This window comes from Megalobrama amblycephala, linkage group LG21 (genome assembly GCF_018812025.1).
Source record: "Megalobrama amblycephala isolate DHTTF-2021 linkage group LG21, ASM1881202v1, whole genome shotgun sequence".
Classification (NCBI taxonomy): Eukaryota; Metazoa; Chordata; class Actinopteri; order Cypriniformes; family Xenocyprididae; genus Megalobrama; species Megalobrama amblycephala.
Genome location: NC_063064.1, coordinates 18,100,286 through 18,161,233, shown reverse-complemented (window position 1 = coordinate 18,161,233; position 60,948 = coordinate 18,100,286). Strand labels below are relative to the sequence as shown.

The window sequence follows — 60,948 nt, the reverse complement described above, 5'->3', positions numbered from 1 at the left end:
AATCTGTAAAACTTTCTTCTGTGGAACATAAGATATTTTATTATTTTTCATGTTTAAGGCACGTTGTCAAGTTAAAAACAGTTTATTAAAATTATATCTCGTCCAAATGTCAGTTTTTTTAAATTCATCGTACTAAATTAACATGAAAATCGAATATCAAATACTGTTGCAATGCACACAAGCCCCTAACAGTCAATTTATAATTCCAGACATACCTTCAATTCTTTGAGCGGCAGGTTTCGATTTCTGTCTTGTCTTGCCAGGAATTCCTCCACAGACTGCAAGAGCTGCAGAAAGACAAGAGGATCCCAGGTTGAAGCCATGATCAACATCTGGATGCATTTGGCTTGCTTTTATATCCTGCCATTATTGAGGCAAAGGATATACATGAATGTTATACTTATATAGGATATTTGTTCCTCCTTCTATAATGAACTGCACATTACTGGTAACCAAATAAACGTGTGCTGCACAGTTAAGCAGGAAGTCAAGTGATGTAACTTTTCTAGTCCACAAGCACAGCATTGTAAATTGTGGTATGCTAGTGACAATGCTGCTGTCACATTAACACCAGAATTTAAAAGACAACTAACGTTTATGATTGTAGTAGGGCTTGTAGCAAATGATGTTTTGGCATTCAAAGAATTGTGAAATTATATATCTCAATGGAGCCCCAGCCTAAAGTGATATAGTTATAGAAAAAAATTTGAGGAGGCAGGGTTAATTTCAGTGCTTTTTGTATTCGCCCACAAAAGTACTGTGCTCCCCTGTTCGCAAAACGCTTTTTTGGAGAACGCAATACTTTTGCAAAAGGACACTACCGTTCAAAAGTTTGGGGTCAGTAAGATTAAAAAAAGAAAAGAAATTAATACTTTTATTCAGCAAAAAAAAAAAAAAAAGACATTTATAATGTTAAAGCTACAGTCTGTAACTTTTTTGGTTAAAAATTGTCCAAAATCAACTTATGAGCAAGTACATTACCAGCCAGTGTTCAAAACTATCTCCTTATCGTAGCCTGATTCACAATGGTAAACTTGTAATAATGTATTCTAATCCGGATGGTACTGGTCGGTTTCTGCTGGAAATTCGAGCATGCAGCCATTCGTCTTTGCGTCATTACGTCACGTCTGTTTACGTGAAGAAGGAGTCCCAGCTAGTAGGCTATATGGCATGTGAGGATGTTGCAGGTGGCGGATCATTAATAGCCTTTTCTCACAGCGCCTGCAATAATTAAACTTATAATTTTGATGGTGGATTGTAATCCAGAAAGGTCCAAATGACAATCATCAGTGACAACTGGAGATTCAACCATAGTCAAAAGCAAAAGACTTCGTACTGCGGAGTGGCTACAGAAATTTAAATCTTCTGTTACTAACTTGTTCAGATAACATTTTCTGGTTAAAATTCTTATTTTGGTCATACTTCCAAGACGTAGAATCTGTGATTCTGAAGTACAGTATCCACACCGGTGCGGTGACTGACAGCAAACATTAGATTCATCCATGCTGAGGGGCCGTGTCAATGCACTACAGATGCTGCAAATAATTGCAACTGCAGGTCTCAAACAGAGATGGCGACAAAGAGGCAAAACATACAGACTGCAGCTTTAAAAAAAAAAAATCTATTTCATATAAATGCTGTTTTAAACTTTCTATTTATCAAAGAATCCTGAAAAACATCATGGTTTAAACCAAAATATTAAGCAGCACAACTGTTTTCAACATTGATAACAGGAAATGTTTCTTAAACAAACCAAATCAACATATTAGAATGATTTTTGAAGGATCATGTGATATTTAAAAATAAAAAAAAACTATTTTAAATTGTAAAAATATTGTATTTTTGATCAGATAAATGCAGCCTTGGTGAGCATAAGAGAAAATGTTTTGAAAGGATGCTGGCCAATATTATTCACATTCACATCACACTAGAAGGTCAAGTCTAGTGCACTGCATTGTGGGATATTGTACTGTGTGCAGTGTGCTCACTTATTGTAAATTCTCCAGCCCTGGTTTAGGGTAGAGTGAATCAAAATCAAATGCTATACGCCTACCTCATTGCACAGAGCTTAAGTTGTGGCCTTTTTGTTGTCTAGATGTCTATTTGTGGAAGCTAACAGGTGGAGGTCTTAATGGATTGGGTAATTGACCTCCATCTCCCCCACCTCACGACTTAATATCATCCATCTGGCCACAAGCAGTCTCACATTCTGTCACCTTTTCATTAACTTTTCATTAAAAGTGTTGCTGTGCACAACAGTTGGACTAAAAAGGGCTGAAATGTTGATGAAAGGTAGACAGAGTCAATATAATTAAAATATCTTTCTGTCAAAAAAACGGCCCGTGAGCAATAAGTAAAAAAAACTTGCCATTTTCATAGAGGTTTCATGCTGTATACCTTCAAGGCATGAGTTCTCTGCTCTCTGTGGGAAAACAGGGGCTTTGTGTTTGTGTGTCTTGGCCGGTCGGCCTTTTGATTGATTATTATTTGGGTTTTATCCAGAGGTAAGGGCCGTTCACGGGCTCTGATGGGTCTTTAATGATGAAAGCTGTGTCTGAAGGTCTGTGAGTCTGTGAGCCTGCAGTGCCGCAGCCTCTGTTGCTTTTTCCATCGCAGTCATCCCTTCATTTTGAAAGTATCGTATTTTTCAGCTACAAAAAAGGACGCTGGAAGCCGTCTCCACCCAATTGTGCAGACTGCAACAAAAACAATGTAGAGTATGTCAGACTTGAGTGTGTTCACAGACCAAACAGACTCAATGTCTTCATTAGTAATGGCACCTTCATTAATTTATAGTGATGGTGGAGAATGTTTATCTGGCAAAAAAGAAAGGCGTCTCTCTCGAGTTGAGCCAACCATCACAATAGGAGATCACGGAACGTTTGGATATTTCTCCTTGGAATTCTGCAGCTCTAATATCCTACAGCCAACGCCTCTTCTGCAGCTGCAAAGAAGAACATAGTCATTTGAGCTCCAGATACACAACGACATGCTGAAATACACAGCAATAAGTTGAGGAAATATTACCGTAGTACTCCTTTGAGATGAAGTGAATGGACCCCATGCAGGAAACAAAAAACATTGAGAGGTTAGAAACAGTGGGTTATTGTGAATTTACAGGCAGATAATAGGACACTGCACTGTGATTTGACAGCTGAACAGCTCTCTCTGATGCAAGCAAAAATTGGCTGCAAAGATACATGAGCAATTGCAACAACTGCTGTCATAACTTGGATTACAGTCCAGGACACAGAGAGCCTTAGTTGTTGTTTTCATTGAGTGAGTTCATCATTCAAACAACAAAACAACTCTTTAAAAAAAAAAGTAGTGGTGGTGGAGGGATGCAGAAAAGACTGTCGAGGAACGAAAGGGAGTCGGCTATATATATATATATGCCTTCAATAGACCAATTTGGTGTTTGCAAACAGCGATGACGTTTTTTATGGGCGGAGCCTACCTGGTTGCAGAAAATGACAGTTGAGCAGTAGCAGTCTATGGAAGCCACGAAATAAAAGAATAAAAAAAAGTTAATTTCGAGTTTATATATCACAATTCTGACTTTTATTTCTCGCAAACCTGAGTTTATATCTCACATTTCTTACAAAGAAAAACAGAATTGTGAGATATGCTCCTTATCCTGTAACTCGTTATACTCGTTTTCTGAATTGCAATTTATCCCGCAATTCTGACTTTTTTCCCCTCAGAATTGTGAAATAAACTCACAATTGCGAGTTATAATGGCCGAACTGGGAGTCATAAACATGCAAATGCAAGAAAAAAAGTCAGAATTGTGAAATAAAAATTTTATAGACTATGTTTAAAAGTTATCTATGTAAAATGTTATAGGTTTAAATATTATTTCATGCTGTAACTGCTATGTATGTATGTCCTCTGAACTGCATATGTGAATATTGTAATAATATGTAGACTTACTGTTTACATCAAATTCCTGCTTTAATAGTAGACTAATCCTTGCAGGTGTCATCAGTGCAGTCTGTGAAACGTCTCCATTTAGCTTCAAAGGACGTTTTCAACGATGGTTTTCTTTCAAAATGAAGACTATATTTTTTTGCATTCTGATTCCAACATCCAGAGGCACAACAAAACGTTTTTCTCTTATTCTGTGGATTTTGCACATCCAATTGCTACCGCTATTTTTCTGCAACCACTATGCGCGCGCAGCTGCAAGTGACGTAATTGTGACGTCTGCTCTAAAGAGGTCTATAGTACTGACTGGGTAGATCATTTGAACGTGCTCCTCCCGAACTTTGTTAATAAAACATCATTTGTCACGTAATTGCACTACAGTTGTGGCGTTGGTTTCTATTTGATTCACTAAAGAGAGCCAGGTCATAAGAGTAATTCAGACTACGTTGGTTGCTCCGTATGTTTCTGATTCGCGAAAAACAACCAGACTCATTGTGTAATCACTTGCTGCGCTTGTATCTGTTTCATGCACAAAAAAGAACCAGAAAACAGCTCGTAAGAGTCAGTAATGGGGGAATTGGACTATGATCTCGCTGTCCGTTTAGTAGCAGTGCTGCAGACTATTTTACGATATTCCTTTCATATTGGATGGAAGGATTTCCCAACAAACAAAATCAAGTTCCACCCTACACTTTTTCTTGTTTGAGAAGCCGTTTCACTTGGATATGTCATAATAGGAAAGAAAAGACTATTGCAAATTGCGTTTCATGACGACTTAGGTTGACGTTCAGCTCTGGTAATTTAAAAAATGGTTCTCAGTTTCCAACTCTCCTCCACATACACAGAAATTTAGCACATCTCTATTAGATCAACATATAAACACACTCATACCCATGACACAAGTGATTTCTGGTCTCAGAAAAGTCCCTCAGCTCTGTCCTCCACCAAGTGCATTACTGGCCTGAGGAGATAAACTGATCTCGAATCTGCCCATATGGAGCAACTGCTCAAAGAAGCATGTGCTGCGTGAGACTGCGGTCCACATACACACACGCCTCCTGCAGCCACCTGCTGGTCCACTGTTCATATTGCAGTCCTGTTGAATAATGCATGTCCATCTGGAGACATCTAACTACAATAACAAAACAGGGGAAAAAACAAGTAAACTGATACTGTACACTGTCATTCACAATTAAAAATAAAAACACAGCTGCATTATCCCATTTTGAGCAAAGATGCCAGATTTCAATTCTTACAGGGTCCTGCGCTAGAAGGGCAACTGCTATTGAGAGAAAAGGATGGGAATGCTAGTTGCATTATAGACCTCCATGGACTGGTCATATTTTACATAACAAAAACAATTTTTTTGATAGAACTTTTATGAAAGACACAAACTTATCTACACACTCACACAAAGGGTAAATAAATTGTGCTGCTTCTCTTTACAAAAAGATTTTGCTTCGAAATTTCAGGAGTCCTTGGCGTTTTCCAGTAGCTGCTTATGCCTCATGAATGCAAAACACCAGTTACAATCCTGAGCAGGCCAGGGACTTAAAGCTTAAAAAAAGTGTATGTGTGTCACATGATGATTTGATCCTGATTTTCTCCTTCACAAGTTCAATTCCCCTCACTTTTTGAGAGCTAAGTGAATACATAGAGAGTTCAAGAGAGAGAAAGAGACAGAGTGAAGACAGAGGCAGAGTTAGATCTCACCATCATTGTCTTGCTAATGGAAATGGTCACTGCTGGAAAGTGCTGTGATGGCACTGAGAAGCAAGGACCAGGGTTTCCTTTCAAGAGGATCTCTCTGATCTGCTGCTTTTGACATCCCTCTTTGAATTAATATATATTTTAAAGGAGGCATACTACACCATTCTGCCATAGCTTGCTGCTGTGTAGAGTCGTTTAAACCAGCCTAGGGTGGTTTTCTGGTCTTCAAACATGGCCAGCCTGGTGTTCAACTGATTTCCTGACAGCTAAAAAGTGTCCAAAACACTTTAAAGCCATCAAGCTACACTGGCCTGGTCTGTACATTAAGAACTAGTCTGAAGGCCAGCAAAGCACCTTTTGTCTCATGCACAAAGACTTGAATTTGCACAGAAATGTTGAGGTTAGGGACCAAACAACATTTAAAGGGGCATAATGTAGCATTTTATGTTTTCTCAATGTTTGTCTTTTGGTACCAAAAAAAGCCTTGATCTAGTAATTAACATTAAATTTTACATATACAGTACCTTGTACTGTGTACCTTTAAGACACCTACACAGAATTGTTGGTTTAACTTAAAAAAGCAGTTACCTGGTTGCCTTAAAATTTCGAGTTCATTGAAATTAAAATTAAGTTGTGGCCTTAAAAAAGTTAATAATGAATGTGATTGGTTTAATCAACAGAAACTCAAAATATTATGTTATCTGAACCTTACATTAATTATCTAAGTTGATTTGACAAAAGAACAAATGTTGGGATAACAAATCATGACATATATATATATATTTTTTTTACGGTGCATGTATACGTACCTCTGTTATGATTGGCTAATTTCTGCATACCAGCTTAATTCACACTGTCCCTTTAAAGGCACTTTGGAATCAGATTTCTCTTGTGCTTTATAATGGACACTTTATTAAAAAAGAGTGCATAGATTGAGGATGCTTGCATCAGAAAATTCTAAAATAATATCACATATCCAGCATGCTTGAAATCTCCAGCATTCAGTGTACTTCACTCGCCTTTCAATGAGACATTATGAGGAGAGAGGGAGACTGTTAACTAAAAGGCATTTGATTACAGTCTAAAATGAGCAGCTGTTGAGAGCTCCTCCAGACGAGAGAGCGACAGGAACACTTTCATATAACTCTGCACATCTTTCTCAGATTTTTGTCCTTGGGCTATGCAGTGCAATGTGTAAAATCTGTGAGGTGGGACTTTAAGTTATATAATATGATTAAAAAGTGAATTTAAAAGCCACTAATGGTTGTATTTAGACAGCATGCATTATTAAACGATTCTGAAGGATTCGTAATCAGGCACTAAACCCTAAATGTTCTTTTAACCAATTGAATCACTTTAGAATCCAAGACACGATTCTGCAGAGGGACATTCATTCAAATCCTCCTCAGAAATTTGCATTAACAACTTAAGAAGTGGAAATTACAATGTCAGGTGTGTTCAAATCACTTTTGTCGAAGCAAAATGATGATTAAAGAATTCTATGGAAGCCTGTTTCCACCACTAAATAAAAAAAATAAAAACACTAATTACGACTTTTTATCTCAGAATTCTGACTTTTTTTCTCACAGTTCGAGTTATAGAGTCAGAATTGCGAGATATAAACTCACAATTGCGTGATATAAAGTCACAATTCTGACTTTTTTTCTTGCAATGCTGACTTTTTTTCTCACAATTGCAAGTTATAAAGTCAGAATTCTGAGATATAAACTCGCAATTGTGTGATATAGTCACAATTCTGATTTTTTTCTCAATTGTGTGAAAATTTTTCTCACAATTCTGACTTTTTGCAAGTTTATATCTCAGAATTGTGACTTTATATCACGCAATTGTGAATTTATATCTCAGAATTATGACTATAACTCGCAATTGTGAGAAAAAAAGTCAGAATTGAGAGATATAAACTCGCAATTGCGAGATAAAAAGTCAGAATTCTGAAATAAAAAGTCGCAATTACGCAATTACGGGCTTCCATAGAATTCTCATTGGGTGCATTCTAAAAAATGCTAGGTTGTTTCCACCCAAATTTGAGTTAAATATGGGCAAACCCAAATTTTTAAATGAAATGTTTAATCCAATGGTTGGGTTTGTCCACACTTGACCCAAATTTGGGTTAAAACAACCCAGCATTTTTTAGAGTGCGAGTTTTTCTTTTTTTGTTATGAAGGTGTTGTAAACTCTATATATATTCTATTGTAATTGTACATTACTATCATATCTTGTTCATGCAACCTAGCTAGTTTCATTGTAAATGAAAGAAAAAATCATTCATTTTAACAAATGTACTCTCATTCCAACTAACTAATTTCAACCCCAGTGTCATCTTTGAAATATTTACTTATTTTGACTACTTTTTTTAAAAGGGTCGCTCTACTGTACTTGAACTATTTTAGCTTGTAGCTTGATAGGCTAGTTTCGAAGTAGCTTCCTCAAAATGGCTGGAAAAAGAACTAGGGTACAAATGAGAGCTGGATTTTTTCAGTTGGCCCTGAAGCAACCTTTATATCAACAACAGATCTGATGTCAGAATTACAACAGCATGACAACACCTTCAAAACAAATCACCACTTGGAAGGTTACATCCATTAGTCATTTAAAGGCATTCAGGAATCTGGTTTACTAGACGTTGCTCTGCTTCCATTTCACATGTCAAATAAGTCAAAATGATGTACTATCAAAGAACCAGCATTATGTCAGCAACATCAGCAATGGCACGTCCTGCAGATCTGATGCTAAAACAAGAGAAATTTCAGCAAAAACTCACATGCTGGGAGAAAACAAGATACACGTCATTGTTGGCCAACAGGAAAGTCCCCCAGACAGGATTTTAATAATAGCTCTCGCAGACTGAATCTCTGCACTCCAGGTCTCATCCAGGTGCCACTTATCAAGGGTGATGGACTGTCTTTTGAGAGCTGATGTGTGAGAGTTGGCGTCAAGCCCGGTTAGAAGACCCAGCTGTTCCAATCATTTTGACATCAATCTGCAACAACCAACCCAGGATCACACCCTATAAACACAGATGTCAGTTCACAGAAGAGAAGGCTAAACATAAACTAAACAGACTTCTATCACTCCAATATTTGATTATAATATATTTAACAAACAAGACATAATTGCAGATAAACCGCTACATAAATCTAAACAATTTAAATAAAATTATTAAGAGGTACTATATAATGTCAAATGGCCCAATAAATAGACATAATAATTAACTTAAAATTTTATTCATGTTTATGAATTTTATTAAAATGTTAAAGGTAACAAAATAATACATTAAAAAATAATGTTGCTTAAAGGTGCCCTAGAATTAAAAATTTAATTTATATTGACATGGAAATGACATACAGTGAGTCTCAAACTCCATTGTTTCCTCCTTCTTATATAAATCTCATTTGTTTAAAAGACCTCCGAAGAACAGGTGAATCTCAACATAACACAGACTGTTACGTAACAGTCGGGGTGTACGCCCCCGATATTTGCATATGCCAGCCCATGATTGGGGCATTACACAAGGGCAGCCAGTATTAACGTCTGGATGTGCACAGCTGAATCATCAGACTAGGTAAGCAAGCAAGGACAACAGCGAAAAATGGCAGATGGAGCAATAATAACTGACATAATCCATGATATCATGATATTTTTAGTGATATTTGTAAATTGTAGGGGTGTGACGAGATCTCGTGGCACGAGATCTCGCGAGACTAAACTGTGACGAGATTTCTCGTCGAGGCGAAAAGTAGTCTCGTGATGTTGCCATGACAGAGTGTTAGGATGATTAGGAAAGAATATGCCACCGCTACGTTTACATTATGCCTCCACTGTCGTTTTGCTTTGTATTTAAATAAAAAAAACATTTAATTCAGTTGGATAACGGTCGCCACCGCTCCATATTTACAGAGTACGCGCGACCGTTGAAAGTGAAAGTAAACGCGCGCGCGCATTCAAACGTGATTTCAATACCCCGAAATTTTCAAAGCGGCTCCCTGATGAATACAGATATCTCTCAATATGAAAGCTATTTTAGGCTGGGCAGTGTAGTTGTAACCATCTCTTAGCTCTGTATCAAAGAAAAATTTGGTCTTATTTGATCTTTGAATATTGAGAGAGTGCGATTATGGTTGCACTTATTGTAAAGTGTTACCATAAAAATGAATAACAGTTTTCTCTTCTTATTATTTACTAGTACAAACAATAAGGTTTCATTTGTTAACATTAGTTAATGCACTGTAAACTATCATGAACTAACAATGAATGACTATTTTTATCAACTAACAAAGATTAATAAATACTGTAGCAAATATATTGCTCGTTGTTAGTTGATGTTGGTTAATACATTAATGTTAATAAATGAGACCTTATTGTAAAGTGTTACCATTTTTATTTATACTGTTTTTATTTCTATGATCAGTTTGTCGAAAGAAGTTCAGTTAGGAGGTCAAAAGCTGTAGAAGCTCATAATTCATGTACAGTAAGATCTGAAGAGACTGAAATCATACAGAAGAGAAGTCAGTCAGTTGAGTTAGTGGCAAAACCTTTTACATTACTTGAGTATTGTTGTCTTTTACTGCATATGATAATTCATACTCAGAAAGTAGAACTGAAATGACATTCATTACAAAATGATTAGTTAAAACATTTCAAATACACCTGCAGAATATTTTTTCTAGTCATGTATTTCGCCATCTTGTCTCGTCTCGTGAACTCAATCTCGAGTCTCGTCTCGTCTCTTGAGATACTGGTCTTGTCACACCCCTAGTAAATTGTCTTTCTAAATGTTTCGTTAGCATGTTGCTAATGTACTGTTAAATGTGGTTAAAGTTACCATTGTTTTTTACTGTATTCACGGAGACAAGAGAGCCGTCGCTATTTTCATTTTTAAACACTTGCAGTCTGTATAATGCACAAACACAACTTCATTCTTTATAAATCTCTCCAACAGTGTGTAATGTTAGCTTTAGCCACGGAGCATAGCCTCAAACTCATTCAGAATCAAATTGTAAACATCCAAATAAATACAATACTCACATAATCCGACGCATACATGCAGCATGCATGACGAACACTTTGTAAAGATCCATTTTGAGGGTTATATTAGCTGTGTAAACTTTGTTTATGCACTGTTTAAGGCAAGCGCGTGCTCCGGGGGCGGAGAGCGCGAGCATTTAAAGGGGCCGCAGCATGAATCGGCGCATTTCTAATTATGCCCCAAAATAGGCAGTTAAAAAAATTAATAAAAAACATCTTTTAAAAAAAACGTTCGATGGCACCTTTAACTAACTTTTGTTCAACTACAATCTATTTTACACACACATACATTACAGTTAAAAAGTACCTTTTTATTTTTGAAATACATGGATAATTGATTTCTTTATATTAAAGTGGCACTCTTAGTCCTCCATACTAAATTTAGCAAGGGCAAAAAAAAGCTCAAAAAATGTCTTTTAAAATGACTGACAGCACTTTAATGAATGGGCACATTTCAGAATGCAACTGAAAATTTTATTCCATCTCAAAAATATTTCCCTACGAATATGTTTACCTCAAACAAGAGATTGAATGCACACAATAACTTATGCACCTGCTCCCCTCAGACAAATCTGCAGAATGGCCTTGAATAGTAACAGGGCACCCGCTGCCTTAGCCGAACTGGAAAAGTGCGATCTAATAACACAGTCTAATCTCATTTCCATCTATATTGAATTGCCTTTACGATATGCACAGCTCAATGGGCGTTAACCATTATACCAGTGGATGAGCTGATCCATCCTGCAGAGAGTAACATGGGAAGAAGAGTGGCCTTCCCTAACGGTGTCATCTCTTTCTGTGTGCGAAATGGATGGCGGCCAGGTGTTAAATTGGCCAAAAGCAGAGATCTCCCACCTCAGTTCGTCTGGAAAGTGGGCTGTGCACTTTTGGTCGAGTTAACATCTCACCACTACAATTTTTATCCTGCATCTGATTTTGCATGAGATTTTAAACCACAGAATGGTGGATTTCTAATATTAAAAGAATAGTATGCCCCAAAAATGAATATTTTGTCATCATTGACTCACCCTCATGTCAATTTCATCCTAGTATTCATTTCTTTCTTCGGTGAAAACTGAAAAATGTTATTGGAAGACTAAGTTTTCCATACAAAGAAAGTGGGCTGTGATTTATACTGCCAAGCTCCAAAAATGGCAAAAAGCATTATAAAAGTACCATAAAACACTGTAATATAGATCAAGTCTGCTGAATTCATACGATAGATGCGAAGAACAGCCCAACATTTAAGTCGCTGAGGTTCAATGATAATGTTTCCCTCTGCAGTAGCTATCAAATTTCATTTGGTCCACGCTTTTCAACCTTGCCATTTTGTGACTGGTCACGCGACAGAGCATCAGTCAATGATATGAAACCTAGTGCAATGTGAGAATGACATTAATTTAACAAAGGCTGTTGAATGGCTTTAGGAGACTTGTAATACAGTGTCTTTATTGCCTAATTCCTATACTTGGCAATAAAGCTCTTTCTGATTCTGGTTTTAAGGTGTTTTTTTTTTTTTTTTTTTGGTGGTACATGGCAGAAAAACACCATCTGCTTTCATTGTATGAAAAAGAACAGCTTGGACATTCTGCCAAATATCTCATTTTGTGTTTCACAAAAGACATGAAGAAGAATAAATGAAGATAAAATATTAATTTTAGGGTGAACAATTCCTTGAGCTTCTTTTACCAACACATGGAATATGATACTGTCCTCCACACATCCTTGAGATCAAACATCCCTTCCTGCTTACTGTAATTTCAGTAAAACGTCCTCTTAAGAGTACATTTACAAGGTTAAACCACCTCACACGGAGGTAAACAGCCCCCTGGAACTTCAAGGGATATTGTAGATTGTAAGTTTCCAAGTCTGAATCCAATTCAGCAACTGTATATATAAAGTTCAAGCCAGGAGTGACTGAATGGTGAAACTGTTTATAAACCGCATTTAAATAAATCAATAAATGCAGACAGACACACGCGATTGCACGGTCCCTCTCGGCACTCAAAATGAAATATTCAGTATCCAACAACATCGCATTTTTCGTTCAATGCCGCTCAAATGTAATATCAAATTCATAGTTTCCCCATAGCCATGGCTAAATGAGTCAAGGAGGACCACTCAAGCATCTCTTCTTGAACAAACTTCCAAGAAAGCCCTTAATCAGGCTGAAGAGTAAGGAACAAGGGACCTATACTCATTACCTCAGACTATGCAAACAGGCCATAGCAGCGGTTAATGAGAGCCTGTAAAACGGTGGCGATGGGGTGTTTAAATAAAGACATCTGAGCTGCTTTTGTAGCTCTCATAACGTCAGTGAGCTCTGGATGTTTGATCGCTGAGTCATAGACACCTCCTGAAATAACTTATGACAGCACTGGAGGGTGGAGTATGGGAGGGACGTACGTACGTACGGTTGGCATATCGTAAAGTTTAGTGCGGTGGGTGCAGTTTTTGGCTTTTAGATTGGAAAAAATAGATGTATCAAGTGGAACGAATGGTTGCAAATCATTCACCTCATCTGAAAGAATATCCACTTCATGGGCATTCAGCTCAACTGCCACTCGCAACGCCAAGGTCGTGGGTTTGATTCCCTGGGAACACACATACTGAATCGTCAGTATAAACAGATTATATCTGCTTTTGCACTGCAAACAAAGAGACTGAAAGCAGAGATGATGAATAATACAGCACATTTGTCCCACCGCTCAGCACTCGCTTTCAACATTAATCTTCTATGGTTGTGGCGAGGATTTCAAACAATAAACCAGCAGGTGTTTGAAGATGTCACGCTGATGGAAAAAAGTCATATAAATCATAAGTATTAACAGACATAGTATACAATAAACATGAGGTCTTCGGTAATTGCATTGTTAGAATTGATTTATTTTCCCTGTTCTTACATAAAAATGGCATTAAATAAAAAGTGCAGGTACAAAAGAACATAAACACAACATGAAAAATTTGGCACATTTGTTAGATGTTAACAAACCACCATCTCTATAGATTTATGTATAAATGTACTGTATATTATCCAAGTGCTTAAGTATTTCTTTACAAGAAAACACATGTTTAAATAGACATTGATATGATTAATGAGTTAAATAAGAGTACTAATTAATTTGTAAGTAGCCTAATTTCATTTCAAAAATAATTCAAAACAAAGGAATTAAATGAATATTCATAAAATGGCAAAAATCACAAGTGCTAGTGTTCATACAGAAAAATCACTGTTATGCAATGTTATTAACCAAACCTTTTAGATCTATGCACATGAAATACTCATCAGTAAGCCAAGTCATTTGTTCAAGCAGGACCACAGTGGTCCTTTTCATGTACGGATCCATTAAACTGCTGGCAAGACCTAAAGGGTTCACGTCTTTCAAGTGACCTCCATACACATCCTTTTGACGGCTTTCATTAAAAAGAAAAAGAAAGGAAAGGGACAAAAAGAGCCCTACTAAACTCATTAGTGTCCATTACCAAGATCCCTCCAGCTCCCTAGTGCAATATCAGACTCATAACTTTAACCCAAGACCTAAAAAAAAATTAATAACTCAAATTTTGCCATTCCCAAAAGAGTAAACACCTTACCAAATTAGTTATCTTTTATAACCCGCTATTTAAAGTCTCACACCGGGATACGTGGAATGGGAGGTATCAATGTAAACAAAAACAAATCACAAAATAAATAACAACAATCATACTATTTCAGTGGATTTGAAGAATTACATGTTAAATTACGCTTAAAGGTTTTGTGTGTAGTTCCTGTACCACTAGCACCATCAAACATTCTCCCCATCTGCCACTAGCCACACAAAACTATAATCTCACCACAAAAATCATGCCATTGGTTGATGCAACTTTGCTATGCAGGGATGGTCGAGATGCTCAAACAGAGCAATGTTTTTATATTATTCTGTGCTTCACGAGCAGTTTAGTGCAGAAAGGTCTGGAGGGCCACTTACACCAGTATGACTTTCATTCAAGAGATCAGAGCCATGACAATTACCCCTGCAACCGGAGTATAAGTGCCTTACACAAAGTTCATGACTCATTACTCGCTCCTTACAAAGACAATCCTCTGAATACCAACCTTGAGCTTGAAATAAAACTAAATAAAAGTGACAGCTCATTAAAAGTCCCCCTATGTTGTTTCAAACTTGTTTGATTTTTTTCTGCAGAACACAAAAGGAGATATTTTGGAGAATGTTCATGCTGCTCTGTTCTATACAGTGACGGTGGATAATGAAAAAAATATGAGAAGAAAAATTATATTTCAATGCTTTACTCACATAATTTTGCATTCCCACTAGAAACTTGGCGTTTGCTTGCAAAACTTTTGCGCTTCCCTGAAAAAAATAGTTTTTCCTGCCCTCTCATATTATTTCCATCACCAGTTTTTCTCAGGGGGAAAACAAAAGTTTCAAGTTTCATGAGTGAACGCAAAAGCATAGAAATATATATATTTCTCGACCATATCATATTTTTTTTTCCATCACCAGGTCCCTTTAGAGGCTCCATACTTTATGTGTCCCACATAAAAAAGAAAAAAAAGTCAAACAGATTTGGAAAGACATAAGGGTAAATAAATGATGACAGATCATTTCTGGGTGAACCATATCTTCAAGTAAACTCACAGCTCAATATGCCAATAAAGTGACAAATCCAATGGCAAATATGTGTGGAGTAATAAACTCATTGAGTAAAAATTGCACACTGTTCTACACATGATGTCTAAAAATAAAATCACAGAACATAAAACCTGTTGCAAAAAACTGAGAATCTTCACAACGTCACACTAGAATTCAAAATCTGGGGAATAAAAAAACAAAAACAAAGTCATCATCTCTTATTTATTCTCTAGATGACAGGAACCATTTTGTTAAATTGAGCCAGACAAGATCATGGCTTTAGAAGTGACACTGGTAACCAACTGCAATGTCTCTCAGACTTTCCAATGAAGAGTTTCATTTCCTAATAGAGAGAGCCCCGGCCTCAGCCTGAAGACATTTCAAAAGCCTGCCAGGTGTAATATGATAGAAAGCTGTATGACTGACAGTGGTCCACCTGCTGATGCACACAAATGAGAATTCCTCGTGCTGCTAAAACGAACGGGTCCCAAAAGCACATCTCTAAATGCAACTTCCATTTAATTTCACAGAATATTTTAAGGCGTTATAGCAGAGCAGGTTGACACAATGAGGAATCTGTAATGAATCCAAAATTGATTCATAATGCCATAATTTAATATTGAATAAATCTAATTAGTGTTCGAGAGAGCTGCCACAAATTGCTCAATAAAATCATGCGGCAAATTTTTCTTGTGTATCTCACACTAGGGATTTCTAGAGGATGTATGTATGCGCAACATTCAATCATAGATTTTCTCTTTTTAAATGAATAAGAAATCAATTCCCTTCCAATAATCTGTGAGCACCAGTGAAAAATGTTTAAAGGGATAACTCATCCAACAATGAAAATTCTGTCGTTCCAACTTTCTTCAGTGAAACACAAAATGAGATACATGCATTTCCGTATAATAAAACTGAGTGGATTTGTAATGAGGGTGAGCAAAATGATGGCAGAATTCATTACTGAGAAATCTATTCCTCTAAAAATTGAACGTGCAAACAAGCATTGCATTAAACCCCCTTTAAGAAATGAGGGAAAAATTGAAAATATTACCCAATCTTTAAATTTAATTCTAAAACTATCACAAAAAATGCAACATACGAGTTAAATAGTTCAAAACAATGAACTACGGAAGCTATCCTGAGTCAATCTCGATCAAAACCACCCCTGTCCAGAACATTATATATTAGTTCAAAATTTTTGCATTAGGTAAATTAACAGCGTGTTTGACACACTTGACCAGAGATCAGAGGAATTTAAATGGCAGCCAACACGGCCCCTGATGAGACAGATTTGGTCATCATAAACGGCACATGTGAGGGTCCCGCACCCTCACCAGCCTCTTCACCAATCAAACCCTGTCTGTGCAGATTCAGGATGGAGTCAGCGATGATGCGGGCGGTCTTCTTCTGGTATCCCCCTGATGTCACCATAAGGATGGGTATTCCTCGCCGCCGGGCTGCCCTGAAGATGATCTCATCTCTCTTTACGATACCCTGAGAGAGGGGTGAAAACATTTTGTATATGTAAACATAAGTTGTATATGTTATTTTTTATGGACCTAAACTAACATGAACTAACAATGAACAGTTGTATTTTTATTAACTATGTTAACAAAGATGACTAAATACAGTAACATTGCTTTGCTCAGTGTTAGTTAATGCACTAATGGGACCTTATTGTAAAATGTTAACCATGTCTTAATATATTGTACAATCTTTTGTTTGATAGATTATTAGATATTTATACTGGAGAATTTGTAACAGCTTTGATTAAAAAAAATTAAATATTGTGAACGTGCAGTACAAAAAGTACAGAAACTTGCTAACATCATTTGATTTATTAGACATACTGTAACAGGTCAAAGGCACAGGGTAACTCATGTGTTGGCATATCAAACACTGTCACCATTAATACACCACATGATATATTACTTTAATAAAATTCTTTCCTCTAATCTCCCTCAAAATCCACAAAATAAAGATATTCTTCAGTGCTACTGCATGGTCATTCTATAAAGCAGGCCTGAATAATTAATTTGGCTAGAAAACCCTGCCAAAAGAGTGTGTCTGTTAAAGCAGTGCATCTAAGATCAGAAATGGAGGACTGAAAGGAAGAATGAATGACAGCTGTACCTGTGGGGATATAGCCAGACCTCCCAGAGGGTCTCCATCAAGGATGTCCGTGCCTGCATTATATATGATAATGTCAGGCCGTACTTCATTCAGCGCCCCTTCTGAATGGAGCTCCACCTTCTGTAGATACTCCATGTCTTCTGTGCCCCAGTCCAGCTCCACTTTTCGTTTAATCGCCCCTGAAGTCAGAAATGAAGACCAAATTAGGCTTTCATCACAGATGAAGACAAAGGGAGGTAAAGTGTCAGCAAACAGAGTAGATAACGGCAATTCAAAGCAGTTACACTCAATAACAGACAAAGTAATCTATTAACCCTTAAATGCATACCTCGGGTCTTTAGTGACCCGGGATGTCATTCACTACCCTCCTCCTCGTTCAGTTTTTAAAGTTAGACATCAACCTTCTTGGTATTCCTCAATCAATTCATTATAAAGAATATAACAAGAAAAAAATAATAAAATTATAAAACAATGCCTATTTTTGTATTAATGTTTTGTAAAAATTGTATAGGGTCGCTAACGACCTGAGGTGTGTATCAGTGTACCTGTATTTTTTCTGCACAACAATAATTGAATCTTAGATAACGGAATAAGTGCAATTTACCTTTATTCCACAAGGTGGCAATGTCTGATACACAATGCTGAAGTGACGACTCATTTAGACAGAAAACAAAGTAATAAGAAAAATATGAAATGGCTCAGCGATTTACTGCAGAGCAAGTACTGAACGCAATCAAATATGACTGTAACTGTCACTGATGGATCTGGTGAAGCTGTTAGCGATCGAAATATTGATTTTGAAGATGTTGAAAATTAAATAGTTTTGAGAATACGTTTGAGATCGCGAATGGGCTCATATTCGTGACCTCAAATATAAAACTAGCCTATTATTTGCTGAATTTACTGGGAAATGAGCTCTGACGAGGGCAGTGGTGATGGCATAAAACATCTGCTCAAACGGAGCCCTTTCGAGCTCCAAAAGGTAACAAAATATGCTTTATTTTATCCTTCTGTAAGTGTTACTCTAATATCAGAGGAGTTTTATATTATCGCGACAGGTAGAGATCCTTCCATGTTAGATATAGATCCGGGTCGATAAAGACCCGAATATGTAAGAATGATTGGCGAAACAGTCATGCATTTAAGGGTTAAAAGGGTTAATTCACCCTAAAATGCTAATTCTGTCATTATTTAAGCACCCTTGTGTGGTTCCAAAACATTTTTTGAAGCTGCTCTCTTCGATACAATGAAAGTTAATGGGGACTAGGAGCTGTCAAGTTCCAAAATGAACTCCAAGATGAATATTCCAAGTCTTTTGAAGTCATGTAATAGTTTCAATTCAATGAAAATTGCTTGATATCAGTGGACACTATTTACTTTCACTGTATGCAAAAGAGCAGCCTGGACAGTCTGCAATAATTATTTACTGTTCCAGAGTAAGTAAATGATGACAGATTTTTCATTTTGGGGCAAACTAGTCCTTTAAATTGTGACCATTTTCTTTTTTCCATCACCAAATTTTAGTAAGTATTTACTTTAAAAAGGTAAAAAAAAAAAAAAAACTAATGTAAGGTGTTCTTTCATTTATTTAAGCCTGGTTTAAAGGCAAATAGAGCACAATACATTGCTTTCTCTGAGGCTTTTAAGACCTAATTAGTCTCTTGTGCTTTTACAGGCAGATGAGAGGACTACGGATACACAGAGTCAGAAAACGGAGGTACGTTCTCTTTTGAACATACTGAGAAGTCACTGAGGGAAAATGGCTTGGAAAGAAACGAATGAAAATTTTAAGGAAAACGAGGCCATGCAAAACTTATCATGAGAAGCCAGGACGTGCCTTCAATAGAGCGAGGGGAAGTTTAAGTCTTAGAGCATTATACGTTTATAAAACCTCATGTTTAGCTGGTTACGGTATGTAAATGCTTTAATGAAATCATCTCAGGTTTGACAAGTTGTCGCACAGTGTGCGCTGGAGCTTAACAGAACAGCAATATTTCTGTCACTCCTACTCAAATGTTTGACAGAGCGAGTTAGAACAGTGCAGATAACGGATGCGTTAATTGACGAAGATTATAATGTGACCATATCTGTACCAGTTGAAGCATGTTCTAAGTCCTTCCTTCAAACCACTGTGGGCTGTTTCTTTGATATCCAACATATCAATCAAAACATTCACTGAAGGAAATATCAGTACATGCAAGGCAGAAAAAGAAGACCAATCACAATTCAGCATGCAAATATGACAAAGACATCAATCAATTAGAATTTGAATGGTGAATACTGTACCAAAAGATGGATTTCAAATGTTAGGATAAATTATAGATAAATAAAGGGGTTGGAAATGCATTTGACATTTTCTGTTAAAAAAAAAAATAATAATACATTTTTAATTTTATTAAAAACAACCTATAAGAATGTATAAAATGTAAAACGAAAAACAAATATATACTGCAAACTGCACTGACATCCCTTTTAATTTGCCATGCAAGTATAAATAAGAGGGTTAAAGTAACAATAGAAATGTGGATGATGAAGAGAACATTCAACCATACAAGGCAGTTAGTCAACAGATCACAGTGCCGTGAGGGTTGCAGGACACTGCCCCCTGTAGGAGAGCAAAAGAACTTTACCTTCTTCCCAATTTTCCTTATCATCTGTCTCCATCTCAGTGTTCCATTATTTGTGAGTGTATGTGTGAATTTCTATAGTTATGCAAATAAAGAGCATGTCCAGGCTAAATCAGTCAGATAACCATGATCCAAAGCGCTTCAGCTTCTCATATCACTGTGGGACAGGATATCTTTACATAATCAGGATCACTTCAAATCCCCATTTACACACTCAAATGCACTTTAACTCACTCTTTGCATATCCATCTCCTGGATAGATGTGGCGATTATAGACATCCATTATGTAAACGCGTCTGTCTTCCAGGAAATCCCGCTCGTGGCCATTTCCCTGCAATATGCATCAAAGAGCAGATATAAGTTCATATTACATAGATTCCTGCTGTTTACACTAACCGCTACAACCAAGAATATTAATGATCTAAGACTTTCACTAACTACAGTGTATCAAAATAAAGATGCGGTCTAGTGGTTTATACATCAATTTGCTAATCTAGGAAATTATCAGGGCTTTATGCATTTTCTGCACTAATTTTCATAGAAAATCTGAAAAATTCTACATTCAATGTGGTCAAAGGTGTTAAAATGAGCTGAAATTACTATATCAAATTAGCCAGAATACTTAATAAATGAGCATGGAAACAATGTGCCTTTGTGAATAATAAAGGTTTAAATTCTATGGAAATTTGCAGTGCTTTCCAGAATTCTATTGGTGCAAATTAAATATGGCAAAAAATACATATTTTGTCTCGTTATTCATTAAACATCTACGTATACATCCTTAAAAAAAAAAAAACACACACACAATAAAACAAAAAATAAAACAAAATCACATTCCCCCAACACCTTTCTGCACAATTTCAGACAACAAATTATTTTACATTGAAACGCCCATTAATGAAATATCCATTAAAGGTGCCCAAGAATGCTTTTTCACAAGATGTAATATAAGTCTAAGGTGTCTCCTGAATGTGTCTGTGAAGTTTCAGCTCAAAATACCCCATAGATTTTTTTAAATTAATTTTTTTAACTGCCTATTTTGGGGCATCATTAACTATGCACTACATTTTTCAGCGCGCCGCCCCTTTAATTCGCGTGCTCCCTGCCACACGAGCTCTCGATTATATTACAGCACATTTACAAAGTTCACACAGCTGATATAACCCTCAAATGGATCTTTACAAGATGTTCGTCATGCATGCTGTATGCATGCTTCAAATTAGGTGAGTAAAGTATTTATTTTGATGTTTATATTTGATTCTCTATGAGTTTGAGGCTGTGCTCCGTGGCTAACGGCTAATGCTACATTGTTGGAGAGATTTATAAAGAATGAAGTTGTGTTTATGCATTATACAGACTGCAAGTGTTTAAAAATGAAAATAGCGACGGCTCTTGTCTCCGCGAATTCAGTAAGAAACGATGGGAACTTTAACCTCATTTAACAGTACATTAGCAACATGCTAACGAAACATTTAGAAAGACAATTTACAAATATCACTAAAAATATCATGCTATCATGGATCATGTCAGTTATTATTGCTCCATCTGCCATTTTCGCTATTGTTCTTGCTTACCTAGTCTGTTGATTCACCTGTGCAGATCCAGACGTTACTGGCTGCCCTTGTCTAATGCCTTTCATAATGTTGGGAACATGGGCTGGCATATGCAAATATTGGGGCGTACACCCCGACTGTTACGTAACAGTCGGTGTTATGTTGAGATCCGTGTGTTTTCCGGAAGTCTTTTAAACAAATGAGATTTACATAAGAAAGAGAAAGCAATGGAGTTTTAAACTCAATGTATGTCTTTTCCATGTACTGAACTCTTGTTACCTATGCCAAGGTAAATTCAATTTTTGAATCTAGGGCACCTTTAAATTAATCCAAGCAAATGTGACCCTGGACCACAAAACCGGTCATAAGGGTCAATTTTCTGAAAAAGCTGAATAAATAAGCTTTCCATTGATGTATGGTTTGTTAGGATAGGACAATATTTGGTCGAGATACAACTATTTGAAAATCTGGAATTGGAAGGTGCAAAAAAAATCTAAATACTGAGAAAATCGCCTTTAAAGGTGTTCAGATGAAGTCTTTAGCAATGCATATCCACTCACAAAAACATTTTTGATATATTTACAGTAGGAAATTTACAAAATATCTTCATGGAACATGATTACTTAATATCCTAATGATTTTTGGCATAAAAAAAAAAAAAAAAAAAAAAATTGATAATTTTTTTGACCCATACAATGTATTGTTGGCTATTGCTACAAATATACCCGTGCGACTTATGACTTTTGTGGTCCAGGTTCACAAATAATAATAGTAAAAACAATATTAAATCTTTTTTACTGTATATGATGAAAACACCACAAAATTAAAGAAAAATAAAATAATTATGTTTGTGGTGTATTCCAGCGTATTTTAGTCTGCCCCTAAATTCCTGCCCTCTCATTACCATCTCCATCAACAAAAGTTTAAAAAAAATTGCAAAAATATATATTTTACAACACTATTCACCCACATTGTGTCAACCCTCAAAGATCTCAAAACTGCAGTCTATTACATGTGTCCAGTGTGAGCGCAACCTCATTTTGACAGCGAGAGATTTCTTCAGATGCTACAGTAAGTGTTGAGTTCTGTTCTGAAGACAAAACATTTCCATCCCTCTTTATTCCATCCTCCTCATCTGTCAAGTACAGCGTCTGGCTATTGTCACTTTTAATTTAAAACTGCTGCAAGGCACACAACTCATGTGTACGACTACAACCTCTTATTCCAAAACAGCCCTGTCTCTCTGCTCAGACCGTTAGCCAATTACGAGACTATGAACCACGCGTTAGGGACACATTCACATTCTCCTGTCTGCACCATCTGTGCGCTCAAGCAGCAAAACCTTGCTGCTGGCAAAAAGATATCAATGTAGCAATTTCAAGTTTGGTCCTCTGAAATCTAACAGGCAGCTTACATTAATAATATATACAGGAGTGATTACTAAACATGCAGCAGCCCTTAAGTTCCACTGATGGTCTCTAGTAGAGGTGAACTGTTATGAAATGGTAATATTATCTAATGCGTCAACACTATCATGAGAGCAGAGGATGGAAGAAGGTACAGTTTTCTGCATCTGAGACCAAGTCTGCAATCAGCTGGAACTGGAACACCCAAAGGCTTGTTTGCTAATACAGGCACATGCTGGAACTGTCAGATGGACCATTTCATTGTTTTCATGTAGATTTTCTGTCTTGCTACAGGCAGTCAATGGGATGATGGAGGATGCTGTTTGAATATGTGATGACAATGTGAATTATCATAAACACTAAAGCCAGAGAGATGCTAACAGATGCTGAGATTATTATTATTATTACCTTGAAATAAAGATGAAATAAAAACAAAAATATATAAATATTACATGAAACTTAAATGAAATTTGGAAATGTAATTTTGGCAACTAACTGAAATAAAATTAGTTTCAAGAACTAAAATTACTCAAACTAAATCTGAAAATCTGAAATATATATACTGTAAATGATATATAGAAATTTTATATATATATATATATATATATATATATACAAGAAAAAATAGATATAATATATACAATTTCTAGAACTTAAATTAAAATTAAAACTAAAAGCTCATTTAATATATTTAAAAATAATAGTAAAAAATTATATTACATAACATTACTACATCATTTGTTTTGTGTTTGGAATTTTATGTTGAAGTGTGTTCACCTTTGCTTTTGTTGTGTAAAATTTTTGTTCTCATTAAAAAGTTTACACAAAGAATATGAATAGTACTTCTGAAAAAAAAAAATATATATATAGTAGCCTAATAAAAGTGGTTTTATTTTACATGAAGCAGGTTGCCTCATCAGGGCAGCTGGTTTGAATCACGTGACCGGCTGAATACTCATTTGATCTCCGTAACCCTCCTGTTATCGGACACATTTTCTTGTGGAGCAAATTAATAATAGCTGACTGCAAATAGTGAATTTCTGCAATGACGTTATTAGCGAAAATTTTTGCTCTCAAGTGATGCTACAGTAAATCCACACCACTAGGTGTCAGTATAAGTCTAATATGACTGCTGTATCAGCCTGTCTTAAAGTCAGCATGAAACCGAAATTGCTAGCTTGTCAAACAGGGAAAAATGTGGGCGGGACCTGATTTTATCCATCAGGAATTGATTGGACGATTGTGGTTTGCTATTGCTGTGATCACATGTGAGCAACAGGTTGTCCCGCACTCGTGCCAGTAAACATCATCAGAGAAGGGAAGAGATGCTGCTGTAAGAAGCAGGGTAATGTGCACAGATAAATAATTTTTAATACTGCAATATTTCATTAAACAATAAGAATTATTGCTTTAATTCATTGCTGGGTATATAACATTCCAGCGATGCTAACAACTACTTTAAGTACTTTGATTCTTAATATGCCATCATACAGGGGACTAACAATTTGTCGTCTCATTGTGCAGATAATCCTGGTTATTATAGCACACACTAATGAATCCATATATGCAACTGATGTCACCTTCAGAGACCAGCATCTGCCATTACGTGTCATAATTTTAAGCCTTTAATTGGAGCTTTAACGGCAATTTCTCCCCTCTCGATATTTTCACAGCCTTTAAACCCAGCTGAGACAGCGCTTTCAGGTCCATTTATATGCCAACATGAAGATTCCCACCTTTGTTCTGCTTGTGGCCCTCCATGAATTATTCACCCGGCAATGGTATTGATCTGATCTTGTTGGCTTAGTCGATGAGCAAAAGACCATAATTACAATCAAGCCACACTTAAAAATGCTTATAGCAGTTTTTTGTGCTACTGTAGCACCAAAATTATCAAAAACAACAGCTCCTGGGTCCATGAGAACTTAATTAATAGGCTGGGCTAATTAGCAGGGGAGGTGACTCATTAGGAAGGAGAGTGCTATAAACTGCAAATTAGAGGGAAACATGTTGATTTACACTAATTAAGGAGGGAAGGATATGACACGCTGATATGGGTGCCCGAAATAATAAATATGTACTCTAGAAGTTTAAGTTTAGACTGATTGTTTTTTTGTTTTTTTTAAAGAAAATCATACTTTTATTTGTCAGGGTCACACTGAGTTTCATTGTGTTTTTGTTCATGTGCCTGTGTTTCCTGTTAGTATAGTTTACAAAAAAATTATTCAAGTCCTCATAATTAGAGCTTGTAGGATAGGAGTTTTCTGAGAGCTCCTACTTGTACCACATGACCGCTGTACCACCTGACCACTGCAGATTCATTTAGGCATAACGCGAAAGTAATGTAACGCATTACTTCTCATAAAATGTAACTAAGTAATGCAATTAGTTACTTTTTTAGGGAGCAACGCATTAATGTAATGCATTACTTTTAAAAGTAACTTTCACCAACACTAGTCTTGTTTAGTTGTGAATTTATACTCCCTGTGTTGTTCAGTTCACGGTCAGTTATTGTCTTTGATTTATGTTTGCTATGTTGATTCTTCTGAGTATTCTCCTGGTTTCTTAAAAGCAGTTTGTATTTATTCTCTGCATCACGTGCGTTAAATTTACAAAGCTACACCTGTGACAGTATTTAGCAAGGATTCATCAAATTGATCAAAAGTGACAGTAAAGACATTTATACAAAATATTTCTATTTCAAATAAATGCTGTTCTTCTGAACTTTCTATTCATCAAAGAATCCTGAAAACATTATATAACAGTTTCCACAAACTGTTTTCAACATTGACAATAATACTAAATGTTTGTTGAGCACCAAATCAGCATATTAGAATGATTTCTAAAAGATCATGTGACACTGAAGACTGGAGTAATAATGCTGAAAATTCAGGTTGGTCATCAAAGCAGTAAATTACATTTTAAAATATATTAAAATAGAAAAGTTATTTAATATGAAATAATTGTAATATTACACAATATTACTGTTTTTACTGTATTTTTTATTTTTAAAATCATAAAACAAACTTACCTTCCCCAAACTTTTAAACAGTAGTGTATGTGATATACAATTTAATTATATATATATATATATATATATATATATATATATATATATATATATATATATATATATATATATATATATATATATAAAAACAAAAACAATTGTGCATTATCATTTGACAGATTTGCAACTAACACAAACTTTTGTTAATCTGCAAAGTGGGTGACAGTCTCAAAATAGCCAAATATCATCTTGGGGTGCTTTCACACCTGAGCGTTTGTTTCGGAACCTGGGGCCGGTTGCATAAACCACTTAGACTAGTCTTAAAAGTTAAGACACTGATGTTTTTCTTGAAGAGTGGTCCTAATTTTTTCAAGTCCGTTACATAAAAAGGTAGATTGGTGTCATTTGAATTGGAAAAATAACATTGATTACCCCTTGGTTAACTGCAAGTTGGTCAACCTAATTCTTAAGACACAGTCTTAATATAGTGACTTAAGTTTATACAACTGGCCCCTGGTGCGTTTTCTCCCTTGGCTCGGTTCATTTAGGCATATGTGAACAGAGCAATTGAAAACACGGACCTGCACCAAAAAAACGCTCCAAGACCGCCTGAATAAGGGTGTTTTCACACCTATGGATCGCTTGTTTTGTTCCGAAACAGGGACTAAATTTGTTACAATGTTGCATTTTCTTCTTGGTTCGGTTCGCTTTCACATGGCAACATTTCAAAGCGTACCAAAATGCGTTTAGGCAAGTCACATGCGAGTAAAACTGTCCTCTTATTGGTCAGAGTTTTCTTTGCGTCATCCATCAAAATAATGATTGACAAGTTCGCTCCATGAGATTATTGTGGCTTTATTTGTAACTGTCGAGACACACGCAAACACTTTATAAATGTAGCCGTCTTTCCAGCTGTTAAATTATATACTACATTCATATTAATACTGCGGCAAATTCAAACGCGCGCTCTTTGTCTCTCTCGGTCTGTCTCTGGTTTCCCAGCGCTGTGTAGTAAGCGACCTGTTGTCAGCGTGTCGAGAGAGACTATATACATTTTATAATGAAGCAGAGCAGGAAAAAGGCTTTGTCGGGACAGCATTCTCACACGGAGAAGTGCAATTACACAACAGAGGCGCTCGTTGGTTTACATCTGTGGTAAATAATGTGTCTTTGGTGCTCTGAACCACTGATTCGTCACTTAATAATATTAAGGTAGAACGACTATACTCACATGAACTGTTTTAAATATGTTTTTAGTAGGCTACCTTTCTAGGCACTGAAAGTGTAAATGAACTTGCTGGCAACAGAGGCCTCACTAAGCCAACGGATTTTATCAAAAATATCTTAATTTGTGTTCTGAAGATGAACGAAGGTCTTGCTGGTGTAGAACAACATGAGGGTGAGTAATAAATTACATAATTTTCATTTTTGGGTGAACTAACCCTTTAACAAATAAAAAAATGTATGGTGGGGACTTGGTTCTATCCATGGGTTATTGATTGGATGGAGACAGATCTAAATAAAAGCTTGCTCGTCGATTATAAGCAAGGGGCAAAGTTTAAGCAGACTAAATGAATGGAGACCAAAGTCACCAAAGAGAAGTCTGTCATTTCAGTGGAAGATCGAGTTGAAAAATTATGGGTTCAAAACATTTTTTTTTATTTTTTACATTTTCTTAGTATACATTTACTAGGTAGGTGACATATGTTTGCTTACTTTTCATTCAAATTATCTTGAAAACTAAGAAACCCATCGTAAAATCACCAAAAACCTGACAATATAAAGAATAATGGCTTTCTCAGAAGCGATGAGCGTGACAGCCTTCATCTTAAACTCTTTGTAGCCGATTGCCCATTTAGAGCTCCGCTGCTTAATTCAACTCTACCTCAGAGTCTTTGGTTGTGAGGTCGCTCTCTTTTTCATTCTGTTATCTCATCAAGCCCTTGTCTCTTTCGTTTGATCCAGCTCTCTTTCTCACTTGGGTAAACACAACGTCAAACTAAATATTTTCTGCTCACCTTCACTGTCCCCATTGTCCATGGAGAGAAGCTAGTTCACAGTGAACATACAATCTCACAAGTGCTTAATTCCTTTTATGTTAATTCAGTTGTATGTCAGCCTATAAATACACTTGTGACCAAGTAAATATCATGAGGTTAAGGATAAAACAGTGATTGACATATGGCTTATTTCAATATGCAGTCTACACTCCCAGTTAAAGATCATAAAACCCGTAATATAGTGAGAATGATTAAAGAACGGTCATATTTTATTAAAGATCGGGATAATTTACCATCTCAGCGCTGCATTGGATATGACATATTTTACTGCTGCAAAGACCAACAGAGTGGCTTCTTACAGTATTTATACCTGATCTCTAAAGGGGCCATATCTTGCTAGATTAAATATTCTTTGATCTTTTGAAATAAAAGACACTGATATTGATTAGTAAGTAAAGATTCTGTAAATGTCAGAACTGTAACAACTTATACTATTCTTCTATTATTACTGAAAATCTCCCCATTTTGATTGCTTTTGAAAGAAGTCTCTTGAGAATGCTCAAGTCTGCATTTATTTGATCAAAAATACAGTAAAAACAGTAATATTCTGAAATATTATCAAAATAACATTAAATAACTCTTTACTATTTTAATATTATTATTCTTTCTTCAGTCTCCAGTGTCAAGAAACATTTCTTATTATTATCAATGTTGAAAACCATAATTTTCAGGATTTTTTGATGAAAGTTCCAAAGAACATCATTTATTTGAAAAGGAAGTTGTTTGTAACAATGTAAAAGTCTTTACTGTTACTTTGAAACAATTTATGCATTATTAATGAATAAAAGTATTCACTTTTTTGTTAAAATAAAGAAATCCCACTGATCCCAAATTCTATTCAGAGTACAAATACAAATATAGAACTTGCAAAGACTTCTTAAAGACAGAAAAAAACAGTTACATTTACACTATGTCTGTAAAACTTTGGGGAAAGAAACCTTTAAGTGGACCGCAGGGGGGAAAAATGATAAAAAATGTATGATCTGACTATTTAATGCACTTATAAGTTGGTAAAAGAACTACAGAAAAAGCTAGCACCTCACTACACACTATAAGAGCATGTATCATAACATAACACACTTGACAGCCCCAAAAAGTAGCATTGTCATGGAGTAGCAATTTCCATGGCAATCATCTTAATGGCACACTCAACAGCCAACACTAACAGAGCCATGTCAACAGAAGAAAGCAAGTTTCAGCAGCAGAAGAGTCAAAGCTGTTGCATATTAGTAATCGGAGTGCAGAATTATTGATTTCACCTCCAAAAGGGGGTATTATCTCGTCCACAGCGTCAATTCCATTGACTGACAGAGTGGAGTTGGAAAAGGACTGCTCACCTGATGAGCGTCTAGATCGATGATGGTGGCCCTGGCAACTCCCTCCACCCTCTCAAAGAGAAACTGCAGAGGGAAACACACAAGGGAGGAAGTTAGGTTGTGCCTGACAGAGGAACAAATTGCAAAGAGGTTTGTGGATCTCATGACATAGTAACAGCCTTAAAGTGGAATGAATGTTAAAAAAAAAGGAAATCAATGAATGAGTTTCAGTAAAAAGATGGTACATGAATTCGTACCCATGAGTCTGTGCAGGATTTTTTAATGAAAGGATAAACTCCAAGGCTGGGCTGTTTGAGAGGGAGCAATGCTACATGCATTTCCAAAGTAAAAACGTTTAATGACATGTTTATGTAAGTAATCATCTTATCTCTATTCCACTCTAAAAAATAATGGGTTGGCTCAACAACAAAATAAATTAACACAACACTTTGCATCAATTATTTTGAGTTTTGACAACTTTGAGGGAATTTATGTTCAACCAACAAGCTACACTGAGTTAGAGGAACTTAATTTGTAGCATAAACACAAATTTTTAAGTTGATTACTCAAAAAAATTATGTTGCTCCTACCAGACTTGTAGTCCTGGAACCAATTAATCTCAAAATATATTTCAGTTCAAATCAACATCTATCATAGCACATGCTAACATAACTTATTTAACATGTATATTTAATGAACAAGTAAGATATTACTTGTCACTGGCATTAGCACAGTCATTGCTTACAGAGTCAGTGTAGTGTTTACCCTCATTTATCTACTCTTCAGCACAATGGTAACCACAAATACTTCAACATTACAAAAGCTCTTTTAAATGTCAAACATAACAACATTAAACACTAACAGGTCTTTTCCTTCACTAAAAACAAATAAATTAACACTTAATTTCAATCTTTTTTCTCCTTATGCAGTCCTATGCAAAGCATGTTGGGAAGTAGAAATCCACTGCCTAATTTCATTAAAGGGTTAGTTCACCCAAAAATGAAAATTATGTCATTAATGACTCACCCTCATGTCGTTCCAAACCCGTAAGACCTCTGTTCATCTTTGGAACCGAGTCCGAGAGCTTTCTGTCCCTCCATTGAAAGTGTTTGTACGGTAGACTGTCCATGTCCAGAAAGGTAATAAAAACATCATCAAAGTAGTCCATGGGACATCAGTGGGTTAGTTTGAAGTTTTTGAAGCATCGAAAATACATTTTGGTCCAAAAATAACAAAAACTATGACTTTATTCAGCATTGTATTCTCTTCCGGGTCTGTTGTCAATCCGGGTTCATGACTCCGCAGTGACGCTGCTTACGTAAGACGCTGCTGACGTGTTATCCGGTGTGCCCGAGCTTCGTTTACAGTCTGACGGAGACGCACGCTGTATTCAAGCTATTCTACATTGTTTGTATTTTGGTATTGCTATATTTTTTTAAAATGGTGCGTAAGTGTGCATGTCGCGGATGTCCTAATTGCCAAAAACAACGACGTAAAAGTGCATTAGGAACGCCGACAGATGAAAGGATTCAATGGAATCAATTCAATGGAAAGGATTCCGGAAGAGAATACAATGCTGAATAAAGTCGTAGTTTTTGTTATTTTTGGACCAAAATGTATTTTCGATGCTTCAAAAACTTTTGACTAACCCACTGATGTCACATGGACTACTTTGATGATGTTTTTATTACCTTTCTGGACATGGACAGTATACCGTACATACACTTTCAATGGAGGGACAGAAAGCTCTCGGACTAAATCTAAAATATCTTAAACTGTGTTCCGAAGATGAACGGAGGTCTTACGGGTTTGGAACGACATGAGGGTGAGTCATTAATGACATAATTTTCATTTTTGGGTGAACTAACCCTTTAAGTTGATGTTGTGATCAACATTATTATGTCAACAGAATTCTACAAAATAATGTTTGCAACTTAAAAGTTTTAATTAAAACAATAAATTAGAATTTTTAACTTGCAACCATTTATTTAAGTTGTGTAACAGGTCCCCTGAATTATTTATTAGAGTAAAACTACATTACTTTTTAAAATGACCAAACAGCGACTATACTGAACATGATAGGAAATCCACTACTCAAAAGTGCTAAATTCCAACGTAAAAATTGATTGTACATTAGAAGTATAAGAATAATCATTTTTAATAAAAAGAACTGAGTAAAATAACTATTCATTCAACTTCAGCAATATTATTTATTGGCATTGCTCATTGGAAATAAAAATTCAGTAAGCAACAAGTCAAAATACTGAGAATGTTTCATATTATACATTAGCGATCTCTAGTAACATTTCACCTGGATTGCAAGTGTGATGTCAGCATAGGCACAGAAACCTCCGCCTTTGTCACTAGAGCAGTGGTGGAAGCCTCCTCCTGCAAGAGAAGCAGAAAAGGGCCTTTAAACTTAGTGAATGTTGTATAAAAATTGGCGCCTGTTTTCCAGTACCAACAGAAGATTTCCATTTGGATATTCCCTCAGAATGTGGATGATTGAGAAACTACCTTTTAATTAGGATCATATTTATACATTCAGGCAACAGATCCGATTTGTCCTTCCATGACCCGCCACATTTAGCCTCATTAAACGACTATGCACTCCGGAAGCTCCTCTACGGGAGCGGGCCGGTTGCTGATTAGCATTTATTGCTTATTCACACGACCCCGCTTGCTGATTCACACCTTTCAATTACTGTGCAACACCCTTCGAGGAACAGCGCACGCATTTAAATTAACAGTCGTCCATTGTCTAATAATGTTTAGCAATGCAAAGGCAAAGAGCAGCTCTGTTTCTCAACAGCATGAGGGAAATGGCTGAGCTAGCAGGAGCTACACTTTCCCACCCACTTTCTTCAGAAATGAGGATGAGAACAGAATAGTGAATACATCGATACATAGCCATAATTGGGGGATTTTTGAATGAAGTTACCAAAAAGGACAGCCCTGTTACATCTTAATATTAAAGAGATGTTCCCTTTCAATTAATTTCTTTAAACCAACTCAAACACATATTACAAGTCCAGGACCAATGGTACACAACATGGCTATTTAAATTATTATTATTATTATTACTATTATTATTATTTTATGTAATTGTTACATTTTTAATTTGGAATTTTTATTTTATTATTTTTTTAATTTAGTATTTTTCCATGTTTAATTTAGTATTTCTCATCTATATGCAATTTTAATAAATATAAAATATATGTAAAATAGGACATTGTAACTTAGAAGGATTAGTTCACTTCTGAATGAAAATGTTCTGATAATTTACCGAATGACATCCAGGATGTTCGTGTCTTTCTCTCTTAAAGGTGCTAAACAGGATGTTTTGTTTTATACATTTTTGCAATATTACTTGAAACTATCTTCACTAACTGATAAAAGACTATTTATTAGGTGCACTGAAAGGAATAATATTAATATACATCATCTGTGCACGAGGTAGGGCCTTAAAAACATCAGCCAATCATTTACGCGATCATCGCGTAAACGATTGGCCCTCTGGCTTGTCAATCACTGCCATTACGTTCCTTGTGAGAGACGTGCGCGGCTGCGCGCTCCAGTAACTTTCCACACTCTACAGGCGCCGCATGCAATGTTTTTGTCAGGAGACAGGAATAACAACTGCAGATTACGAGTTACCTGCAGTGAGTCCGACATAATGAATCCACTAACACGACAGAGCGAATGCCGGTGGTAAACACTCGTGTTCCAATACTCGTGCACGAGTTTTGGAAGGCGTTCCCTTAAAATGAGCTGTGAAGGAGGGGGGTTGTTCTTACGCATGCGCTCATTTCAAAAACTCAGTAACAGTCTTTGGTTTCTCAGTCGTCGAAAAGATCCTCTTTATCACCTTTAAGTCCAAAAAGACTTTGAGAAAAACATTCCAGGATTTTTCTCCATATATTGGACTTCAGTGGGGTTCACCGGGTGGAAGGTCCACATTGCAGTTTCAGTGCAGCTTCAAAGGGCTCTACATGATCCCAGAGGAGGAATAAGGGTCTAGCGAAACGATCGGTCATTTTCTAAAAAAAAAAAAAAAAAAAACATTTATATACTTTTTAACCACAAATGCTCATCTTGCACTAGCTCTGCAATCTGCCATGCATGACATATTCACGTTACAAAGGTCACGCGTAGTACTGATCCAGTTTCTACAAAGGGAACGTGCAAAGTTTAACCCAACCCAAGGGCGTCCTTTACAAAAAAAGGTAAAACATCGGATATCGGATGATTTTGAAGTTGGAGGAGAAAATGAGATGGAGTTTTTCAGCCTACCGTGGTACTTCCGCCTACGTCACGTGTGACCTTTCTAATATAACGCGTGGCTGATCGCAGAGCAGTGCAAGACGAGCATTTGTGGTTAAAAAGTATATAATGTTTTATTTATTTTTTTAGAAAATGACCAATCGTTTCGCTAGATAAGACCCTTATTCCTCATCTGGGATCACGTAGAGAGCTTTGAAGCTGCTTTGAAACTGCAATTTGGACTTTCAATCCAGTGAACCCCACTGAAGTCCACTACATGGAGAAAAATCCTGGAATGTTTTCCTCAAAAACCTTCATTTCTTTTCAACTGAAGAAAGAAAAACATGAGCATCTTGGATGACATGGAACTTGTTGTGACTAGGCAATATTAATCATTACTTTAAATAATCAACAGTATGTCTGAGATGGAATCAAATATGCAGGGAGCACACAGAAAATCCATCAGCTATAGTAAGATGCACTAATTCTCACTGCAGTTATTTTTCGAGTGATGATTGGGAACATTAGTAAGAGAACTCACCCACATTTATTGCCCATCCTCGATCCATTGCCAGCTTTCCAGCCTAGGTATAAAAAAAAAAAAAAAGAGAGAGAGAGAGAGAGAGAACACTTTACTTTCATGGTCTCATTTTCAAGCTAGAATTTTCCCCCTTTCCAGTCATCAATAAATTAACAGAAAAACAGAAATCTGTTCATGTGCCAGATAAATCAAAAGCAGAGTAACTTGGCGCTAAAGCTGAGGGAGGATACAACATTATCTGAACTTCTTTCATCTCTGATTACAAATCCTTTCAACTTCACACAGAAGTTCTGTGCATATATAGTCTACTAATGGCTTAAGAGGGGTTTAGTGTAGCTTTTTACAAAGCCTGCATATTTCGAATATTTAAACACTCATTTTAGACATTTATTTCGGTTGTTAATGGTTTCCTCATATATTCTTTCCCTTATTCACTTATGTGTCTTCTTTCTTAGTTTTACTTTATTTCTGTTATTATCTCACATTAACATAGGGAAAATCCAATATATCGTACATATTTAATGGCAGTGGAATAACAGGAAATGGCTTTAAAATGGCATTTCCATCTCAGCGAGTGTTATCCATTTGTCTATCACAGATAAGACCATCTTCCAAGAGTGGTGCATTCCAATGAGGTTTGCAATAAAAAGAAAACTTGATGCTGCCTTGTTGAAATAATAATCAGCTTTTCACTCGTCTTTCAAAATGAGACCAGATCGCGTTTTCTTTTATCATTTCTTCTTGTCACAAGTAATCTAATTGCCTCCATGAGCCTTTGGAAGATCTGAGTACTTGGTAGAGGACTTAGTATCTGCAGTGGCTTCAAGAGTGGTATTGCCTCTATTAGTTTATTTTGAGGGGCATTTTCCACAAATGGTTTTTAATTTCTTTTACAAGATATTTATATATACACACAAACTACCAGTCAAAAGTTTGGGGTCGGTAAAGTGTTTTTAATATTTAGAAAGAAGTCTCTTCTGCTCACCAAGGATGCATTTATTTGATAAAAATATAGTAAAGACAGAACTACTGTGAAATATTATTACAATTATTGCTGCTTGATATTTTTGTGGAAACCATGATACTATTTCTGGAAGTATTCATTTCTTACAAAAAATAAATACATTCTTACTGAATAAAAATACTTTATATATTTTAACAGAACATATAAAATGCAATGACAAACAATACACAAACTTAAAGCACTGTATAATTAAAGCCATTTCAATTTGACTTTTGACAGCAATTCTTAAACTTTTCCTGGTGCGACCTTTTTAAAGACAAGCATTTATGAAAACAAGCAATATTATTTCAACTATGCAATATTATTTCTGATTGGTGTTGTCCATCTATTACGGACACACTCTGAGATAATGACTAATGATAATTTTAGACCAGTTTAACTGCATCTAGAATTGATATACAACCAATACACTCGTGAGACTCTCCTCTGAGTGCATTTAAAGCTACTTTCAGTCACTCGTGAAGTAGAGAGCCAAACTAAGAGAGCTCCACACATGCACGAACGAACACACACACACACACACACACACACACACACACACTGCTCTTGAGCTCAATCCCCTGGCTGCAGCCAGTGCATGGCTTTGCATAAGGAGAAGGTTATCAGTGAGCCTGGAGCCCTGAGCTGTTCCTGGGAGGCACAGCTAAGCTCAACTCAGCTCTATCTTTCCTTTTTAACTTTCTCTTGCTCTCCCTCTCTTTGGGGTTTCTACTGATAGGAGATCCATCAGTAAAACTGCATCAAAAGTTTGAGTCTGCAATCATTTCAATCAATTCAAGGACCAGAGTGCATATAAATTTACTCATGATTAATTTTATTCAAATCAACCAGTGCTCTCAATGAAACAGAAAACGCAACATGGAAAAAGTCTATACAAGCCTCAATAAAAGATGGATTTTTGTGCCAGTAGACCAGCTACTATATGTACATAAACATACTGTATACACACAAAACTGGATAAAAGTTTGGAATAATTACAGGGTTTTTATTTTTTTTTTTTTCACCAAGACCACATTAAGTTGATCAAAACACAGTAAAAACAGTAATGTTGTGAAATATTATTGCAATTTAAATTAATAAATGACATTAATGACATTAATTTTAATAAATGACATTATATAAAAAAGTCATTTATTCAGGTGAACAGCATGTGTGTGTGTATATACACTACCATTCAACAGTACCGTGTCACATGATCCTTCAGAAATCATTCTATGCTGATTTGAAACATTTATTGTGTAATTTTTTTTTTTTCAGGATTCTTTGATGAATAGAAAGTTCAAAAGAACAGTATTTATTTGAAATATACTCTTTTGTAACATTATAAAATGTCTTTACTGTCACTTTTGATCGATTTAATGCATCTTTGCTGAATGAAAGTATTAATTTCTTTAATTTCTTAAAAAATAAATAAATAAATAAAAATACTTACTGACCCAAAATTTGTGTATAATGTTGAAAAAGCTTTGTATTTCAGATAAATACTGTTCTTTTGAGCGTTCTATTCATCAAGGAATCCTGAAAAAAAAACATTGATAATAATAAGAAATGTTTCTTGAGCAGCAAAACACCATATTAGAATGATTTCTGAATATATATATAAATATATATGTGTGTGTGTGTGTTGTGTGTGTGTGTACAGTGTATATGTGTGTATGTATGTGTAAACTGTTGTTCAGACTTTTGCTACAAACTGACAAATCTACATGTGTTTCATTTCACTCCCTAAGCAGTGTATCAGTATATAGTGAACACAAATTTGTGAACTAGCAATGCCTTCTAATTCATAAAATTAGAAGTCATTCATTCACATTGGCCCTAGGCCATCCTTATTTTTGAGGCACACCAAATGTATCCTCTTCAGATTCGATGCTATTTTTAGTCAAACTACCTAAATGACATCACGACCGCTCTGTGTGAAAAGCATCAATTTATATAAACATCCACCGCCATGTTCTGCATCTCAAAAATCATTTTCTACATCTCAACTGCACTATTTGTAACTGAAGCAGTGCTATTAAAGCTAAACAAAGTGTGCACATCTGATCTCATTCATAATCATCACATTAAGACTGATAACAAACAAATCCACAACAATAGAGCAGAGATTAATGATTTGAGTCTGCCCATTATGATAATTCCTCCCAAACGCCCACAATTACACAGTGGATGTTGTCTAACCTTGAACTTCCTTGCGCACTACCTAAGACGGGGACGGCCCGCACACACTCCCATGTTCCCCGAACCAGAACTACAGCTCCATCCAGCCTGTCGACTGCTGACTGAAATGGCAGTCAATTAGCAGGCCGTGAGAAGGGCTCAATGGGAGGTATAATTATGTTCTCGGGCTGAGAGGGACGTGTGGAGCACACTCATCGCGAGTTCGTCTGCCGCGCAGTGCGGTCTGTCAGAGCGCAGATGCACTGTGGAGAACACCTGGCATACTGCAAAGTAATTTACTGCAGTCTTTTACATTGCTGGAATAACAGGGAGGATAGAAAGTCGCACTAGGGAAGGACGTCCTCAAGATGGTACTGCTGGTAGAAGATTGACAATGACGTGACTTAAAGGAATATCCTGGGTTCAGCTCAATCAACAGCATTTATATCAATTGTTCATTTCCACTTGTCCATCCTATATAATAGAAGTGATTGGGGCCAATCTGTAAAAGATAAAATACTGTTTTAAGTTTTAATGGTAACACTTTATAATAAGGTTTCATTAGTTAACATGAACTAAGAATGAACAGTACTTCTACAGTATTTATTAATCTTAGTTAAAGGATTAGTTCACTTTCAAATGAAAATTACCCTAAGATTTACTCACCCTCAAGCCATCCTAGGTGTATATGACTTTCTTCTTTCTGATGAACACAATCGGAGATATATTAATAAATATCCTGACGCATTCGAGCTTTATAATGGCAGTGAGTGAGATCAACGAGTATGAGCTGAAGAAAGTGCTTCCATCCACATCTATCCATCATAAACGTACTTCATGCGGCTCCGAGAGGTTAATAAAGTCCTTCTGAAGCGAAGCGATGCATTTGTGAAAAAAAACAACCCATATTTAAGTTATGAAGTACAATATCTAGCTTCCGCCAGACCACCTTCTGTATTCAACTTACTAAGAAAGTGTAAAACTCTCACAGTTCAAAAAGATTGCGCTTCGTCCTACGTCTTCCCTATTCAACTTACGGAAAAAGTGTAACTGACGCGATGCCAGTTTACACTTTCTTCGTAAGTCGAATACGGAAGGCGGTCTGGAGGAAGCTAGATATTTTACTTCATAACTTGTTAAATATGGATTTTTTTTTTACATAAACACATCGCTTCACTTCAGAAGGAGTTTATTAATTCTGTCATTAATGACTCACCCTCATGTCGTTCCACACCCGTAAGACCTTCATTCATCTTCGGAACACAAATTAAGATATTTTTGATAAAATCTGATGGCTCAGTGAGGCCTGCATCGCCAGCAATAACACTCCCTTATTCAATGCCCAGAAAGCTACTGAAGATGTATTTAAAACAGTTCATGTGACTACAATGGTTCAATCTTAATGTTACGAAGCGACAAGAATATTTTTGTGTGCCAAAAATAACAAAATAGCAACTTTAATCAACAATATCTAGTGATGGGCGATTTCAAAACACTGCTTCATGAAGCTTCGAAGCTTTACGAATCATTTGTTTTGAATCAGTGGTTCAGAGCGCAAAAATCCCATGATTTCAGTAAACGACGCTTCGTTACGTCATTAGTGTTTTGAAACTTCAATAGTTCACGTGACTCTGGCAGTTTGATACGCGCTCCAAACCACTGATTCAAAACAAAAGATTCGTAATTAATGACAATTTTTGGGTGAACTAACCCTTTAAATTCTCAAAAAATGGCCTCCCAGTTTATTTAAATTCTTCTCTGTAACCTCAATTTTCACTTTTTTAAAGAAATAATCATGAGTCAATACATTTTGGGGGTAATTAACATTATGCAGCAAATGTTTCAATTGTTTTGTAGATAATGTCATTGAATATATTTTTGCTGTGTTCTCGTTTCCTTTACACAGTCTCTATTTCTCCAACAATTTTTGATTCTATTCAAATCAACAGTAAATCATTTTGGGAAGCAACTGTTTCATTTGATTTGGAGTTTCAAAAAGACTGGCCCGGCCATTACCCAAGCATTGTGTCACTGTGATACACTTTTTTGTTTTGCCTTGTCTTGGTAGAGATACCAAATGGTCTTGGAAGTGAGAGAAATTCTCAGTTGTGTTCTCATTGTGTACTTATTGCTTAAATTTGAGCAAATAAAATATTTAAATACAACTACTTAAACATCAGAAAGCCTTTCCTACAGAGAAAACTGTCATGGGCTCAAGTGCACAAACATCCAAGCTGGTTATTAAGATCCAAAAACAGAAACTTCCTCTGAGAAATAAAACACTGAAAACTCATTAGGAATTAAAGTAGTACTCTCAGCCTTTATTTTCTTCTGCTTAACTCCCAAGCAGAAAAGCAGCAAGTAATGTGTCTGTTTCTATGATAGCTTCAAAAGAGGCTGTTAATGCGGTTGTTTTACCTGTGAGAAATTTCTCAGAGCGTTTCTATCACAGATGTTCAGAGCCTTTCCTACCGGCTGTTCCTCCCCAGGTTATTTCAACTTGTGCCAATGAAAGGCCCAAACTAGGCCCTCACAAACAACTTTCAGTCACCAAATGTTCCTATTTCCTAGTAAAACTTTGAACAATACTCCATGGAGCTGGAGCTTGAGCAAGATAATGACTCACTGTATTACATTCTCCGAGCAGTATAACACCTGCCGTTGTACAAACCCTACAGAAAACAATCCAAAAGCAATATGTACAGCATTTCTTTTAGAATTTCTTTGTGCTTCTCGCTTGCAACAAAAACACAGCATTAGGAATAAGACCCTGTTACATCTCACATGAGATACTACTGGATAAACTGAAGGATTTTCTTTTGCCTTTTTATTTGATTTGTAGCGACGTGTAATCTATCATACCCCTATTTGTATTGCATTGTTGCTGGACAATAAAAGGAAATCACTTGGGCAGCTATAAAACTTTAAAACCCTGAAAGATTTTTTTTTAATTCCTTTTGATGTCCTAAAGGGGAATTTTATCCTTTTGCCGATCATTATAGTCCCACTGATCTGTGTTCTATTTAAAGCAGAAAAAGCACCTTCTTCCCAAATTCACTAAAAATGTCTAAAAAAATCCATCTAATTTCGATAAAAAACATCTAATGAACATTTGCAAGCTACAGCATTGTTCAGGACTTTTTCATTCCCCAACTGTATTGACTATGTCCAAAGCACCTGCCTATGACCGCAGGGTGTACAAGAGGTTTCTGTTAAACTGTGTGTTCCAAAACATATAATTTTTGTTTTATATTACTGTGTGTTGGGAAGCTATAAGAAAAATGCTACCAGAATCCTTCAGGATTTATTTTTAGGAGGGAATGGAATACTGTATACCAGCACTTCTCAAAGTCCGGACTCCGGTCCGGATCCGGACCCGGAGGGGATTCAATCCGGACCCGCCTCCATTTCGTATTTCAACAGCAGTAATTGTGTGTAAGGGATTAAAAGTCTGGATTTCCTACTTTGATAAACGCATGTCAAAATCATTTGTTTAGTGTTTTATGTCTTTTTGGAGATGGTCCGAAATTAAAGCGAAGGCGAGATATTTAAAGTTTTCCTCCGTGATTCAGTTGCCATGACATCCAGTGAGCATATACTTTTGATGTAATTGGGCGCGAGTTGCGCGACGCGACGCGACACTTCACGCGCAGTAAGCGTTTGAATGGGTGTGGAGCAGTGGTTCTCAACCTGCGGCCCGTCACAAATGTAAATGCGGCCCGCGATATGCCGACCACAATAAAAAAAAAAAAAAAATTAGCATACAATTTATTTTTGTTTTAAAATTTAAATTAAAGTGAATTAAAAAAAAAATATAAATGAGCTATAATGCTTTATTTGTCATATAAAATAATTTTGGTGAGCATTTATTATTTTCAGACATCAGCCAATGTAGGCTAATGACGCAATCACTCAGTTAACGAAACAAACACAAGTGCGCGCTTAGGAAGAGTTCAAATAGGCCTAGTAGCCATTAATTTTGTAAATTTAAGCCTCAAAATGGTCAAATTTGTTATTAAAGGAGAAAAACTAAATGTGGAAGATAAAATGAAGGAACACATGCAAACAAGAAGAGTCGCAGCATCAGCAGCAAAGGTAAGAAGAATGGAAGAATCAGTTTGCTGTTAGGCCTAATGAGCGAGATGGGCAGCCTTCCTGTTTGCTCTGTAGTAAAGTAGCCTACTTGATAAGCAAAACCTACAATTTCAAAAGACTGAACTGTGAATTCAATGTCTTTGATTGATGTATTTTAAATCAGTAAAAATAACCGCATCAGCGCACCCGCGGCTGGATGAGCCCAACTCTGCGCGCGCTCGCGGATCCGATGCTGCGCGAGGGATTGCGACATGACAGAATGCTTGATATCGTCAGAGATTGTAATTAGCCTACAGTGCACTCAGTGTTGTTTGTAAAAAGAGCTGAGTAATATTTGCTTATTTAGGCGTTTATGTGATTGTTTGGTGACTATTGCGATGATGTTGAAGAGAGTCATGAAGTCATACAGAATTAAATAGCAACTTAAAGTGATTGTATATACAGTTTGTGTGTTCATTGAGCATTACTGATTATTATTGTAAAGCTAATGTCCGTAAGTTAGTTTTTATTTGTTATTTATTGTGTGCAACATCTAAGTATAATAATAGTATTATCTGCTAATACCATAACATTAAATCTGATTGGTTTGCATTGGTGACGTCATATGTAAATTATATGCGGACCGTGAGACTTGCACTTGGACCATTGTGCGGCCCACTGGGAAAAAAGTTTGAGAACCACTGCTGTATACTTTCCTTGAGGATTTTTTTTTTTTCCTCTTGTTTTTTTGACCAAAAGAATTACAGTATTTTTTATGGATCTCCCAAGAAAAGTGTGACTGTTTGAGCAAATGAGTTGATTACCCAAATCACCTGAGGTCAAGAGTGTTTGACAAGAGACATAACAGTGCAGAACTATGATATGAAACTGTTTAATAAATCTGAATCCACAAGCCGTGCCACTGTGCAAAGCTAATAAGTTTAGTATGAACATAAATTCCCTATTATATGTTTTAATCTCCACACTTACATTTCTGAGTGAAATGTATATTTGAAGCTTACCATAATGGTTCCTCCCGTTTGCGTTCGCAAAGGTTTCAGAACTTTGCGCTGCACCAGGAAGTTGGGCAGAAACAGGAGAGGTGGGATTTCTGTGATGGTGGCAACTACCAGAGACCACTGAGAGAAGAAGAAATCACATGCACATTAAGTAAACAATCCTGATACCAGAGTCTAAATTATAATTACAATGACTTCTAAATTATAATGAAAATATTGTGACAATTTTTCTTGGATACTGTGACAAAAAAAAAAAAAAAAACAATCCCGTAAATATCAGAAATCAAAACAGAAATTAATTTAATTGTGGATTGGACAGTAAATCAGGTTTCAAATCTAGCTTCTGGGAGTGGAATATATATGATACCGGTGATAAGTTAGTGGAAATGCAAACTGGTGGCAAAATGTTAAAGCAGGATATATAGGCTGTACTAATGCATATTACAAAGTGAAAAAGTGTGAAGCAAGTACAAAAGATTCGGTCACAGTAGAACTCAGATACCTCTCTGGAGCCCTCCAAGATAGCGTTCTGCATGCATTAAGGGAAAGAGAGAATACATACACAGAGCCGATTTAAAGGGTGACCAAGTAGTTGTACGATAAGCCTTCATAAGTACATTAGTTTACTAATTACAATTAATCGTGATCTTCATTAGAATGATCTCAATTCTATGCCAGCGTTCCTGTATTGTTTTTCAGTGGCAACACACCTGCACTGAATCCACAGCCCTAAGGCAAAAGAAGTTCAATTTCATCCAAGCGTACAGTCTCCGTTGAAATTGGTATGATAAAAAAGGTCATGCACCGCAAAACAACAACTTTTTTTCTTTTCAGTTGTCCTTTTGGCCTCACACAGTGACATACAGTTCAATTGGTGTACTTTGTTTTCACAAACAAATGACTCTTCATTCTTTTTAGTGAATCAAAAACAGCACAACCAGTAGTAGTCTGATTCACGACCACATGACTCCTTTAATTTGATTTTTTATTTTTTTAGTGAATTCAAACATACAACGCAATTAGATGGATTCATAACCAAATGACTCTTTTGAACCAGTTACTGCAACATTCACCCTGTAATACAATTCGTGAACAAATGAGTCTTATAAACCGCCTCTTTAAAGGTGCCCTAGAATCAAAAATTGAATTTACCTTGGCATAGTTGAATAACAAGAGTTCAATACATGGAAATGACATACATTGAGTTTCAAACTCCATTGCTTCCTCCTTCTTATGTAAATCTCATTTGTTTAAAACACGAATCTCAACATAACACCAACTGTTACGCAACAGTCAGGATCATTAATATGTACGCCCCCAATATTTGCATATGCCAGCCCATGTTCAAGGCATTAGACAAGGGCAGCCAGTATTAACGTCTGGATGTGCACAGCTGAATCATCAGACTAGGTAAGCAAGCAAGAACAATAGCGAAAAATGGCAGATGGAGCGATAATAACTGACATGATCCATGATTACATGATATTTTTAGTGATATTTGTGAATTGTCTTTCTAAATGTTTCGTTAGCATGTTGCTAATGTACTGTTAAATGTGGTTAAAGTTACCATCGGTTATTACTGTATTCACGGAGACAAGAGAGTCGTCGCTATTTTCATTATTAAACACTTGCAGTCTGTATAATGCATAAATACAACTTCATTCTTTATAAATCTCTCCAACAGTGTGTAATGTTAGCTTTAGCCACGGAGCACTATCAAACTCATTCAGAATCAAATGTAAACATCCAAATAAATACTATACTCACATGATCCGACGCATGCATGCAGCATGCATGACGAACATCTTGTAAAGATCCATTTGAGGGTTATATTAGCTGTGTGAACTTTGTAAATGCACTGTATTATAGTCGAGAGCTCGGGGCGGGGAGCGCGAGGATTTAAAGGGGACGCAGCCTGAATCGGTGCATAGTTAATGATGCCCCAAAATAGGCAGTTAAAAAAATTTATTAAAAAAAAATCTATGGGGTATTTTGAGCTGACACTTCACAGACACATTCAGGGGACACCTTAGACTTATATTACATCTTGTAAAAACTGGTTCTAGGGCACCTTTAAAGAATCATTAAAAGGTACTTACAAACTTTCTATACTTTTTCATTGGGAGTCTACAACTGAAATGTTTGAGTTATAATAATATAAAATATATATATTTATTACATATACACATTGTACATAACAGTTTTACACACAAAATTTAAAGTTTACTTCAGCCGGTAGTTTTTGGCTGAGTTGATTATTGTAGAGCTCATGGGTTTGGAACATCACCAGGATGAGTAAATAATTACATCATTTTCATCGATGTGTGAACTGCTCCTTTAAATCATCCTCACTGCACAGATTGCATGATAGGGCAGCTGACTCATGGGTGCATAAGAGACTCTTGGCAGACTGCAATCTTTGCAAAAGACTGTGAACTGATTGATTTGGATTGAAATAAAGGCCTGCTTTGAGTAATCCAGTGCAATTTGCTATTGTACACTTCCTCTGTGCATCACTGGCTCATTGCTGGTGAGATGAAATAGGAAGTCTAGATGTCTTTTTGATAAAGTAGGGAATGTCCACACAGTCACAATGGGGCTATAATAGATTCAAATTGATTCTTCTTTTGGCACTGATCTCATAGAAGGTCTACAATAAGTACATTTGCAGTTACTGCCAGCCAGTTTGAGGTAAAGGACAAACCGATTAGAAAATCAGAATGCTGCTTTTATAATTGACTATTTGTATTGCTTATAGTAACCTTTTGCCATCAGTATATGAAATTATGGGTGCCAGGAAAAGATGAAAATACAAGTCAGGCCATGGACACAGCAGACACTGCACCTCTACCTTGAGTCTGTTCAGGTAACGTGTAGTATGAACCACAAGAAGATCTGCCTCGCTGGCCTCCCGGGCTGGAACGATGATCTCATCGGTGATGAACTGCTCTTCTGGAAACAAATCAATGTATCATATGAAAGCAAAATGAATGTGAACATGAATATCTGACACTTGAAAAAAAAAAAAAACAGCTGTGGAAGCTCAGCAAATTTCTAGGAAGTGTAGACATTCTGTGTCGTTAAGTGAACTAATGAGGAAAAAGAGCTTGCGCTGCTGACTAGTTTATCTGAAGAGCTGCCAGAGTTACACTTTGCCCCTGACCTTGCAGCAGCAGCAGCTGAGAAGCCAACATCCTCTTACTCCTGTTCCCGAGGGGAGTTCAGCTTCCCTCATTATCTCTGCCTCACTGATTGCTCCTCTCTCTATCCTTCTCTACATCCCTCCACCTACAGTGTACTCCCCTCCATCCTTCATTTCTGCACTGACTTGCAGCTCTTTGATTCCCCATTTCATTTGTATTGTATTTCATAGATCACCTTACACACTGGTCAGAGTGCCTCTATGGCAAACTGCACCTGCAGTGGTGCTGCGCACCTTTCAAGAACCGAATGACCTTGCCCCATTTGCCAGCATCAAAGGGATGCAGCTTTTCCAGACCCATGAAGGTGATGTTGTACTCTGGGGAATAGACAATAGGCAGGCATGACGCAGGGACCTCTGCGTAAAGTTCAGTTCGGTGGGAACTGTGGAAAGACGAATATGTAATGTAAATAATCATGCTCATGTGAGCATCAGGGATTATTTTTACAGCAATGACCATCTGAATGTACATTATCCTTTATATTGCATCACATATGTGTAGTAGAAAATTAAAGCACATAGTCAGCTGGGAACATTTTTTGTAAACAATACCTACCCTTTCTTTCCTCCTGAATCTTCTTTTTTGGACATTGTGGCCACAGCATGTCAAATTTCAGCTTGAAACAAAAAAACAACAACATAAGTACAAAATAATCACTTTGTTTGTGTAAGATTCTTTTTCTGTAAGGATTCTGTAAGCATTAAATGTTTTTTATAGTTGCCATTTATATTATATATAAATGTATGATAATGGCAAGATCAATGTTGCTATTAATATTGCGGTTAATAATATGCATACATCGTATTTGATTTACTTTTTGTTGCATCAAGCTTTAACAAGTCCTCAATAGCAAAACTACAGATCCCAGGATGCTTTGCACGTACAGCGCAAGCGCGCTAGGAATTTGAAAGACGCAACTGAGCAGGAAATATTTTCGCTTTAGAATATCCTTCCAGAAGTCTACAGATAAACAAAATGGACCTAACGCGACATGTAAAATACTCGTTGCAAGATACAGCCGGACCCAACTTTACAAAGGCATTTTCTTTTTTGACGTGCTTGGAAAAAAAAATCGCTGTAAATGTGAAATCTGCACGACTCACCTGCCAGCCATTTTATATTTCTCTTATTTCTACGGTGAAATTATTCGTCGTCTAGGCGTTTATTATGAACAAAACACATTCAACCATCCTCTTAATGGATATTATTGTTGTTTCTCTTAAACATTTGCAGACAAGAGGATTGTGCGCATGTTTAATATAGTCTGCTTGTAGTTCCTCCCTTCCTGAAGGGCTGCTGCGCTCCTTACGCACGCGTTCCTCACTACGTCATTATGACAACAACGTAGCTGAACTCTAAACTTTCTAAAATTAGTTTTATACTAGTTTAAATTAAATGAATACGTTAGAAAGAAATTCATAATTTAATATTACTCTATAAATAATAATAATAATAATAATTCAAATGGTATAATGTGAAAGATCATTTGCTTTTTTTAATCCCCTCAGAACCCAGATTTTACTTTACAAAATCTTATAAATAAATAAATGTATCATGTATCAAATATTAATTATATTACTACAACATTAAACATAAAAACAATAATTGTAATATATTATAAATTATAAAACATAACTAAATTTTTCTCATCCCTACAAGTCTAATGCATGGTTATATGCTTAGTTGCACTTTATTTGATTTTTTTTCTTCTTCTCAGAATAGACCCTTCAGTTGAGAATCTCTGATGTGAGCCAGTTCAACTGAGGACACCAAAACATGATGTTATTTAGAAATGACCTGCCAGAAAAACGAATAGTCTAATTTTTAGTCTATGCATGCATTGAGGCACGTAAGAATAATTCCAATAATTTATGGAAGATGAAACTTGTACTTCACCTCATTTATTTCAGAGGGTAAACATATCCCCTAGCCGCTGTCCCAAGAGTTAGGCTGTGGTTACTATAAATATCTTGTGTGATAATGACGTCATCACCCCGATGTCAGAGATGAAGCTGTATCTCTTACTCACTGGCTGTTTCCTTTCAGCCCAGAGTAACCCGTAAGTAAAAACCGTCATCCAGGCATTACGTAAGAGAGTACAATAGATAAAAGAGAATAGACGGCAGCGTGTGTGTCCCTGCCCGCATTGCTAGCAGTTTTATCAGTCTCCTAATTCCTTCACAGGCTGTGGTAATCTAAAGGCACCCACTGCTAGCATGTAATGTAATGGGTCTTTGCACTCCCTGCAAAGTACAGTCTCACTGTGGCTGCTCTTTGAAGCTGAGGCAGCCTATGGCATGGCCTGAGTAGCTTCTTTCTATAATGGAATATTTTTGCATAAATTGAGACTTCAGACTTGTCTGTTTTTTTATTTGAAGAAACGGAGAATATAGAAATATCTCCCCCTCTGCAATGAAAACCGACCCGGTCCTTAGGTGAATTTAATTAATACACCCCTGACCCCTTCATAATGCAGCCTGAAAACTGATTCATCTGCATTTCTCTCCAAAGCTGCACATTTCTCCCCCCATCAAACGGTTCTGTTGGTTATGTGAGACATCCTGTTTAGTCTCTCAAAGAATTCGTTCTCTCTCTAATTCACCTTAAAAAGAGTTTGATGAGTCATTCAAATATGCACATATTTGCCATTACTTCTTTGTGCACAGAAGCCAGAATTAAAGTCCTTGAGACTGAGTGACTTGCTTTTATAAATTAATGTTAAATGGTGTATTTAGACTAAACCTTTTAGGAGTTTTCTTGCATATCCACTAGTAGAATAGAGATTTCTTGAAAAAAGAAAGCACATTCTTCTGCAATCAACATAATTGACAAAAGGAACAAAGTTGTTTGCCTTCTTAAAGGAATATTTTATGTGAAAAAAAAAGAAAGTTCTGTCATTTTTTTACTCACCTACATGTTTCAAACCCTGTTTTTTTCCCCTTTGGAATACAAAGGGATCATTTTGATGAAACTTTGACAGCTCTATTCCATACATTTCCACATGACTCCAGAAAGACACATAAAGAACCATTAAAATATGCTGTTTGAAATCGCCCTCTACACTTATTCACTATTACCTACATTACCCAATAATATAGTCCACTAGAATGAGTAAATGAAAACAACTGAGCGAATTCGGACACTGAGTGTGCCAGATATTATGAAATTATGATATTATGCTGTACTCACATTGGATCAGCGCAGTTTGGAAAATGGATGGACGGATGATTCATCTGTGGGTGGCATCTTCTGGCGAGATGCAAGAATTCATTTGGTGCGTGACTCTAACAGTGTTATTGCGGTGCATTGTGGGATTGAATGAGTGCACTCGATAACGTCCACTATGGTTTTAGGTACGCCTACAAATGGATGGATGGATGGATGATTCATTTGCAGGCGCCATCTTGTGGCGAGACACGAGAATTCAATCGATGCATGACTCTCACATATTCTCTAGCCATTGAGCGTACATCAGTTGTATACTCGTTTTTGTGGTGCATTGTGGGATTGAATGAGTGTACTCAATAACGTTCACTATGGTTTTGGACACCCCTACAAATGGCTGTGCCCTCAAATAGTGCCCTAATTAAGGGTATAGGGGGTGATTTCAGATACAGCCATAGTCTATATTTTGAGTAGTCTATAACCTGTATGATATTATGCTGTACCCACATTGGACCAGCACAGTTTGAAAAATGGATGGATGATTCATCTGCAGGCACCATCTTCTGCCAAGATGCGAGAATTCATTTGACTCTCACAGTGCATTATGGGTATTCTCTAGCCATTGAGCATACATCAGTTGTACACTCGTTATTGCAGTGCATTGTGGGATTGAATGAGTGCACTCGATAACGTCCACTATGGTTTTAGGTACGCCTACAAATGGATGGATGGATGGATGGATGATTCATTTGCAGGCGCCATCTTGTGGTGAGACGCGAGAATTCAATCGATGCATGACTCTCACAGTGCATTAGATATTCTCTAGCCATTGAGCGTACATCAGTTGTATACTCATTATTGTGGTGCATTGTGGGATTGAATGAGTGCACTCAACGTTCACTATGGTTTCGGACACCCCTACAAATGGCTGTGTCCTCAAATAGTGCCCTATTTGGGCGATTTCGGACACAGCCATAGTCTACATTTTGAGTTGTCTGAAGCCATTCTATAACTTTGAGTGAAGAACATTAGGACTGAAAATTAGGTTGATGTTTACAGACAATTTTGTCCTCCACTGGAACTTTGCGTTTGTTCACAACACACTAGAACGAATGGCTTTTTCCGCATCCGTGATGTCAAACCTTGTGCATATTCGTCAAATTGATTTCATTTCCTGTTCTTCTGAAAGACAAACCACTTTTATGATAATACATTCAAGAAAGAATCAGCATTGAGAAACTTTTTGTATTCATTAATTTCTTCTTGTATCCATTTATTTTAACATTCCAGCAGATGGAAGTTTGACAATCAATCAGCTTAAGCAATCAATCAGCTTTTCTTATAATTGATTATTTTTTGATTTCTAACTAGAGCGTTTGTCAGAGAAGGATGATTGTAAAACATCTGTTGCACTCTGTTGTCATTTTTCAGATGGCTTGCTGGAGGCAAGCATACACTTCACCTGGCCTCCGATACCCGGTTGATCAGTTTCCATGACGACAGTCAAAGAGAGATGACAGCAACTGTCCATGTTATCATCTGCGGCTTGGTTCTTACAGTGGATGTTCCAGGCTTTGTGCCCCTTTGTTGACTGCAAAGATGTGGACAATCAGTTCCATGGAGCCGCTGCTGTGCTCATGTTCTTTTATGAGGTATTGCTGCTGAATACCATTCCTTGAGTACTCTAACAATGAAATATTGCAAAAAGTTGACCAAAAAAAAGTAATACGTTTGCGGATGTGGATGCCACTCATTTCAAAGTCTTTTTAAAAAAGTAGGAAATAACTCTCATTCAGATGGCTTGTGCAATTCATCTACAAGGCGACATCAACATCAAAGGTTGCCATCGGTGCATTACATGGAATATGAATCCTTTGTTCTCCAGGTTATTGTTTCCAGGTCTGGAAGCTCTTTGTGACGGAGGGAGTTGTATGATAAATGGCTCTGTTTAAAATGTAGGGTTTGAATCTGCCATGGCTAGGAGGAAGATAAAGGAATGTCTTCCCCTAGCGTGTATGATGGCACTGGTCTGAGAATCATCCTGTAGTCTCAGACTCCAGATAAGATCATTGTACTCCACAATCTGACGGCTCAAAGAGTCAAAGATCAGCCCACTATATCTGATTGTCATTCTAGAAGGGCTTGTCAGGATAAAACTATAACATTTCAGCACAGCCTGCTGTAGTTCCTGAGAATGGTGCGAGTTAGTTTGACCTTGAATAGTTTTATCGCAGCAAAACTTAAAAAATAAACCAGTAACTTTAGGTTTTAACACATTATGGTTGGTTAACCCAAACTTTTCTTTGTTTTATGGCACTATGAGGCTTTGTTTGCTAAGGACATCCAGGGAATAATTAACTATTTTTTTGCTACCGTTTTGTAGAATATACAAATGAATGCTACAAAAATAAACAGGTCCCATAGAGGCTTGGGGAAGTAATTATCTTCTAATGATGTCATATATGAAGGTGCTAATTATTTCAGACCATGTTATGCCACAACAGCTTTATTTCCTCTACATTATTTTCTGCACTGGATTTGCGCTAAATATATTATTTTGAAAAGATTATGGAAGACTCATTTGGGGATCCGTTTCATGCATGAATTGGGGATAGTATGTCAAAATATGCTAGTTTTAAATATGTTACCGTATACATAATTAAAAACTGAAATTTGCATTTTCATCACATTCTGGAGCAAGGAAGCTATCCTCAATGGGCTTGACCTCATCTTTAAGTAAAAGTACTGTCTCTCTGCCGAGCGAAGGAACACTTTGATTTATGTTGAGCAATACTAAAGGGGATCATGAGATTTTAGATAGAAAGCTCAGCCATCTGCAGTCAAATCCTCCCCAAGGTCAACAGTGACAACATGATCCTTAAGTAAACATAGTAAAGAGCAGGTGGGATTTGCCGTGCTTTTTTTGCTATTTTGAAAGAGTGTTATATGTCCATCACAGACATTGAGGGGTGACATGTTCCCACAAATATTCAGATTAGTATTATTTTTTTCACAGACAGATTCTAAACTTTTGGCTATGTGGTAGAACATGCCCATAGGTATTGTGACAAATATGGGAACTGACTTCATACATTGACTAAAAATTAGCTTATGGACCAGTTATATAGCAATATATACCTTTATACAACAGTTCTTTCTGGTTCTCGAATCTGATTGGCTGAGAGGTCTTTCCAGCCATGCGATATTCTACCAATATCGCCACAGAACCCGTTTCAACCGTTTGAATCACTCCACTTTATGAGTGAGTGAGTCAGTCAGTCGCGAAGACTTTTATATTGAAATGGACTGAAACAAGGACACAAGGATGTTGTTTTTACTTTAAACATCTTACGAGACGCAACTGACAAATGCATTGACTAGCACTGTCATGGGAATGTCTTAAATGTTAAAAGGACAAAGACAAAAGATATTGCTTTCCTCAGCGGACATTCAAACTGATTTTGTGATTATGAGTATAAGAATGACCTGAAGAATATCAGCTAGATGCAGGTAATACACTCAGGCGATCTCTCTCTCTCATAATACTCTACATATTACAATGAGTTTCAATGAAGCGACTCAACGTTCCTTCGTTACTAAGTCTAAAGTGACGTTTTAGAATTAGTAATTAAGGCTTGGCCTCAACTGGTAAACTGTCAACTTAAGATTTGAATCCATGGTGGAAGGAAGTAGTTCCTCAAAGAGGGTTTTTAAAGACACTCCATTGTTGTTCTTATTCATTTACACACTTGTGCCATCAAACTGTTGTATAAATGCAATATCACACTCGTAGCCATGCAATATGGCTGTATATCTGCACGGCTGTGATTCGGCCGTAGGCAATCACAGCATGCTGATATACAGCCTCACGGCTACTTGTGATATATTGCTTATATATCACATAAGCAAGACTGTCCATTCTTATACTCAGAAAAAAGCACAATTGTGAGTGTGATATTGTGTTTATTAACCAAAATTGTTCCAAATGTAGCTAATAGGCCATGCAGATCATTTTGCGTCTCTGAGCAACAGATAGCGGCATTTCTGAATGACTCACTGTTTTGAACTAAACAGTTGAATGAATAATTCAGTGGCTCACCAATTAGGAAAGTTCATTCCTGAGCATTTATCTAAGACAAAGCAGAATTAACCATCGTGCATCTCTTCATTGACGTTCCTGAATGAATCAGCGTCATTAACTTAAGGGTTAAAATTGACGAGTCAGTAGTTCACTAACTGTAAAGACAGTTACTTTCTGGCACCTACTGGTGAAAGGTCACAATGAAGTGGCACTCTTGGAACGCTGCTTGACCAATCAAATTTAAGGAGCGGAACGAACATATATATATATATATGTATATATATATACATACAATTTATCTGGGGATTTTTAATGCTGCTTTAAAAGGAACACAGTTAACCATTTAACTGTCACTCCCATTTTGGGGGAACAGTCCCCAACTTAAATTGTTTTAAATCTTGAATACCTTTGAGCACACTTAAGTTTGGTCTTCTTATAAAAGAGACACTTGGCATTTTTTTTGAAAAATGAAAGAAAAAATATGAAAGTGAAATAAAAAAAAAAAGTTTTAGTTTAGGAAAATGTAAAATGTAAAAATATGATTTCTTATAATTTATATACAATATACCAAACTTTTAGTTTTACTCTAAAACTGCAAGAAAATCAAAGCCAAAATCTAATAATCAAGTTGTGTTTCAAATTTTAGGTTGATATCTCAAAAACGGTAAGATTTTGTTTGGGCGCAGTACAATGCTAAAATTAAACCAAGTGAAATTTGGAAAGCCAAAATCAGAGTGGTTGATATCAAATGCCACGGGCTGTCACAGCAATTGCGGCATTTTGAAGCTGGCAGCTGGTGCTGGGTAAAGTCCAAAGCTTTGTCAAGCAAGCTTCTGTCCTTCCATCCCAACCCTGCCAGTACCAAGCCCTGAACTCCACTGCCTACTGCTATAACATAATGACACATGACCATGAAACAATAAGGGCCCTTAGTAAGGCCTTCCCACACTCACAGCAGTGCCTGAGATAAATATTTGCTGTGTTCTGCAGTATCCAAGATGGAACGTGTAGATATGATTTTGTTGTTTTGCACTTCGTATTTAATAGATTTCTCTTGTTGATTACCGTTTTCAGTGTGGTGCTGTCAGAACTGATTCTAGGGTCTCAAGGCTTTTTCTTAGTACAGCAATCAATTGTTTCACTCTCCTAATGATTTGCCTTTTATGTGATTATTCACAGCTGTGGAGTCAAATGTCATTTTCAGCTTGTGTTTTTCTTTTCCTTTGTGAAATTGATGAAATATATATATATATATATATATATATATATATATATATATATATATATATATATATATATATATATATATATATAAAACAGAGGATATTTGTTGTTCTACTCAAACAGACAGTATAGCACATAAGGAATGATACCAGCACAGTATATTGTATTTTTGTTCTCAAAGACTATGCTTTCAAGGTTGGAAGTACAGTACATGGTCTCCCTTAGCAACCAAAATGCTCTTCCATATACAATAGATTCAAGGAGGTCTGCAATACACAGAGAAAGCTATTTGTTAGCAGTCCCATTTATCTCAGTGCTACTTAAAATAACAATGAGAACATTTTACACTTTTTAATCCTCCAAAAGTACTGGTAAAACATCATTATATATAATGTAATTAAATATTTATGTATTGATCGACTGCAAACAAAACACATTTTTTGATGGCCATTGCCTCAATATTTTGTTATCTAGACTACAGCAATGAATCCATGCATTTTTGTGTGACTTATACAATATGATATTACTAATATGACTTAGTTTAGCTAATTTCAGCCACAGCCCTCTATCCAACAAACGTGACGTCATTAAACCTGAATGCAAAACGATTCACAAGCAAAGAGCGTTTCTGTTTGGCTTGATATCAGATTGGCTAAAAAAGCACAAGCACAAAATTTAGTTTACAAAATCTAGCGCTGTCACAGAAACAGGTGTGATTTCTCGGAGCACTTATTTCAGTGATATCTCTCAGAAAATAGTGATATATTTATGCATGGCATTCCAAAAAATGATTGCTTACATCACCTTTCAAGCTGTATCAACAAAATTTCTGAATTATGTTTTTATAATAATGTTTCAGATTTAAATGACTTGTTTTGAACAAACATTTTCCAAATATAATAGAATGTAATATTTGCTGATAAATGACTAGCTACAGTGAATCATTTACATTCATTTGACCTATTTGAGAGATGCAGAGGAAATTGAACGATGCAGAATCAAGTTAAGGGATGGTTCAAACAAATTAGGACAGAGAAAAAGAAGTTAGCAGTTTCATTACTATGAATCCATGAAAAGATCACAGCCCACCTACACTATCGGATGGTAAACAAATGAGCAGTAGCAGAGGCTAAAAACACCTGCCAAATGAGCAAGTATTCATTTAGCTAGGTGGGTGTGTGGACATTGTTGAGCGATGCATAAAACCTTGTACAGGAACTACTTAAAATCGCATTTGTCCCATCCGAGGGATTTGTAGTGCTTGCTTATCAGTTGTTTTAAACATCCTTTAAAAGAAGCATAGATGAGAACATGGTGTTCTTTCATTTAGCACTGGATATTTGCAGATGTCCACCTTTCCAAAATACATCAAACAAGCAAGAGATATGGCCAGTAATGAGCTCAGTACCGTAGAGTAGGTGTATCCACTCACAGTTAATGAGCAGCGGGCTACAGTGAGGAAGCAAAAAGCACTCATGAGCACTTAAGATTCAGGTGCATGATTTTATTTGTTGAATTACACAAATGGAAACAGAGATTCATTCATGTAGTCATACATTCACCCTTTGTACTATGATGGCATGGTACAAACATGGTAGCTATAAGCTCATCAGCTGTTATGGACATCTGTGTTTACTCAAACAATACTAAATGGAAGAACTGAAGTCCTGGTTTTCATTGTATCGTTTCATCGCACAACCTTCTTGCTGATGTACCAAAACCACTTGATATGTAAGTAATATCTACTAGAGTTAAACCCAAGTGGTTTTTAGATGTGTGTGAAGTGCAGTGAACCGAATGAGGTGTTCCTAGTACTTGAAGGCAACTGTTTGCATTAATTAAGATAAATGGATTCACACACACACATAAAAAGAAATAAATACTTTTATTCAGCAAGGATGCATTTAAAATGTTACAAAAGATTTCTATTTCAAATAAATGGTGTTCTTTTGAACTTTCTATTAAAAAAGATTCCTGAAAAAAATTATTACAGTTTCCACAAAAATAGTGGCCCTATTATGCTTTTTCAAATATTACTTTTCATGCAGTGTGTAATGTAGCTGTTTGTGCATGTAAAAGGTCTGCAAAGTTTTGAAGATCAAAGTGCATGACAAATAAATTTATTGTCTCCTAAAAGAAAGAATTGATTTTGAACAGCCGACACGAGTTGTCAGGAATTCCAGTTCTTACTTCCTGTTACAAACCTATGTAATAATGTAACAAATTCGCATAGTGACAGCCTATTGTCTTTATTGGCTTTCCGTTAACAATGTCTGTTTGACCTGCCGTCCAACATTGTAGTTGTATAAGGCCTGGAAGAGTTTGGTTTGTGTTGTCGGCATGTCGAGAAGATGCTGTTTTTTTGTACTGCATGCACTTGCAAAAGAGGAGGGCTCGAGTTGGAATTGATACGGAAAAAAAAAACAACACCATCTGTTCATATCACTGTGTATCAACTGCTGAAATTCACATATAGTAATAGGTGTTTGGTTTCCAACACACGATGTAAGTGGTTGACCAATCACAACAGACTGGGCCATCTGACCAATCAAAGCAGAGTAGGCTCTCAGAAAGAAGTTTTTGAACTTGTATGCATATAAACTTATTGTAGGAGACCAAAACTAAAGTATGAACCTTTAAAATATCATGATAGGGGCACTTTAAGCAGCTTTCAGAATTAATAATAATAGAAAATGCTTCTCAAGCAGCAAATCAGCATATTAGATTGATTTCTGAAGGATCATGGGTCACTGAAGACTGGAATAATTACTGCTGAAAATTCATCTTTGCATCACAGGAATAAATTGCATTTTAAAATATATTAAAAGTTATTTTATATATTAAAATATATATTAAAAGTTATTTTAAATTGTAATAATATTTCACAATATTAATGTTTTACTGAATTTTGATTAAATAAATGCAGCCTTGGTGAGCATAAGAGACTCATGAAATACCTAAAAATGCCACACAAAGAGCTTAAGTCAACAAGAAATCCAATAACGGTAAATAAAACTGGCAAATGGTCATACAACCTGGATTCTGGAAATGTTCTGACTTTTTTTTTTTTTTAAATTGAAAACTAAAAGACTTTCAAATGACATGAGCCAATATTTTATTCATTTTATTATTGTTTAAACTGAGAAATGTTACACTTTTATCCACTAAATGAGCTCATTTCAAATTTGATGCCTGCTACAGGTCTCAAAAAAGTTGGCACGGGGGCAACAAATGGCTGAAAAAGCAAGACATTTTTAAAAGATTCAGCTGGGAGAACATCTAACAACTAATTAAGTTAATTGTCTGTTTATCAGGTCTGTAACATGATTGGCTTTAAAGGGATGTCTTAGAGAGGCAGAGTCTCTCAGAAGTAAAGATGGGCAGATCTGTGAAAGAGTGCATAAGAAGATTGTGGAATACTTTGAAAACAATATTCCTCAACGTCAAATCGCAAAGGCTTTGCAAATCTCATCATCTACAGTGCATAACATCATCAAAAGATTCAGAGAAACTGGAGAAATCTCTGTGCGTAAGGAACAAGGCAGAAGACCTTTATTGAATGCCCGTGGTCTTCGGGCCCTCAGACTGCATCACTCATCGGCATGATTGTGTCAATGACATTACTAAATGGGCCCAGGAATACTTCCAGAAACCACTGTCAGTAAACACAATCCGCCGTGCCATCTGCAGATGCCAACTAAAGCTCTATCATGCTAAAAGGAAGCCATATGTGAACATGGTCCAGAAGCGCCGTCGTGTCCTGTGGGCCAAGGCTCATTTAAAATGGACTGTTTTAAAGTGGATAAGTGTTCTATGGTCACACGAGTCCAAATTTGACATTCATTCATGACAAAGAGGAGGGAGACCTTCCAGCGTGTTATCAGCATTCGGTTCAAAAGTCAGCATCTCTGATGGTATGGGGGTGCATAAGTGCATACGGTATGGGCAGCTTGCATGTTTTGGAAGGCACTATGAATGCTGAAAGGTATATAAAGGTTTTAGAGCAACATATGCTCCCCTCCAGACGACGTCTATTTCAGGGAAGGTCTTGTGTATTTCAGCAGGACAATGCAAAACCACATACTGTAGTTATTACAACAGCATGGCTTCATCGTAGAAGAGTCCGGATGCTGAATTGGCCTGCCTGCAGTCCATATCTTTCACCTATAGAGAAAAATACATCAAAGATGACCACACTGTAAAAAAAATCCCGTTGTTTCTACGGAAAAATACCGGCAGCTGTGGTTACCAGAACAATACTGTAAAAATGACATCAAACCGTAAACATACTTACGGAGTTACATGTGAATTTTACATTTTAAATCTGTTAAATTTACGGTAAAATAATGTATTTCATTAACTGATATAATGTTAATTTACTAACCTAATGAAGTACTAATATCTGTTTTGTACCTTTATAATACACTGACAGTCACCAAACACAGTGGTGATGAGAGTCACATGATGAATCAAAGTTCATCACAAGCAGCTTTTCCACAAGCTGAGGAGGACAATACTAATATATAGATGGTGCACACAGTGTCATTCACACACACACTAAACACCATCATGGTAACATGCATGAAATTTTAAAAATGCAATAAAACATTAATTTAACAACATTAGATGTAACATAAAACCCTAATGTACATAAGTGATTAGAAAAAAATGAGAAAAACTAAGAAGAAACAGAGTTATTTCAACAAAAATATATCAAATGTGAAGTATCACGCAGGGAATTGTGGGAATGTCAATTTACGGTTTTTCACTGTAAATTTTACAATGAATTGTTATTTTTCACTTCCAAAAACTAACCGTAAAATTACATTAAATGTACCATTAGCTCTATTACAGTTATTCACCGTATATAGTACGGAAACTTTCTGTAAACCAATCAACAGTTTTTCACTGCAGCATTTTTACAGTCTTTTACTGTTAAAATCACGGTCATTTTTTACAGTGCACGAACTCTTCAGCAGCTGGAAACCTATATCAGGCAAGAATGCTACACCATGGTAAACACCCGTCCCAACTATTTTGAGACCTGAAACAGGCATCAAATTTGAAATGAGCTCATTTTGTGCAAAAATTTTTAAAATTTCTCAGTTTAAACATTTGTTATGTTATCTATGTTCTATTGTGAATAAAATATTGGCTTATGTGATTTGAACGTCTTTTAGTTTTCATTTTATTGAAATTTAAAAAAATGTCCAAACATTTCCGGAATCCGGGTTGTATAAAGCACCCATAATTATCCTAGTGCATTACTCGCTATATTGCTTTGACTTGGTTTGAGTATACACTCTTAGAAAAAAAGGTTCTTTGGGGTTCTATATAGAACCCTAGGGTTCTTTAACCAACTTTATAGAACCCTTTCTGCCAAAAAGGTTCTATATAAGGAGAAAAAACCCTTTTGGCACAAAGGGTTCTTTGGGCTAAATGTGCTTTATATACATTATTAGTGCTTTATTTAAATGATTACACTATTGAACATTATATTTGTGTTTTTACTTCAATTTTACTTAGGCACACCTTTCATTCTGAAGAAAACAAACTTATATACATATTCAAGTTTAATAGGTTTATTAGAAAATAATAATTGACGCATTATCCTGTAATGAAAAAAAAAATCTAAATTAGTTGTTTCTGGATCTAGGCGCTAGGGGCAGAATTCTGCGATTTGCTGGTTAAAGAAAATCCTGTAGGAATTACTTAGATTCTGAAAGTCAATTCTTATAACTCAACCCTCCAAACAGATGCACTAAATGATATTAGACATAAATAACTTGCATGTGTATGCGCTGATCAGTTCTGTACTGTCTGCACGCGCAGTGTCGGATTCCAGCCGCGCGCGTCGTGCGCGAGTAATTAGAATGCGCGTGAACGCAGCATTTTAAACTTCAACCGTTACGGACGTCCGTTTGAGCTCAGCGCTCGAGAGGACGACGATTAAATTGGTAAGTGAGAAAATAATATCTCTTACGTTATTTTAATGACATTTGCCTAAATCCCTGATATTTTTACACACATTACATGTTTTTTTTTCAAGAATCAAAAAGAAGAAATGTGGTTTACGGTGCTGTCCGGGCCTGCGCTATTCTCCGCCAGGAGGTTTGTCATTTCTTACATTAATTCCTAAATAATCTCTGTTAAAAAACGGTTGTGGACTGATCAATAAAGGTGGCGTGAGTCCATGTTATATCCCAATACACTTTTCTTTGTACTGTAGATTGTATTGGACCTAGAAAACGCATAAAACGATGTTTCAGGAGCAGTCAAATCACGTGATCACAGCGAGACTGCACTGTTTTGTTTACATTGATTCATTTGAATGGTAATAAAAGCCTGTTATTCATTCTCATTAATGAAGTATTCAGAGAAAAATCTGGTCTGTTTTCATGTTTTTATGAAAGTTTGGTTCATTTTGTATACTACTTGGTATCGTGATACTTCAGCTGGTATAGTATCGTAAGACATTTTTATGGTATCGTGACAACCCTAATATCCACAGAAGAAACATCTTCATCAGCTCCTCTCTTTGTTCTTCGGTGTTTCTCTTGAATTCATGTTTAGATGGGAGACTAAAGTCGCCAGTAGGTGGCAGCAAGTGTTAATGATTAAGTCAATGAACCATTCAACCGATTCGTTCAAAACGACTGATTCATTCAGGAACGAAGCAAATGACTGTCTTAATGAAAGGATTAGTGAGTCAGTGACTCACACAATTTGTTCATAAACAGATTCATTTAGAAACGAAACAAAAACAGCG

General features: G+C 36.3%; 1 protein-coding gene and 1 long non-coding RNA gene across 5 annotated transcripts in view; one reads left to right on the top strand and one right to left on the bottom strand.

Moving 5' to 3' along the window:
* Window positions 1–215: 215 nt before the first annotated feature.
* On the bottom strand, window positions 216–47,014 carry hdac11 (histone deacetylase 11). 3 transcript variants are annotated; one of them, XM_048173721.1, is made up of 19 exons: window positions 46,813–47,014; window positions 46,265–46,325; window positions 45,943–46,091; window positions 45,358–45,458; window positions 43,009–43,035; window positions 42,510–42,626; window positions 34,230–34,272; window positions 31,737–31,813; window positions 29,447–29,509; window positions 20,315–20,411; window positions 17,454–17,632; window positions 13,389–16,814; window positions 13,200–13,277; window positions 8,420–8,665; window positions 4,819–5,059; window positions 3,028–3,037; window positions 2,781–2,944; window positions 2,398–2,696; window positions 216–287 (listed from the first exon to the last, which is right to left on the bottom strand). In XM_048173721.1, exons 2-12 carry the CDS (start codon window positions 46,297–46,299, stop codon window positions 16,575–16,577), a joined length of 1,128 nt encoding a protein of 375 aa, XP_048029678.1. In that variant the 5' UTR covers window positions 46,300–46,325; window positions 46,813–47,014; the 3' UTR covers window positions 216–287; window positions 2,398–2,696; window positions 2,781–2,944; window positions 3,028–3,037; window positions 4,819–5,059; window positions 8,420–8,665; window positions 13,200–13,277; window positions 13,389–16,574. The 3 variants fall into 3 exon arrangements, with proteins under 3 accessions (XP_048029678.1, XP_048029677.1, XP_048029679.1); XM_048173720.1 differs by having other exon boundaries at window positions 13,200–16,814; XM_048173722.1 differs by lacking the exon at window positions 43,009–43,035 and having other exon boundaries at window positions 13,200–16,814; window positions 46,813–47,012.
* A 12,451-nt stretch (window positions 47,015–59,465) lies between these two features.
* LOC125256740 overlaps window positions 59,466–60,948 on the top strand; it is a 2,743-nt gene continuing 1,260 nt past the window's right edge. Inside the window, exons 1-3 of one of the 2 annotated variants that reach the window (XR_007182173.1) lie at window positions 59,466–60,136; window positions 60,229–60,290; window positions 60,409–60,513. This is a non-coding gene — a long non-coding RNA (uncharacterized LOC125256740). The remainder of the gene's footprint in view (window positions 60,137–60,228; window positions 60,291–60,408; window positions 60,514–60,948) is intronic. The other variant, XR_007182172.1, reaches the window with a different exon arrangement.

What these genes read in the sequence shown, in the direction of transcription:
- hdac11 (XM_048173720.1), bottom strand. Translation starts at nt 46,299, where the DNA reads ATGTCCAAAAAAGAAGATTCAGGAGGAAAGAAAGG. An exon ending in GTTACCTGAACAGACTCAAG is followed by an intron (nt 43,036 to 45,357) that starts GTAGAGGTGCAG and finishes TAATGCATGCAG; the next exon opens with AACGCTATCTTGGAGGGCTC. An exon ending in TCTTGGAGGGCTCCAGAGAG is followed by an intron (nt 42,627 to 43,008) that starts GTATCTGAGTTC and finishes TTCTTCTCTCAG; the next exon opens with TGGTCTCTGGTAGTTGCCAC.